At 53.1% G+C, this 70951-nt stretch overlaps 1 protein-coding gene across 1 annotated transcript; it reads right to left on the bottom strand.

Annotated features, from left to right (window-relative positions):
- Nucleotides 1–44777: 44777 nt before the first annotated feature.
- On the bottom strand, nucleotides 44778–46739 carry LOC141976837 (glutaminyl-peptide cyclotransferase-like protein). Its single transcript, XM_074938001.1, has 3 exons — nucleotides 46718–46739; nucleotides 45903–46019; nucleotides 44778–45103 (listed from the first exon to the last, which is right to left on the bottom strand). The coding sequence occupies exons 1-3, from the start codon at nucleotides 46737–46739 to the stop codon at nucleotides 44958–44960; spliced, it is 285 nt and encodes a 94-aa protein (XP_074794102.1). The 3' UTR covers nucleotides 44778–44957.
- Nucleotides 46740–70951: the final 24212 nt, after the last annotated feature.

The following is a 70951-nucleotide window of genomic DNA, read 5'->3' as shown; positions in this document are numbered from 1 at the left end:
TCCACGCACCAGTGCCAGCCCCTGTATCCGTGCTGTGCAGTATTGTGCCCCCGTGCACTGCCACGCCGGCCTCTGCCATGTACGACAGCTCCTGATTGCTGCTTGGGTACTGTGCATCCCAGGTGCAGTAACCCAGCCCTGTCCCGGCAGAGCGGGCTTTGCCTGCACTCCTGGCTGCTCGGTCCGACTGGAACCGCACTGGGCAGCAAAAGGGGTTTCACTGGCAGGTTTCTTTCAGATGTTTGGGAAGTACTTCAACCCATCCGAGCGCATGGACTTCCTCCTCACTGCTATCGAGGGCATGAGAGACACCAGCGTCCATGACTCGGTGGCGGCCAGGCACATGCTGCATGTGATCCTGTGGGTCCCCAGCCCAAGCTTGGAGAGGGTAAGAGCTGCAGTGAGAACAGCCTGCTGGGGGAGGCCATCCGTGGGAGACTCTGTCTCTGGGCGCTCGGCATTACTGGGGGGCAGGTCCTGTGCAATGCGGGGGGTCAGTCTAGGTGATCTCCATGGCCACTTGTGGTCTCGCAGTCTATGAATCGATAGGCCGGGAATTGGCCCTGTGTTCTAGGCCTGGAGCTGGAGAAGAGGATGTGGGAGGGCAGATGGCTCTCAGGTACGGCAGCTCCCTGGCACCCCAGATCAATAGCAGCGCGAGGAAGCCAAAGCCCCCATCTCCCCATTTCTCTTCCAGGTGTCGGAGGCTGTGACGAGCATATACCACAACCTGGACTCCATCAGCGAGCCGCTGGCCCAGCAGCAGCTGCTCAAGGCCCTTGTCGTGCTGGGCCACCAGTACAGCGAGGAGGTGGTCACAACCCTGCTGGGCTGCTCGCTGTCATGTGACAGGTACGGGGCTGGGGCTGCTGCCGCTTGCACTCCAGGTCCCCGGACTGGTCCCGCTGCCAGGGTCAGGAGCGTGCAGAACCTTCCAGAGACCTTCTGCTCCCTGCAGAGCTTCTGCTTCTTCTGGAGGGTTTTGCAGGCTGACATTCCGTGGAGACAGGCCAGCCTGCAAAACCCCAGATGGCAGCCCTCGGCCTCCCCCGGGGCTGACACTCAGACCCGGCCCCCATGCAGCCTGCCCCAGGCAGTGGGGGCCCTTGCTGCAGCAGGAGGGCAACAAAGGGCCGGCCGGTGGCGGGAGACCCAGCAAGGTGCGGGTGGCGGTGGGTGCAGGAGGCTGGCGGGGCTCTGGCCAGGTGAAATCGGCTCTCTCTCTTTGCAGCGTTGCTGTGGAGATGTGGAGGGTGCTGACATCCCACCCCAAGACCGCAGGAAAGGTCCTACGGGAGCTGCTCGACAGGCTGCAGGAATGGCCGCTGCCCCAGCATCACGACGTCTCTCAGCAAGAGGTTGGCGTCGCCCCCTTGGCCGTAAGTTCCAGCCCCTGCAGCAAGGGAAGGAGCGCCGTGTTTCCCCTCCACGGCCTCAGGGTGTCTCTCAGTCTCCCACTGGGTATCGCCATTGGGCCGAAGAGAGAGAGCGTGACTCTAGCCAGCGCTATAGTCGAGGCAGAACACTCCAAAACCCTCTCCTGGTGCTCTGGGACAGCTCTCATAGAACCGCAGGGTGAGAAGGGATCGCAAGGTCAGCTTGTCCAGCCCCCTGCCAAGATGCAGGATTTGTTGTGTCTATCCCAGCCGAGACAGATGGCTCCAGCCTCCTTCTATAAACCTCCAGCAAAGGGGCTTCCACAAGCTCCCTAGTCGTCTGTCCCATTGTCCTACTCTTCTTACAGTTAGGAAGGTTTTCCTGAGATTTAATCTAAATCTGCAGTGCTGTCTTTTGAACCCATCCCCTCTTGTCCTGCCCTCTGTGGCAAGAGAGAACAACTTTTCGCCATCTTTTTTTTGGCAGCCTTCGAAGAATCTGAAGACCATTAGCACGTCCCCCCTTAATCTCCTCTTTTCCAAACTAAACATAGCCAGTTCCTTCAATCTTTGCTCGTATGGCTTGTGTTCCATCCCTCTGATCATCTTTGTCACTCGCCTCTGGATCCATTACAGTTTCTCCACATCTTTTGTAGACATTGGTGACCAAAACTGGACACCGTACTCCAGCTGAGGCCTAACCAGCACTGAGTAGAGTGGTACTATCACCTCCCATGACTTGCAGGCTATACCTCTGCTAATGCAACCTAAAATTGCATTTGCTTTTTTTTTTTTTTGCAACAGCATCGCTTTGCTGACTCATGCTGAGGCTGTGATCCACCGCAGCTCCCAGATCCTTCTCAGCAGTACAACCGGTTATCCCCCATTCTGTTTCTGTGCATTTGCTTTTTCTTCTCTAAATGTAGCACCTCACTTTTGTCTTGGGTGAGTTTCATTTTGTTGTCTATAGCCCAGTCCTCCAATTTACCATGATCCCTCTGAATTTGAGCTCTTTCCTTCAAAGTCTTGGCAACTCCTTCATCAGGGAGCTGATGCAGGGCTGGGGTCATTGAAAGCTTCCCAGGGGACCTGGCCGTGGCCTGGAGTCAGGAGCCCTGGTTTCTAGTCCTGGCTCTGCCACTGACCTGCTGGGTGACCTTGGGCAAGTCCCTGCCTGGCTTTTGTCTGTTGTTCTGCAGGGCAGGGCCTGGCTCCTGCAGGGTGCGTCTCTGGGTGTGTGATCCAAAGAACCCTAGCACTAGAGTAGCAGCAGAGCTGTGGACTCTAGAGCTCCAGGGATTGCTGGTGACACCAGTGATCCGGGACCCCCGGACAGAGCCATTTTGCTTCAATTGGAACCATTTTTTCCTACGAATCCCCTTTTTGAGCCTCCTAGGTTTTAACTGTTGACGTCACAGCTCTGTCCCGCAGCACTCGCTCCTCTGAAGAGCTCGAGAAGGGCCTTTTGCTGCTCAGACCTCATACCAAGTGTGATAGACACAGTATAGTGAAGGCAGAGAAAACCCTTGGGACTTAAATACACAGATCTGGCAGCCTGGTCAAAGAGGAGACAATCTGAAGGCAACTCTCCCTAATGATAATTTACTTCCCCTGAGAATAGCAGGTCAGTCCGGTTTATTAAAGCCGGACGATGAATCGATCAGACATGGAGAGGGCATGACTGTAATTCTCTTTGTTATCCACCATTCCCATTGTTCCATGTCCTCAGCCTGGTTTTCACTTGCTTGTGTTTTATTTTTCCTTCCGGAATCGGTAAGCCTGTATTAGACACTTTTCCCCCTGATCCCGGTTGAGGTTTTCTGGGGCTGTCTTTCAACAGTTCAAAAGCCAAATACAGAAATGATTGAATCTGGCTTTTAGTAACAGACCAAGCCTAGAACTCGTGTACAAAATCGGCTCCCTCGCCGAGGCTGGGCTGTAAGGCCCGGGACTCAGGAGAACCCAAGTTCAGTTTCGGGCTCTGCCAGACTCCCTGGGTGACCATGGGTGAGTCACGTCGCCTCTCTGTGCCTGAGTTCCATGTCTGTACAATGGGGATAGAAATCCTTCCTTTGTGTGTCTAGCCTGTAAGCTCTAGGCCAGGGAATGTCTCTTTCTGTGCCTGGAAAGGCCCCAGCACACGCCCTGATTGCAGATAGGCGCTGGAGGTACTATTCTAACCCTTATAAGAAGAATACACTTGATTTGTTTGGGGTCAAGGTGTTGTGCAGAGAAGTTTCCACAGATGATACCTGCTAATAAATACCACCCCCTGAGATCGGGGGTACAAGGAAGCAGCTGCTTATGTTGCAGGTAGCCGGCCCCGCTGCCTGCGATCCTAGCTGGGGCTGTGCAAGGGCTTTGAGGCTCTAACATGTCATCTGGAGGCGGGGCGCTAGAAGACTTTTGATAGTGTAGGTGCTGAGCACCCCCTTACACCTGTGCACACACCCCACCACCCCTAGAGCTGGGGTCAGGAGCAGGGCCATGGCTCCAGGGGGGCGGGAGATGGATGGAGCAAGGGGGCCGAGGCTGGGGCCACAGCTGGGAGTTGGCGCAGGGCCGGCAGCTGGGACCTTGTGTGTGGGGCCAGGAGCAGAGCCCCGCGTAAAACCTTGGAGTGCTGCAGCACGCCCTGCACTCCTAGTTCCCGTGGCTCTGTCTGCAGGGGAGGCAGACGTTGTTTTGGAAATGTCTTGTTGGGTCACCGGAGGGTGTTTCGTAAAGCAGCTCCTCCTTTCACACAGATAGGGAAACTCCAGCGCCAACTCCCAGTCGTCGTGGAGCGGCTACACGAGGCAGACAGGGACATCATCTCCAATGCCATCACGGTGCTGAGAGACATCCTCGCTGGCATGGACAGGCAGAGCGCCAGCCCCGTGGCTGTGCAATTGGCTGAGAAACTCCTGCCTTTCCTTCATGATGTAAGGCCTGGCGGCCCGCGGGAGACCCTTTAAGCCACAGACGTATGAATGGGGGCTGGCGGGTGGGCTAGCGGGACCTATGCTATGGCCCTAGCCAGAAAAAGCATTGTCGTAAATGACATGAACCCATTCCCGCCTTCTTCTGCTAGCCCATTCTCCATCAGAGCATATGGCAGTAAGGGTGGGAACCCTGGTGTCCTGCAGGCCTGCTGACAAGGATCAGGGCAGCCTGGGGACGAGGCTCCCCTTGAGGGAACGACATGCATTCCTGAGCCTGCATGCAGCGAGGGGGCCTCTGCAGCACAGGGTGCCGCAATGCTCCTGCTGGCTTCCAGGGTAACAAGTGATGGTACCCTGGTGAAGATCCTGCTCCTCCCCTCCCTGGCCAGGAATCCCAGAGCTGGCCTGTCAGCTCCATAAGGAAACGGCTCCATCTGTAGGTTCTGCAGCTACCGCCCTTTCCTCTCCCCTTCGTTCTCATGGCAGGGCAGCATCAAAGGAGGGGCTAGTTCTCCCCAGGCCTTTTGGAACCACAAACGAGCCCCCGCCAGCGTGTTCACCAGACTGATGTTCAGTCCCCCACTGCACGGCGAGAGCCAGCAAAGTGGGCGGGAGAAAGGGACCCATCCATTACTGTCTTCCAGGGGTAACGCCCCAGTGGGGGCTCCTGGAGGGACCACCCACCTCCCCAGCTCTCACAACGCTAAATTCTACCCTCAGCCCTCCCCAACTCTGCTGGGACCCAGCCACTCTTTATTTAGCAGTGGCACAGGCCCAGCTAAAGCTGTTCCCAGGGTCTCCTGGATCCCCAGCTGACCGAAGGGACAGGGCAGCCCAGACCGAAGATGCAGGATCTCGCCCTGGGGTGAGCCTTTAAACCAAAACCCTGTGGGGCCCGGGGGGAACAGAACAGGTTTTCTGGCCAAGAAGATACCAGGCCAGCCCCTCAGCTGGTGGAAACCTGCATCTCTTTTGCCTTCAGTGGTGCTATGCTCATGAGACTCTGGCCCCCAGCTCTGCCTGTATGACTGGGGGTGAGTTAGCAATACCCCCTGCAGGGCAGACATCTCTGTCACAGTGAGCGCTCACCCCGCTGAGTGAGCACGACCGTCACAGCGTCTCCTCCCCACATCCTCTCTTGCAGGAGTCCAGCAAACTCCGGGTGCTCTCCATCGCCCTCTTTAAACACCTGCTGGAGCTTGTAAGGGGGCCCAGCAGGAGGAAGATGAAGGAGCTCGTCCTCCGGAGCCTGGTCCCGCTGCTCCTCCTCCTGCATGATGAGCGTCCCAATGTGTCCCAGGTGAGGCCACGAGCTGGAGCCTGCAGCTGAGATCATTACAGAGTGACCAGTAATTTGTTGGGGGGGCCAACATGTGACACCCCTCTTTCAAGGGTCTGGCCGGCAGAGGGCAGGTGCTCAGTGCTGTGACAATCAGGTGCTCAAAATCACTTGAACGTTGAGTCCAGTAGCGCCATGACCATGGCGCCCCACCCAACTGCTGAGTCTTCCCTGCCTCTTCTGAGGCCAACACTCCCCCCCTGCAGCCAGGCTGAGAGAATGGGTGGGCGGAGGGGTCAGCTCACCACTCCTACAGCCACTGGCCTCTGCACATTCCCCTGGCTGTGCTGGTGGGAAGAGCACAACCCTGGCCATGGTCCCTACCCGGAGCAGAGCTACCCAGCCTCTGGATGGTGCCCAAGACCCAATGTACCCTTGGCCAAGCAGCCCGGACAGCTCTTACTAGCCATGACATGCCCAAGCCCCCCTCCGCCCCGCCCCAGGTGCCTGTGCACACGCTCGCTCTCATGGCCCCCATCACTTGGGAGCCAAATGCCCCCAGCAGTAATGAATTCACCCTCCTACCCCCCAGGAGGTGGGGAACTAAGGCACAGCGTGAGGCCTAGCGCCTCAGAAGTATTGAATGCCCATGGGCATTAAGCACCTAAATCTCTTTGTAGCCCTGGGCCGAAGCAACTTGCCTGAGTTCCTGCAGGAAGAGCTGGGAATTGAGTCAGGTCTCCAGCCATTGCCTTAGCCACACCTCCGCCCTTCCGCGAGCAGCCACGGGCCGGGAACCGTTCCGCACACACGGCCTCCGGTAACTAGGCTAGTGGCTTTCAGCCAGGCCGTCCCTAGCCATTCGGGTGCCCTATCCAGCCACCCCGCAATGGGGCTGTGTGGGGTCCCAGGCCTCCCCCTCCCCCCCACCAGGGTCTGGGAGGCAGGAGCTGTGTGGGGCCACTCTTGGGGGGCCCAGAGGCCCAGAGTGGCCTGGGGGATTAGCGGAGAGCTGGGAGTAGCCCGCTCTGCTTCCCTCGCCCCGGCTCCAGCTGTGTCGCTCGAGGGAGGGGCTTTGGGGAAAGGGATCCCTCCCACACACACACTCACTGACAGCAGCGGGAAGCGGAGCAGCCTGGCCCCAGTCCGCTCTACTCTGCCAGCTCCCAGCCGCGGCACTCCGCTTCCCACCGCCGGTGAGTGCGGGGGGCAATCCTTTGGAGTAGAGCGGGCTGGGACCGGGTTGCTCCACTTCCTGCCACTGCCGGTGAGTGTGGGGTTGCTGGGGGAAGAGGCTTGCGGAGAAGAGGTGGAATGGGGGCGGGCTGGGGACGGAGCAGGGGGGAAGGGGAAGAGGCAGGGCGGAGGGAGTTGTCCAGGCCCCCCCAGGGACGGCCCTGCCCTTTGTAGTGGGCGCAGCCCACGGCGGGGCTGGCCGAGGTATAGGGCGGGTCGCTGGGGCTGGTGCTGCTGCATGTGCAGCATGCAGCCGCCTAGGTGCACCATGAAATTTAGGGCAATTTGGTGCCCCAAATTTCACGGTCCCCTATGCAGCCGCATATGCCGAGGGACGGCCCTGGCTTCCAGCTCCCGTAACCGTTGCCGGCTCGCCCCGACCCCTCTTGTTTTGCAGGTGTGTTGGGACACCCTCAGGAGTGCTCTGGAATTCCTCAGGTGGAGCCAGCTCGGTGCTCTCGTCCAGAAGAAGGAGCTTTGGCGAGGCTGTGACTGCCTGGTGAGGGAGCCCTCCATTGCCCGGCTCCGTGCCCACACCGAGCCCCAGCCCCGGGACCACACCTGGCCCTGGCTGTAGTCCCTCTGCGTGATCCCCCCAGCACAGGAAAGAGGGCTGAAAGCAGGACACTCCACAGATCTGGAACCTGGCCTGCAGGATGGAAAGGCCTTTAGTAACCTTGTGCTCCCTTCTTCTGGCTCCTAGGTGGCGTGCTACAAGGGGAGGGCAGAAACCTTCCTCTGCCAGGCCATGGCCTTTCTGGAAGACCCACAGGATCCCATTCGAGAAGCGGCCATCAGGTTTCTAGGTAACCACAGAGCAGAGGGGTCCCTTAAGCAGAGGGGCTGGATCCAGTCCCAGGCTCTCCTCAGTCCCTGCCGGCAGCGAGAAGTAACCCCTGGGCTCCTGATTGCCGAATGAAGGCTCAGGGGTGTCAGAAACCCGCAGGAGCAAGCTCACCCCAAACTGCCCTGATCGGCTGATGGGCCCCCTCGAACCCCACTGCTCCCCATGCGGTCCCCATCCCCCCCACCCCCACCCCACCATGGGCTCGTGGTAGTGGAACCTCAAGGCGCTATGCTCTCCTTTGGCAACCAGCCCCACAGCCATCCCTGGGGACTCGCCCTTTCCCCTGGGGACTCAGGAGTGCGTCCTGGACAACAAGGGGCAGGGGAAAGCCCCACTGCTTGGAGGGTGACAGAGGCTTTGACACCCTCTCTGGGGACGCAGGGATGTAATGAGCTGTTTGTGTGTGTAGGCCTCACTGCCCGGCAGCTGGACCAGCAGAGCCAGGAGAAGTTAGAGGCCATCTGCAATGGTGAGTGGTATCTGCCTTGAGCACTGAGCGCTAGAGGGACGAATGGCCCAGGGCCACGGGCTGGGTTCAATCTCCGACGCCAGCAATGTGATCTTGGGCGAGAGCCACAAAGGGTTGCAAAATGTAGATCCCCAAACCCCCGATCAGCTTCCCCCTCACCCTGTGGTGTCTGGTGGTTGGCATGTGCCCAGGCACTTAGCCCTGACCTCAGAGCTGTGGCCTGGCAAATCCCCAAACTGGGCCTGAGCTGGCTGGCCTTCGCAGACGATTGCCCCCCCCGCCCCCGCAACACAGCAAGGGTGGGGTCCTGCCTCCCCCCCTTGCACTCACTAGCCCAGGGTTTGTTGCAGTCACCTCCAGGTGGGGTGCCTGGTGTCAAGCCACTGCTCCAAAGGAGACTGAGGTGACGTCCGGTCATCTACCTCCCTGCTGCATGCCCGGAACCCTGGGCAAGCGCAGGGCGGAGCAGCGTCTCCTCCACATTTGTTGGGGAAAAGGGGGACGAGGGGGGGGTGACATAGCTCAGGCTCCTCACTCCCAGAGCAGTTTCACAGCTGGGCCCCAACCAGAGCTAGAGAATGGCTGAGCTCCCTCCTCGGCACTTCCTGGAGGGCAGCAGGGCACCGGAAGTTAGGCGTAGCCTAACAATGCCCAAGCCCCCTTTGTGAATCTCCCCCTCTCTGGGCTTGAGTGCCCATCTGTGCACTGGGGGGAAGGGGGAGCGTAAATACAGGCAGGGATGAGGCCATCAGATCCTGCAGGGACGGGGAAGTCCTGGAAATAGTGAGTGAATGGGGTTCATTGTGACTTCTTGCCTTTGTCTGGGGGCTCCCCCAGCTATGGAGGGCAGTGGGGATGTTAAGTGAGGGTTGGTGGTTGTTCCTGCTAGTCCCCTGAATCCTGCCTCCCAGCCTGCTGCCTTCTTGTCACGGGCTGAGAGGTACAGCCCTGGCTTGGTGTGCCAGGGCTTTCCAGAGCACCATGGCTCTGACCTCCATTTCCTTCCTTTCAATCTTAGTCCTCAAAGGCTTGCAGCAGGACAGCAAGTCCTCTGTCAGGTGCCTGGCTTTGCAGACAATGCTCATCCTCAATGCCTGCAAGAAACATCGTCCAGCCCGCACCAGCCTACGGACACTCTTGCACAGGATGAGACTGATGCATACAAGGGAGAACCCAGTCATTGAAGCTGCCCAGCTGCCTGAGTAAAAGCCAGCCTCCCTACTCTGGGGGTTTGGTGCACCAGAGCCCGCCTGGAGCAGGGTGGAACACATCGTTCCGGACCATGGCTTCCTCCCCATTGGCCGCCTGCCCTGCCCAGCCACGTGAGTAGTTAACCGCTCAATAGCTTTTATCACCATGTACTTTTTGACAGGTTTCCATGCCCCGTGTAGAGTTTACATCCCGCCCTCCGTCCCCGTTTCCGGTCGTGTACATTTTTGGCACCATCGGCCCTTCTGAACATTTATTTTGTATTATTTTTCTGTGTTTGGCCGGGGGAAGGTTGCGTGCTTGTGCTACAGTCAGGCAGGCAGAGCAGCAGAAGGTCCATTTGCCTGGCCCTTGATCAGGGCGGGGCAGCGATCAAGGAGGCTGCCACTCCTGACAGTGGGGTGGCGGGGATAGGGGAACCCAGGTCCTCCCGCTACACTTCGTCCCCGCCCAGGGCCCTAACAGCGTGCTGTGTTTTGACATATTTAGAGAAAAAGTATGAACGAGTAGAAAGAGAGGCTGTAGGGGGTTCGCGGCTCCCTCCCCATCCGTCTGGGCGGGAGACCACGGCCCTCGCTACGATACTTCCGGGGTACCTTGGTTCAGGGGAAATAGCTCAGTGTTCATGGTTCTGGCCTGCAGTCAGGCCGACCAACGGTAGAGAGTCTGTTTGCCCGGGGTCCTCATTCAGGACAGAGCTGCTGTCGAGTAGGGGCTCTGGCCTACAGTCAGGCAGGCAGAGCAGCAGAAGGTCCATTTGCCTGGCCCTTCATCAGGGCGGGGCAGCAATCAAGTAGGGGGGCTCTGGCCTACAGTCCGGCGGAGCCGTCGCAGCCTGGGGGAGGTTAGCTCTCTGGTGGGAGAGTCAGCACCACCGTCTGGCGTCCTGATTCAGGGGGGTGCCAGACCAATCAGGCCTCCTGACAACCAAGTCGGGAGGCTGCTACTCCTGACGGTCGGGTGGCAGTGGTAGGGGAACCCAGGCCCCCTCACTCCACTGCATCCCAGCCCAGGGCCCTAACAGCCGTGGAGCGATCCGCCACTGCGTCAGTGGGGAAAATCCGACAGCAACACACTGGCCGGCTTGTAGTCAATAACACAGCTGAACCCAATTCGGCTGCCCTGGGCTCCTTGCTACACGCCATTCCGTGTGTACATGGGTTCAGGGGTGGCAGGTTTGTAGAAATTTTGGTGGTGCCCAGAACCCGCCCCTACTTCGCCCCCCACCTGCCCAAGGCTCCGGGAGGGAGTTTGGGTGAGGAAGGACGTCTGGGGTGCAGGCCCTAGGCTTAGGCAGAGTATTGGGGTGCAGGCTGCAGGCTCTGGGAGGGAGTTTGGGGATGGGAGGGGGTGCAGAGGGAGGGGGTGCAGGGATGAGGGGTTTGGGAGGGGCTCAGGGCAAGAGTCGGGGTGTAGGGGGTGAGGGTTCTGTTTGGGGCTGGGAAGTTTGGGGGGTTAGAGAGGCTCAGGGCTGGGGCAGAGGGTTGGAATGTAGGGAGTGGCAGCTGGTGTCAAGTGGAGTGCCCCAGGGGTCGGTCCTGGGGCCGGTTTTGTTCAATATCTTCAGAAATGATCTGGAGGATGGTGTGGATTGCACCCTCAGCAAATTTGCGGATGATACTAAACTAGGAGGAGTGGTAGATATGCTGGAGGGCAGGGATAGGATACAGAGGGACCTAGACAAATTGGAGGATTGGGCCAAAAGAAATCTGATGAGGTTCAATAAGGATAAGTGCAGGGTCCTGCACTTAGGAAGGAAGAACCCAATGCACCGCTACAGACTAGGGACTGAATGGCTAGGCAGCAGTTCTGCAGAAAAGGACCTAGGGGTGACAGTGGACGAGAAGCTGGATATGAGTCAGCAGTGTGCCCTTGTTGCCAAGAAGGCCAATGGCATTTTGGGATGTATAAGTAGGGGCATTGCCAGCAGATCGAGGGACGTGATCGTTCCCCTCTATTCGACATTGGTGAGGCCTCATCTGGAGTACTGTGTCCAGTTTTGGGCCCCACACTACAAGAAGGATGTGGATAAATTGGAGAGAGTCCAGCAAAGGGCAACAAAAATGATTAGGGGTCTGGAACACATGAGTTATGAGGAGAGGCTGAGGGAACTGGGATTGTTTAGTCTGCAGAAGAGAAGAATGAGGGGGGATTTGATAGCTACTTTCAACTACCTGAGAGGTGGTTCCAGAGAGGATGGTTCTAGACTATTCTCAGTGGTAGAAGAGGACAGGACAAGGAGTAATGGTCTCAAGTTGCAGTGGGGGAGGTTTAGGTTGGATATTAGGAAAAACTTTTTCACCAAGAGGGTGGTGAAACACTGGAATGTGTTACCTAAGGAGGTGGTAGAATCTCCTTCCTTAGAAGTTTTTAAGGTCAGGCTTGACAAAGCCCTGGCTGGGATGATTTAATTGGGGATTGGTCCTGCTTTGAGCAGGGGGTTGGACTAGATGACCTCCTGAGGTCCCTTCCAACCCTGATATTCTATGATTCTATGAGATGAGGGCTCTGTCTAGGGCTGGAGATGAGGGGTTTGTGGTGTTGGAAGAGGCTCAGGGCTGGGGCAGAGGGTTGGAGTGTGGGGGGATGAGGGCTCTGTCTAGGGCTGGAGATGAGGGGTTTGTGGTGTTGGAAGAGGCTCAGGGCTGGGGCAGAGGGTTGGAGTGTGGGGGGATGAGGGCTCTGTCTAGGGCTGGAGATGAGGGGTTTGTGGTGTTGGAGGGGGCTCAGGGCTGGGGCAGAGGGTTGGGGTGTGGGGGGAATGAGGGCTCTGTCTAGGACTGGAGATGAGGGGTTTGTGGTGTTGGAAGAGGTTCAGGGCTGGGGCAGAGGGCTGGGGTGTGGGGGGATGAGGGCTCTGTCTAGGGCTGGAGATGAGGGGTTTGTGGTGTTGGAGGGGGCTCAGGGCTGGGGCAGAGGGCTGGGGTATGGGGGGATGAGGGCTCTGTCTAGGGCTGGAGATGAGGGGTTTGTGGTGTTGGAGGGGGCTCAGGACTGGGGCAGAGGGTTGGGATATGGGGGGATGAGGGCTCTGTCTAGGGCTGGAGATGAGGGGTTTGTGGTGTTGGAGGGGGCTCAGGGCTGGGTCAGAGGGTTGAGGTATGGGGGGATGAGGGCTCTGGCTAGGACTGGGGATAAGGTGTTTGGGGTGTTGGAGGGGCTCAGGGCGAGGGTTGAGGGTGTGGTGGAGAGGTGAAAGCTCTGGCTGGGGGTGTGGGCTCTGGGGTGGGGCAGGACTGGGGATGAGTTGGGGTGCAGGCAGGCTGCTCCGGGATAGGGGCCAGAGAGGAGGACTCCCCCCAGCCCTTTCCCTGCCGGCAACAGCGAGCTTTGGGGGAGGACAGTGAGTGGCAGCCCCAACAGCTTCTCAGTGTCCCTGGCATCTGGCAGCCCCTCTGGGTCTCTGTCAGGTTAGCGCTCTCCGTTAGGTCTGTGCTTCCACAGCGGGGAAGAGACGTGCTGCTCATCTGGCAGCTCTCTCCCATCTGAGCTGGAGGCCCGGCCTTTTATAAGGGACTCATTCCTCTAGGTCACACTGCAGTCACTCACAGAGACAGTGCAGCGAGGTAAATCTAGCCATGTATCAATCAGAGGCCAGACTAACCTCCTTGTTCCAATAAGAACAATAACTTAGGTGCACCATTTCTTATTGGAACCCTCCGTGAAGTCCTGCCTGAAATACTCCTTGATGTAAAGCCATCCCCTTTGCTGATTTTAGCTCCCTGAAGCCAACCCTGTAAGCCGTGTCGTCAGTCGCCCCTCCCTCTGTCACAGCAACGGCAGACAATTGTTCCGCGCCTTTTTTCTGTGCGGACGCCATACCAAGGCAAGCATGGAGGCCGCTCAGCTCACTTTGGCAATTAGGAGCACATTAAACACCACACGCATTATCCAGCACTATATGCAGCACCAGAACCTGGCAGAGCGATACCGGGCGAGGAGGCGACGTCAGCACGGTCGCGTGAGTGATCAGGACATGGACACAGATTTCTCTGAAAGCATGGGCCCTGCCAATGCATGCATCATGGTGCTAATGGGGCAGGTTCATGCTGTGGAACGCCGATTCTGTGCTCAGGAAACAAGCACAGACTGGTGGGACCGCATAGTGTTGCAGGTCTGGGACGATTCCTAGTGGCTGCGAAACTTTCGCATGCGTAAGGGCACTTTCATGGAACTTTGTGACTTGCTTTCCCCTGCCCTGAAGCGCATGAATACCAAGATGAGAGCAGCCCTCACAGTTGAGAAGCGAGTGGCGATAGCCCTGTGGAAGCTTGCAACGCCAGACAGCTACCGGTCAGTTGGGAATCAATTTGGAGTGGGCAAATCTACTGTGGGGGCTGCTGTGATGCAAGTAGCCCACGCAATCAAAGATCTGCTAATATCAAGGGTAGTGACCCTGGGAAATGTGCAGGTCATAGTGGATGGCTTTGCTGCAATGGGATTCCCTAACTTTGGTGGGGCCATAGACGGAACCCATATCCCTATCTTGGCACCGGAGCACCAAGCCGGCGAGTACATAAACCGCAAGGGGTACTTTTCAATAGTGCTGCAAGCTCTGGTGGATCACAAGGGACATTTCACCAACATCAGCGTGGGATGGCCGGGAAAGGTACATGACGCTCGCATCTTCAGGAACTCTGGTCTGTTTCAAAAGCTGCAGGAAGGGACTTTATTCCCAGACCAGAAAATAACTGTTGGGGACGTTGAAATGACTATATGTATCCTTGGGGACCCAGCCTACCCCTTAATGCCATGGCTCATGAAGCCGTACACAGGCAGCCTGGACAGTAGTCAGGAGCTGTTCAACTACAGGCTGAGCAAGTGCAGAATGGTGGTAGAATGTGCATTTGGACGTTTAAAGGCGCGCTGGCGCACTTTACTGACTCACTTAGACCTCAGCGAAACCAATATTCCCACTGTTATTACTGTTTGCTGTGTGCTCCACAATATCTGTGAGAGTAAGGGGGAGACGTTTATGGTGGGGTGGGAGGTTGAGGCAAATTGCCTGGCTGCTGGTTACGCGCAGCCAGACACCAGGGCGGTTAGAAGAGCACAGGAGGGTGCGGTACGCATCAGAGAAGCGTTGAAAACCAGTTTCATGACTGGCCAGGCTACGGTGTGAAAGTTCTCTTTGTTTCTCCTTGATGAAACCCCTCGCCCCTTGGTTCACTCTACTTCCCTGTAAGCTAACCACTCTCCCCTCCTCCCTTCGATCACCGCTTGCAGAGGCAATAAAGTCATTGTTGCTTCACATTCATGCATTCTTTATTCATTCATCACACAAATAGGGGGATGACGACCAAGGTAGCCCAGGAGGGGTGGTGGAGGAGGGAAGGAAAATGCCACACAGCACTTTAGGCACAGCACTTTAAAAGTTTACAACTTTAAAATTTATTGAATGCCAGCCTTCTTTTTTTGGGGCAATCCTCTGTGGTGGAGTGGCTGGTTGGCCGGTGGCCCCCCCACCGTGTTCTTGAGCATCTGGGTGTGGAGGCTATGGAACTGGGGGAGGAGGGCGGTTGGTCGCACAGGGTCTGTAGTGGCAGTCTGAGCTCCAGCTGCCTTTGCTGCAGCTCAGCCATACACTGGAGCATACTGGTTTGATCCTCCAGCAGCCTCAGCATTGAATCCTGCCTCCTCTCATCACGCTGCCGCCACCTTTCAGCTTCAGCCCTGTCTTCAGCCAACCACTTACTCTCTTCAGCCTGCCACTTACTCTCTTCAGCCTGCCACCTCTCCTCCCAGTCATTTTGTGCTTTCCTGCACTCTGACATTATTTGCCTCCACGCATTCGTCTGTGCTCTGTCAGTGTGGGAGGACCGCATGAGCTCAGAGAACATTTCATCATGAGTGCGATTTTTTTTTCTTTCTAATCTTCACTAGCCTCTGGGAAGGAGAAGATCCTGTGATCATTGAAACACAAGCAGCTCATGGAGAAAAAAAAAGGGACAGCGGTATTCAAAAAGACACATTTTAGAAAACAGTGGCTACAGTCTTTCAGGGTAAACCTTGCTGTTAACATTACATACATAGCACATGTGCTTTCGTTACAAGGTCGCATTTTGCCTCCCCCCACCGTGTGGCTACCCCCTCAACTCTCCCCCCTCCCCGTGGCTAACAGCGGGGAACATTTCTGTTCAGCAGCAGGCAAACAGCCCAGCAGGAACGGGCTCCTCTGAGTGTCCCCTGAAGAAAAGCACCCTATTTCAACCACGTGACCATGAATGATATCTCACTCTCCTGAGGATAACACAGAGAGATAAAGAACGGATGTTGTTTGAACGCCAGCAAACATACACTGCAATGCTTTGTTGTACAATGATTCCCGAGTATGTGTTACTGGCCTGGAGTGGTAAAGTGTCCTACCATGAAGGACGCAATAAGGCTGCCTTCCCCAGAAACCTTTTGCAAAGGCTTTGGGAGTACATCCAGGAGAGCCGCGAATGCCAGGGCAAATTAATCCTTTCACATGCTTGCTTTTAAACCATGTATAGTATTTTAAAAGATACACTCACCGGAGGTCCCTTCTCCGCCTGCCGGGTCCAGGAGGCAGCCTTGGGTGGGTTCGGGGGGTCCTGGCTCCAGGTCCAGAGTGAGAAACAGTTCCTGGCTGTCAGGAAAACCGGTTTCTCCGCTTGCTTGCTGTGGGCTATCTACAACCTCATCATCATCATCATCATCATCATCTTCTTCGTCCCCAAAACCTGCTTCCGTATTGCCTCCATCTCTATTGAAGGAGTCAAAGAACACGGCTGGGGTAGTGGTGGCTGAACCCCCTAAAATGGCATGCAGCTCATCATAGAAGCGGCATGTTTGGGGCTCTGACCCGGAGCGGCCGTTCGCCCCTCTGGTTTTCTGGTAGGCTTGCCTCAGCTCCTTAAGTTTCACACGGCACTGCTTCGGGTCCCTGTTATGGCCTCTGTCCTTCATGCCCTGGGAGATTTTGACAAAGGTTTTGGCATTTCGAAAACTGGAACGGAGTTCTGATAGCACGGATTCCTCTGCCCATACAGCGATCAGATCCCGTACCTCCCGTTCAGTCCATGCTGGAGCTCTTTTGCGATTCTGGGACTCCATCATGGTCACCTCTGCTGATGAGCTCTGCATGGTCACCTGCAGCTTCCCACGCTGGCCAAACAGGAAATGAGATTCAAAAGTTCGCAGTTCTTTTCCTGTCTACCTGGCCAGTGCATCTGAGTTGAGAGTGCTGTCCAGAGCGGTCACAATGGAGCACTCTGGGATAGCTCCCGGAGGCCAATACCATCGAATTGTGTCCACAGTACCCCAAATTCGACCCGGCAAGGCCAATTTAAGCGCTAATCCACTTGTCAGGGGTGGAGTACGGAAATCAATTTTAAGAGCCCTTTAAGTCGAAATAAAGGGCTTCATCGTGTGGATGGGTGCAGGTTTACATTGATTTAATGCTGCTAAATTCGACCTAAAGTCCTAGTGTAGACCAGGGCTCAGAGAAGGAGAGTATAGAAAACAGGAAGAGATCCTTTTTGGTTAGTGAGACAAGGAAAGTATAAAGAAAAGAGTCCTCGTGGCACCTTAGAGACTAACAAATTTATCTGAGCATAAGCTTTCATGAGCATCCGATGAAGTGAGCTGTAGCCCACGAAAGCTTATGCTCAAATAAATACATTGGTCTCTAAGGTGCCACAAGTCCTCCTTTTCTTTTTGCGAATACAGACTAACACAGCTGCTACTCTGAAACCTGTCATTATGCAAGGAAAGTATAGCAAGCTGCAGGGGGAGCGGAGGGGAGGGGAAAGAGAACGTACCCTTCATAGAATCATAGAATATCAGGGTTGGAAGGGACCTCAGGAGGTCATCTAGTCCAACCCCCTGCTCAAAGCAGGACCGATCCCCAATTAAATCATCCCAGCCAGGGCTTTGTCAAACCTGACCTTAAAAACTTCTAAGGAAGGAGATTCCACCACCTCCCTAGGTAACACATTCCAGTGTTTCACCACCCTCCTAGTGAAAAAGTTTTTCCTAATATCCAACCTAAATCTCCCCCACTGCAACTTGAGACCATTACTCCTTGTTCTGTCATCTGCTACCACTGAGAACAGTCTAGAGCCATCCTCTTTGGAACCCCCTTTCAGGTAGTTGAAAGCAGCTATCAAATCCCCCCTCATTCTTCTCTTCCGTAGACTAAACATCCCCAGTTCCCTCAGCCTCTCCTCAAAAGTCATGTGTTCCAGTCCCCTAATCATTTTTGTTGCCCTTCGCTGGACTCTCTCCAATTTATCCACATCCTTCTTGTAGTGTGGAGCCCAAAACTGGACACATTATTCCAGATGAGGCTTCACCAATGTCGAATAGAGGGGAACGATCACGTCCCTCGATCTGCTGGCAATGCCCCTACTTATACATCCCAAAATGCCATTGGCCTTCTTGGCAACAAGGGCACACTGCTGACTCATATCCAGCTTCTCATCCACTGTAACCCCTAGGTCCTTTTCTGCAGAACTGCTGCCGAGCCATTTGGTCCCTAGTCTGTAGCGGTGCATTGGATTCTTCCATCCTAAGTGCAGGACTCTGCACTTGTCCTTGCTGAACCTCATCAGATTTCTTTTGGCCCAATCCTCCAATTTGTCTAGGGCCCTCTGTATCCTATCCCTACCCTCCAGCGTATCTACCTCTCCTCCCAGTTTAGTGTCATCTGCAAACTTGCTGAGGGTGCAATCCACACCATCCTCCAGATCATTTATGAAGATATTGAACAAAACCGGCCCCAGGACCCACCCTTGGGGCACTCCACTTGACACCGGCTGCCAACTAGACATGGAGCCATTGAGCACTACCCGTTGAGCCCCACAATCTAGCCAGCTTTCTATCCACATTATAGTCCATTCATCCAGCCCATACTTCTTTAACTTGCTGGCAACAATACTGTGGGAGACAGTGTCAAAAGCTTTGCTAAAGTCAAGGAACAACACGTCCACCACTTTCCCCTCATCCACAAAGCCAGTTATCGCATCATAGAAGGCAATTAGATTAGTCAGGCATGACTTGCCCTTGGTGAATCCATGCTGACTGTTCCTGATCACTTTCCTTTCCTCTCCTCTAAGTGCTTCAGAATTGATTCCTTGAGGACCTGCTCCACGATTTTTCCAGGGACTGAGGTGAGGCTGACTGGCCTGTAGTTCCCAGGATCCTCCTTCTTCCCTTTTTTAAAGATGGGCACTACATTAGCCTTTTTCCTGTCATCCAGGAGTTCCCCCGATCGCCATGAGTTTTCAAAGATAATGGCCAATGGCTCTGCAATCACATCCGCCAACTCCTTTAGGACTCTCGGATGCAACGCATCCGGCCCCATTGACTTGTGCTCGTCCAGCTTTGCTAAATAGTCCCGAACCACTTCTTTCTCCACAGAGGGCTGGTCACCTCCTCCCCATGCTGTGCTGCCCAGTGCAGTAGTCTAGGAGCTGACCTTGTTCGTGAAGAGAGAGGCAAAAAAAGCATTGAGTACATTAGCTTTTTCCACATCCTCTGTCACTAGGTTGCCTCCCTCATGCAGTAAGGGGCCCACACTTTCCTTGACTTTCTCCTTGTTGCTAACATATCTGAAGAAACCCTTCTTGTTACTCTTAACATCTCTCGCTAGCTGCAACTCCAGGTGTGATTTGGCCTTCCTGATTTCACTCCTGCATGCCCAAGCAATATTTTTATACTCCTCCATGGTCATTTGTCCAATCTTCCACTTCTTGTAAGCTTCTTTTTTGTATTTAAGATTAGCAAGGATTTCACTGTTAAGCCAAGCTGGTCGCCTGCCATATTTACTATTCTTTCTACACATCGGGACGGTTTGTCCCTGTAGCCTCAATAAGGATTCTTTAAAATACAGCCAGCTCTCCTGGACTCCTTTCCCCCTCATGTTATTCTTCCAGGGGATCTTGCCCATCAGTTCCCTGAGGGAGTCAAAGTCTGCTTTTCTCAAGTCCAGGGTCCGTATTCTGCTGCTTTCCTTTCATCCTTGTGTCAGGATCCTGAACTCGACCATCTCATGGTCACTGCCTCACAGGTTCCCATCCACTTTTGCTTCCCCTACTAATTCTTCCCTTGCGACTGCCCCCGGGAAAAGAGGGAGCTCCCAAGGCTCACAGCCCCCAGCATGGTTATCTCTGCCTCTCGGGCGGACCAATCAGAAACTGTTCTACAGCTGCATCATCGAATGCATTTTCCTGAACCAATCCTATCAACCCAAGATTTTTAAACAAGAGCCCTCTCCCTCCCCTCCCCGCCCCTCCCCTCACTACCCACCCCTTTAACTGCCTTATTCTTATCTAAAAAAACAGGCCCCAAGCACCTTTCCCACTAGATAGATAGATAGATAGATAGATAGATAGATAGATAGATAGATAACCCCATTGGCTTTAAGGCCTTTTAAATTTTATGGGACTTTTCCCACTGGGGCTGACAAACAACAAAAATAAGTTTAGGGGTTTTTAGAGAGTGTTCCCTATTTTAAAATTTCACACTTTAATTAGGGCTTGTCTACACTGCCACTTACAGCGCTGAAACTTGCACCGCTCAGGGGTGTGAAAAAACACCCTCCTGAGCTGGAGCCGCGAGGACACTGCCACCTTAAAGCGTTGTCGTGGCAGCGATTTAACGTGGGCAGTGTCGACACCTTCTTAAGAGTTTAAACCAGTTCGTGTTACAAAGGGGCCTCTTTATTTCACTACAGAACAAGGGAGTTCATTTCAAGGGTTACAAATGTGTTAAATAGATTGTGAATGGTAATATTGCTTTCTCTTTACCATTAACGTTCCTGTAAACAGGTGTTGATCTTACTAGTGTTCAGTAAAACTTGGCAGCCCTTTAGGTTTACATTTAGTTTTGATCCTCTGCCTTTGCTGCAAAAGAAATTTAAAAACAGAAGGGCCTGCTTCAAATAGGTCAAATTTGGCCTTTGGTTTACACTTAAAAAATCACTAGAAAAGAAAAATGTGTTTGGGGCGGGCGGGGGGGGGGGGGGCGGGAAGGGGGGCGACAAATACCTTATCTCTGGTTTAAAAAAAAAACCTAACTGGTTCACATAAGCTGCTTTTTCTTGTGTTTTGTAGAAATCCATACTTTCAAAACGTGAGGTTTTTAACTGTACCCTGATTTTTAAAGCTTTCTTTACAATTTCAAGGTAACAACAAAAAAAACCCCAACTTTCTCTTTTTGCATTCTTTGATATATTAAGTCCATTTAAACAGTTAAAAAAGAGCTTGTACCTGGGTCTCAGCACACGGACTGCAAACATTTAGAAGCAAAGACAGTCTGATAATGCAACAATGCAACAAACAATCATACTAAAATCCCTAAGTCAATAAAAACTTAATTTAACTTTAACAAATTACTTTTGTAAACTGCCTGTGGTTTTAACCCCGAGATGCTTCTTTATTTTACACTCTTAATAAGTTCAAAGGGTGTCTTTTGAAAAGCAATCTGCTGTGGGTTCTTGTTTGTTTTAAATTCATACATGTTCTGGCCATCTTTACAGTGAAACAACTTTGGTCACAGGACATGCGAGCTAAACAGGGGAAGGCAGCTATTTTTAAATCCTGCTTCATGCAGATTTTATATAACAGGCCTAAAGCAAACTTGTTTGTCCTGGTTTACATTTCAAAAAAACATGAGAAAAGAAGAAGAACGTATGTGTGTGTATGTTGGGAACAGAACAAGCCCCTTATCTCTGTCAGAACTTTTTCACATCAGCTGCTTTTTCTTCTTTTTTGTCTAAATCCAAACCTTAACAACATGAGGGTTTTAACAGTACCCTGATTTTTAAAGCTTTCTTTACAATTTAAAGGTAAAACTGTTTTGGTTTGGGTCTCTTTTTGTATTCTTTTATATAGTAAGTTTATTTAAACAGTTAATAAAAAGATTTTGTAAATGGTGATCTGGCCATTCCCATTTCTGTAACCAGGAGGCTTTGAAATCTACATGCCTCTTTCCTTTAATTAACGTTACGGCCCTGGCTTTTGCTTAATGGTAACTAGACATCTTTTGAAAACAAACTGGCTAATTCAAAAATGCCCCTGTCAAACTTATTACTAAAATGTTTTTTGTCTTCTTAGAAACACAAAGTACAAATGAAAAAGCCTTTTTGTTTTTATAAAGCATTACTTTTAATACAGCTTCTAGACCCAAAACAAACACAGAAACATGTATTTATGTCTCAGCCCGTGGGCTGCAAACATTTAGGAACAAAAGCATTCTGATAATGCAACAAAAATCTAAAATGTTTAATAAGCTTAATATAACTTTCATCATGTGTTAAAACTGTTACAGCATTTTTAAAACGTACATTTTTATTCCACTCCAAAAGACATCCTTGTTTTTTTCCGGTAAACAGGAGGTTTAAAGTCATGGCACTGTTTCCTTAGGTCCTGTCTACGCTGGCAAGTTGCAGTGCGGTAAAGCAGCTTTCTGCGCTGCAACTGGTGAGGTGTACGCACGGCCACGCCACTCAGGGCGCGGAAACAGGGCAGTTGCAGAGCTTTAAAAAAAGCACTGCCCAGTTTAAAAAAACTTTCTGCACCGGGGCTACAGGGCTGCGTTGCCAGTGTAGACACCGAGGTCGATTACGGCGCTGCGATTGGCCTCCGGGAGGTGTCCCACAATGCCTGCTCTCGCCTCTCTGGTCATCGGTTTGAACTCTACTGCCCGGCCCTCAGGTGACCATCCATCATCCCCACTCCGTAAACTCCTTTGCCATTTTGAAAGTCCCCTTCCTGTTTGCTCGGTGATGCGTGCAGCACATCTTTCCAGGTGGCCAGGCCTGCTCCACGCACCAGGCGATCCACCTGTTTGGAGCTCTGCTGAGCTGCTGGACCTCATCAGCATTTGGGGAGAGGAGGCTGTACAGTCCCAGCTGCACTCCGGACGTAGCAATTATGATACCTCCTGTGACGTTATTGACTTGAACTGGGACCATATAGATCATTGTTGCAACCAAGGTCCTGTAGTGGCACCAAATCTTCTATAAAGGGGGGTCAAATAAGGTGTCTAAGGCAAGGTTATGGTTTGCTGGTTATGATTATGCTCTCTATATGCTTGTGTCATTTTTGTATTTTAAGTTATAAGTATTGACTCTATACTGTCTGTGGTTCAAACTTGTACTATGCTTCTGGGTGACACCCCAGACAAGTTCAAAAGGAGGACTTGTGGCCCTTAGAGACTAACAAATTTATTTGAGCATAAGCTTTCTTGAGCTACAGCTCACTTCATCGGATGCAATGCCTAGCCTGCTTGATGGCCGATTAAGGACCATCAGCTACACAGTTGACCCATTGAGAGAAGGCAGAGAAGCCTTGGGACTCAGCACGGTGTGCAGGGACCTGCCTATGGACAGAACTCGGAGGTTTTTCCAGGCCACGTGATGGACAGCTTGTCTTGGGACAAAGAAAGAAAGACCACATGGCAAGAGAATATAAAAAGCTGCTGCAGCTCCTCCATCTTGTCTTCAGTCCTGCTTCATCCTTCTGGAGGGACTTTGCTACACTGAAGCTTTGAAAGAAGAACTGAAAGATGCATCCCAGCTGAGGATGTTCTTCAGAGACTTGATTTGAACCTGCAGTTTATTCTGTCACTGCCGCAAGCCTGAACCAAGAACTTGGCCATGACTGTATGTCATTGATTCCATTTCACCAATTCTAGCTCTCATCTATAGCTTTTTCCTTTTATGAACAAACCTTTAGATTTTAGATTCTAAAGGATTGGCAACAGCGTGATTTGGGACAAGATCTGATTTGTATATTGACCTGGGTCTTGGGCTTGGTCCTTTGGGATCAAGAGAGCCTTTTTTCTTTTCCTGGGGTATTGGTTTTCATAACCATTTGTCCCCATAACAATTGGTGATCCTGGGAAACTGGAGTGTCTAAGGGAATTGCTTGTGTGACTTGTGGTGAGCCAGTGGGGTGATACCAAAGTCTGCTCTGTTTGGCTGGTTTGGTTTGCCTTAGCGGTGGAAAACCCCCAGTCTTCGGCTGTAACTGCCCTGCTTGAAGCAGTTTGTCCTGAACTGGCACTCTCAGTTGGGTCCCACCAGAACCAGCATCATTACACCTACGGACAGATTTCACGATGCATGACAGAAAGGGGCGATGACTGGGACACACGGCAGTTCAGGATCAAAGTGAAGGAGCTGCGGAACGCCGACCACAGGGCGCGGGAGGCAAACCGCCACTCCGGTGCTGCGCCTATGAGCTGGCGGTTCTCCAAAGAGCTGGACATGATACTCCGCGGCGACCCCACCTCCATTGCGAACACCACTGTGGATACTTGGGTGGCTCGCGTGTCAGTCGAGAGTGGACTGAGCCAGGAGGAGGAAATCTTGGAGGAGGATGTGGAGGGGGACCCAGAGGCAGAAGATGACTCGGAGGTCAGAGATGCATGCGGCCAGGAGCTCTTTTCTACCCCGGATGTTGGCGAAGCGCAAAGAGGAGAGGAGGCCTCTGGTAAGTGGATTTGATTTTGGGACTCGCTGAAGTGGGTTGTTGGGGGCAGGAGGGTTGCAGAAAGCAGGCTTGTCTCCCACCGCATGCCACCCTGCCGGAAGCAGAGGGGTGGGACAGGAAGCGGAACTATAAAAGGCCGCCCCTCCAGCTGAGTTGGGGGAGAGCTGCTGGAGGAGCAGGACGTCTCTTCCCTGCTCCCCTAATGGAGAGCGCTATCCTGACAGAGAGCCAGAGGGGCTGCCGGTGCTGCCAGACGCCGGGGACTCCAAGCAGCTGGTGGGGCTGCCACTAGCCGTCTACCCCAGCGAAGCGAACAGCAACCCTGGAACCCCTGTACCCACGGAATGGGTGTGTAGGAAGGAGCCCAGGGCAGCCGAATCGGGTTCAGCTGTGTTACTGACTACAAGCCGGCCAGCGTGTTGTGATCGGATTTTCCCCGCTGACCCAGTGGCAGACCACTCCGCTGCTGTTTAGGGCCCTGGGTGGGGACGCAGTGGAGCGGGAAGGCCTGGGTTCCCCTACCACCGCCACGCCACCGTCAGGAGTGGCAGGCTCCCCACCTGGTTGTCAGGAGGCCTGATTGGTCTGGCACCCCCGCCTGAATCAGGACGCCAGACGGTTGTGCTGACTCTCCCACCAGAGAGCTAACCTCCCCTAGACGGCGACGGCTCTGCCGGACTGTAGGCCAGAGCCCCCCTGCTTGATTGCTGCCCCACCCTGATCAAGGGCCAGGCAAATGGACCATCTGCTGCTCTGCCTGCCTGACTGTAGGCCAGAGCCTCTACTTGACTGCAGCCCTGCCCTGAATGAGGGCCCTAGGCAAACAGACTCTCTACCATTGGTCGGCCTGACTGCAGGCCTGAACCATTAACACTGGGCTAATTTTCCCCTGAACCAAGGTACCCCGGAAGTATCGTAGCAAGGGGCGTGGTCTCCCACCCTGTTGGACAGGGAGGGAGCCGCGAACCCCTTACAGCCTTTCTTTCTACTTGTTCATACTTTTTCTCTAAATATGTCAAAACACAAGAACGCAACCTTCCCCCAGCCAAACACAGAAAACAATACAAAAGAAATGTTCAAAAGGGCCGACGGCGCCAAAAACGTACACGACCGGAAACGGGGACGGAGGGCGGGACGTAAACCCTACACAGGGCGCGGAAACCTGTCAGAAAGTACACGGTGATGAAAGCTCTCGAGCAGTTAACTAGTCACGTGCAATCCCCCCTGTACATAGCAATCCCCCCTGTACATAGCAATCCTCTGTTTCATTTTGATGCTTTTTGATGTATTGTTCTGCTTTTATTTGATATATTAAATAACTGTATTTACAGTGATACATTGAGGTATAAACGATCTAACCGCCTTGTCCTGTACAGAGCACACAGACGGCTCCCCTGCATCCCACAACCCACACAGGGAGAAAGCTGTCGCTAGCGTTGGCATCTCCAAAATCGTATCGGGCAAGAAAAGGCACCTGCTATTTCCCACCCTTGTACAGTGTAGACACGGGGTGAGAGCGAGACTCAGTGATCCCGGTTAGTCCTGCTCCATCTCTGCCGTCTGGGTTTCCATCGACAGCTGTTCACACTCGAAACGCAGGGCGGGGTGAGGTTCGCCCATCAGCCAAAGAAGCTTAATGTAAAGCAGCGCGCTCCTGCCAGTGCCCGTGGCAGATCCCCCATTCGAAGGGTGTGATCATTTCCGCCCTGAGACGGACGAGACCTCGTGTCCTGGTGTGAGGGGGCGCTGTGCTCTGTACCCCACATATCCCCCCTCTCCCTGCCCCACAGCCTGGTGTTAGGGGATGCTGTGCTACGGATCCTACATATTCCCCCAGCTTCCAGGCCCCCTGGCCGGCGTTAGGGGGCGCTGTGCTCTGTACCCTACACCCCCCATCTCTCAGCCCCCCTGACAGGTGTTAGAGGGCGTTGTGCTCTGTATCATATGCATTTCCCAGCCCTCCTGCCCGGCCTTAGGGGGTGCTGTGCTCTGTACCCTACACATCCCCAGCCCCCAGCCTGGTGTTAGGCAGTTTCTAGTGTCTGTGAACTTACTGCATGTACCGGAGTCTATCAGCGCATGCTGGGTACCACACGCTGTGGGTATGGACAGGGCCCGACGCTGGAACCTGACCTGAAGGTGGGATTGGCCACTGTCATGGTGGTTAGGACACAGGCAGGTAGTAGAGGGGCTCTGTGCGGGGACCCGATTCTGCCTTTCTGTCTGGCCGATCCCTTCTAATGAGGCTGAACCTGCCCATCTCCCCAGACTCAGCATAGCACAGGACTTGGGGGGCACCTCAGTCCCCACCGTACAGGAGGGGTCATTCAGCTGGTGATAGCCCTTCTCTCAAGCCCCCAAGCACCTGTGTGTCATGGCTGCCTGCAGGAGATCAGGGCCAACAACTGCCTGGGGGGAGGGAACAGGGCCTGGCTAGGCAGGGGCTCAAACCGGGGAGCGTCAGTTTGGATCCCCAGCTAGCCGTAGGGGTGCAACACGCGGCGTGGGGGGGGGGGGAGATCAACTCCAGCCGGTTCATCATAAACCCTGTCCCTGAGGCCTCAGTAGAAATGGGGAGGTTCCCCTGGCAGTATGCAGGTGCGAAGGACTTGAGAGGGAGGTGGCAGACGTGCCCTTTTGTTGGTGGTCCCTGAGCACACGGGGAGAGCAGGGGGCAAACGTCTGTTGGCAAATGTTCGTTGGCAAACGTCTGCGACTCACGGGCCCTGGGTGCACACACCCCTACAGGGGAACGTGTACAGGCCCAGCCCAGTCTGAAGAACACCAGCTCTTGTGTAGGCGAAGTCACCGTTTTTTTCACAAGAGCGGGAAACTGACGTTGGATAAGCCAGGAACTCCTGATGGGCACTTTCGTCCCTCCGGGAGACCAACCATCTAGCACAGAGAACAGGGGGACATAAAGGCTGAGCTGAAGCTAGATTCATGCTCTCCAGGATGCTGGGGTGCCCTCATGCTTGAGCTGAAGACGGCCTGGGGGTTCCCAGCATTGCCCTCCTGCCGTTTCTCGCTGGGAGCCCTCGCCCTGCACCCTGGCCTGTGTGTTCTCAGGAGGCTGCGTGCTGCCAGGTGCACATCCCCAGTGCGGAGTCCCGGGATTAATGCCAGGGGACGGGGACTGGGAAGGAAATGTACTGCCATGCCAAGACTGGGAACGGGCTGGTGATAATGTCCTGGGGTACCTGGCATATCAGTAAGTAGGGAGAGCAGGTCCCTGCTAACTAGAGAGAGCAGGTCCCTGCTCTGCAGGGGAGGTTGAGAGCCTAAATACGACAACACCCATGTGCTCAGCCACTGGCATGATGGGGCCAGGTAAGTGCCCAGACCAGGAGGTAGCTGGTGGCCAACATGGGCCATGTGGGGGTGCTGAAAGGCAAATGGGAAGAAGCATGAGAGGTGAGGGAGTTGAAGAGTCTGTGGGAAACCCCCCTCTCTTGTGAAATCAAACACCCCCAGACAGTGCGGGTCTCTCGCAGGCCTGGGGGTGCTGATCCAGGCTTTGCGTGCTACCCGGAGCTCTGCTCCTGGCTCCTCCCAGGAAGCTGGGAGTGTGAGTGGTGGAGCTGCCAGCTCTTGGAACCTCCCTTCCCAGCATGGGATTGTCTCTGGGGGAAGCCCACCCCAGGAGCTGGCATTTGTTGGCCTCTTCCACAGAGCGCTGGAGTCTCAGCCACTCCAGATCGGGGGGAGGGGCCAGCTGTGAATTGGGAGCCAGATCCGGGTTTAGATGTGAATCCGCCGGCGCTGCAGAGCATTCGGATATGGGGAGCCAGCTCCAGCCTGCAACAGATCACAAAGTGCCACTTCAGCCAGGACCTCCACAGCTGGGTGCTGCTCCTCCTCCCTGCTGGCCAGCGGCCGCAGCTCCTCAGCACCTGCCCGCTCAGCCCCACCTCAGTGCTCCTGCCTCCCCAATGTCCTCCCTGGTGCTGCGCCTGGCCCCCTGCACCTAGCCTGTCAGTGCCCAGCGGGGCCGGGAGCCAACTGCCCCCTGGAGCCATGTGTCAGGCCCTGAGTCCCTCCTGTGCCGGGCTCCCGCCAATCCACAAGCCAGGAACAGGCCCGTGACTCCCGGAGCAAGTATTTCAGTCTCACAGCAGCAGCTCAGTCTGCTCAACATGACTCCAGGGCCAGGAACTCGCTCCTGCCTGACATTGGCAACAGTCTTAGCCCTGGTCTACACTAGGACTTTAGGTCGAATTTAGCAGCATTAAATCGATGAAAACCTGCACCCGTCCACACGATGAAGCCCTTTATTTCGACTTAAAGGGCTCTTAAAATCGATTTCCTTACTCCACCCCTGACAAGCGGATTAGCGCTTAAATCGGCCTTGCCGGGTCGAATTTGGGGTACTGTGGACACAATTCGACGGTATTGGCCTCCGGGAGCTATCCCAGAGTGCTCCATTTTGACCGCTCTGGACAGCACTCTCAACTCAGATGCACTGGCCAGGTAGACAGGAAAAGAACCGCGAACTTTTGAATCTCATTTCCTGTTTGGCCAGTGTGGCAAGCTGCAGGTGACCATGCAGAGCTCATCAGCAGAGGTGACCATGATGGAGTCTCAGAATCGCAAAAGAGCTCCAGCATGGACCGAACGGGAGGTACGGGATCTGATCGCTGTATGGGGAGAGGAATCTGTGCTATCAGAACTCCGTTCCAGTTTTCGAAATGCCAAAACCTTTGTCAAGATCTCCCAGGGCATGAAGGACAGAGGCCATAACAGGGACCCGAAGCAGTGCCGCGTGAAACTGAAGGAGCTGAGGCAAGCCTACCAGAAAACCAGAGAGGCGAACGGCCGCTCCGGGTCAGAGCCCCAAACATGCCGCTTCTATGATGAGCTGCATGCCATTTTAGGGGGTTCAGCCACCACTACCCCAGCCGTGTTGTTTGACTCCTTCAATGGAGATGGAGGCAATACGGAAGCAGGTTTTGGGGACGAAGAAGATGATGATGAGGAGGAGGTTGTAGATAGCTCACAGCAAGCAAGCGGAGAAACCGGTTTTCCTGACAGCCAGGAACTGTTTCTCACCCTGGACCTGGAGCCAGTACCCCCTGAACCCACCCAAGGCTGCCTCCTGGACCCAGCAGGCGGAGAAGGGACCTCCGGTGAGTGTACCTTTTAAAATACTATACATGGTTTAAAAGCAAGCATGTGAAAGGATTACTCTGCCCTGGCATTCGCGGCTCTCCTGGATATACTCCCAAAGCCTTTGCAAAAGGTTTCTGGGGAGGGCAGACGTATTGCGTCCTTCATGGTAGGACACTATACCACTCCAGGCCAGTAACACGTACTCGGGAATCATTGTACAACAAAGCATTGCAGTGTATGTTTGCTGGCGTTCAAGCAACATCCGTTCATGTGTTATCCTCAGGAGAGTGAGATATAATCCATGGTCACCTGGTTGAAATAGGGTGCTTTTCTTCAGGGGACACTCAGAGGAGCCCATTCCTGCTGGGCTGTTTGCCTGCGGCTGAACAGAAATGTTCCCCGCTGTTAGCCACAGGGAGGGGGGAGGGTTGAGGGGGTAGCCACGCGGTGGGGGGAGGCAAAATGCGACCTTGTAACGAAAGCACATGTGCTATGTATGTAATGTTAACAGCAAGGTTTACCCTGAAAGAGTGTAGCCAGTGTTTTATGAAATGTGTCTTTTTAAATACCGCTGTCCCTTTTCTTTTCTCCACCAGCTGCATGTGTTTCAATGATCACAGGATCTTCTCCTTCCCAGAGGCTAGTGAAGATTAGAAAGAAAAAAAAACGCACTCGAGATGAAATGTTCTCCGAGCTCATGCTGTCCTCCCACACTGACAGAGCACAGACGAATGCGTGGAGGCAAATAATGTCAGACTGCAGGAAAGCACAAAATGACCAGGAGGAGAGGTGGCGGGCTGAAGAGAGTAAGTGGCGGGCTGAAGAGAGGGCTGAAGCTCGAATGTGGCGACAGCGTGATGAGAGGAGGCAGGATTCAATGCTGAGGCTGCTGGAGGACCAAACCAGTATGCTCCAGTGTATGGTTGAGCTGCAGCAAAGGCAGCTGGAGCACAGACTGCCACTACAGCCCCTGTGTAACCAACCGCCCTCCTCCCCAAGTTCCATAGCCTCCACACCCAGACGCCCAAGAACGCGGTGGGGGGGCCACCGGCCAAACAGCCACTCCACCACAGAGGATTGCCCCCAAAAAAGAAGGCTGTCATTCAATAAATTTTAAAGTTGTAAACTTTTAAAGTGCTGTGTGGCATTTTCCTTCCCTCCTCCACCACCCCTCCTGGGCTACCTTGGTAGTCATCCCCCTATTTGTGTGATGAATGAATAAAGAATGCATGAATGTGAAGCAACAATGACTTTATTGCCTCTGCAAGAGGTGATCAAAGGGAGGAGGGGAGGGTGGTTAGCTTACAAGGAAGTAGAGTGAACCAAGGGGCGGGGGGTTTCATCAAGGAGAAACAAACAGAACTTTCACACCGTAGCCTGGCCAGTCATGAAACTGGTTTTCAAAGCCTCTCTGATGCGTACCGCACCCTCCTGTGCTCTTCTAACCGCCCTGGTGTCTGGCTGCGCATAACCAGCAGCCAGGCGATTTGCCTCAACCTCCCACCCCGCCATAAACGTCTCCCCCTTACTCTCACAGATATTGTGGAGCACACAGCAAACAGTAATAACAGTGGGAATATTGGTTTCGCTGAGGTCTAAGTGAGTCAGTAAAGTGCGCCAGCGCGCCTTTAAACGTCCAAATGCACATTCTACCACCATTCTGCACTTGCTCAGCCTGTAGTTGAACAGCTCCTGACTGCTGTCCAGGCTGCCTGTGTACGGCTTCATGAGCCATGGCATTAAGGGGTAGGCTGGGTCCCCAAGGATACATATAGGCATTTCAACATCACCAACAGTTATTTTCTGGTCTGGGAATAAAGTCCCTTCTTGAAGCTTTTGAAACAGACCAGAGTTCCTGAAGATGCGAGCGTCATGTACCTTTCCCGGCCATCCCACGTTGATGTTGGTGAAACGTCCCTTGTGATCCACCAGAGCTTGCAGCACTATTGAAAAGTACCCCTTGCGGTTTATGTACTCGCCGGCTTGGTGCTCCGGTGCCAAGATAGGGATATGGGTTCCGTCTATGGCCCCACCAAAGTTAGGGAATCTCATTGCAGCAAAGCCATCCACTATGACCTGCACATTTCCCAAGGTCACTACCCTTGATATCAGCAGATCTTTGATTGCGTTGGCTACTTGCATCACAGCAGCCCCCACAGTAGATTTGCCCACTCCAAATTGATTCCCAACTGACCGGTAGCTGTCTGGCGTTGCAAGCTTCCACAGGGCTATCGCCACTCGCTTCTCAACTGTGAGGGCTGCTCTCATCTTGGTATTCATGCGCTTCAGGGCAGGGGAAAGCAAGTCACAAAGTTCCATGAAAGTGCCCTTACGCATGCGAAAGTTTCGCAGCCACTGGGAATCGTCCCAGACCTGCAACACTATGCGGTCCCACCAGTCTGTGCTTGTTTCCTGAGCCCAGAATCGGCGTTCCACAGCATGAACCTGCCCCATTAGCACCATTATGCATGCATTGGCAGGGCCCATGCTTTCAGAGAAATCTGTGTCCATGTCCTGATCACTCACGTGACCGCGCTGACGTCGCCTCCTCGCCCGGTAGCGCTTTGCCAGGTTCTGGTGCTGCATATACTGCTGGATAATGCGTGTGGTGTTTAATGTGCTCCTAATTGCCAAAGTGAGCTGAGCGGACTCCATGCTTGCCTTGGTATGGCGTCCGCACAGAAAAAAGGCGCGGAATGATTGTCTGCCGTTGCTCTGACGGAGGGAGGGGCGACTGACGACACGGCTTACAGGGTTGGCTTCAGGAGGCTAAAATCCACAAAGGGGGTGGCTTTACATCAAGGAGTAGTTCAGGCAGGACTTCACGGAGGGTTCCAATAAGAAATGGTGCACCTAAGTTATTGTTCTTATTGGAACAAGGAGGTTAGCCTGGCCTCTGATTGATACATGGCTAGATCTACCTCGCAGCACCTTCTCTGTGAGTGACTGCAGTGTGAACTAGAGGAATGAGTCCCCTAGACAGGGCAGGAGGCAAATGAGTACAAAACAAATCTGGTCTATTTCTTGTTTTGATCCACTCCATCTATCTTTTACATCTTTGGCTGGCAGCAGACGGTGCAGAAGGACTGCAAGCCATCCACATCTCATGGCTGCTCGGCAGAAGATGGCACAGTACGACTGCTAGCCATCCTCATCTCTTGCCTGCCTGGCAGAAGATGGCACAGTACGATTGCTAGCCATCGTCATCTCTTGCCTGCCCGGCAGAAGATGGTACAATACGATTGCTAGCCATCGTCATCTCTTGCCTGCCCGGCAGAAGATGGTACAATACGATTGCTAGCCATCGTCATCTCTTGCCTGCCCGGCAGAAGATGGTACAATACGACTGCTAGCAATCCGTATTGCCTGCCTGCTCACCATTAGACGGTTCAATACGACTGACTGCAGGACTAAAGAGAATGACCTGGTCAAGTCACCAAAAATTTAGTCCCTGCGCCCATGTCTGCCCAGGCGCTCCCAGCCGACGTGGCCAGGAGCACCTCGGACATGACGAGGACGGGTACCAGTCATACTGCACCGTCTGCTGCCAGAAGGCAATGGGTTGCTGCTACTGTGTAGCAATGCCGTACCGCGTCTGCCAGCACCCAGGAGACATACGGTGACGGTTACCTGAGCGGGCTCCATGCTTGCGGTGGTATGGCGTCCGCACAGGTAACTCAGGAAAAAAGGCGCGAAACAATTGTCTGCCCTTGCCTTCACGGAGGGAGGGAGGGAACGGGGGCCGGACAATATGTACCCAGAACCACCCGCGACAATGTTTTAGCCCAATCAGAGTGCTCCATTGGGCTGCTCTGGACAGCACTCTCAACTCAGATGCACGATTGTTTGCCGTTGCTCTGACGCAGGGAGGGGCGACTGAGGACACGGCTTACAAGGGTAGAGTTCACGGAGGGTTCCAATAAGAAATGGTGCACCTAAGTTATTGTTCTTATTGGAACAAGGAGGTTAGCCTGGCCTCTGATTGATACATGGCTAGATCTACCTCGCTGCACCTTCTCTGTGCGTGACTGCAGTGTGACCTAGAGGAATGATTCCCCTAGACAGGGGAGAAGGCAAATGAGTACAAAACAAATCTGGTCTATTTCTTGTTTTGATCCACTCCATCTATCTTTTACATCTTTGGCTAGCAGCAGACGGTGCAGAAGGACTGCATGCCATCCACATCTCATGGCTGCTCGGCAGAAGACGGTGCAATAGGACTGCTAGCAATCCATATTGCCTGCCTGCTCACCATAAGACGGTTCAATAGGACTGACTGCCGGACTAAAAAAAATGACCTGGTCAAGTCACTAAAAATTTAGTCCCTGCGCCCATGTCTGCCCAGGCGCTCCTGATCGACCTCACACAGGCGACCAGGAACACCTCGGACATGACGAGGACGGCTACCAGTCGTACTGTACCGTCTGCTGCCAGAAGGCAATGGGTTGCTGCTACTGTGTAGCAATGCCGTACCGCGTCTGCCAGCACCCAGGAGATATATGGTGACGGTTACCTGAGCGGGCTCCATGCTTGCGGTGGTATGGCGTCCGCACAGGTAACTCAGGAAAAAAGGCGCGAAACAATTGTCTGCCCTTGCCTTCACGGAGGGAGGGAGGGAACGGGGGCCGGACAATATGTACCCAGAACCACCCGCGACAATGTTTTAGCCCAATCAGAGTGCTCCATTGTGACTGCTCTGGACAGCACTCTCAACTCAGATGCACGATTGTTTGCCGTTGCTCTGACGCAGGGAGGGGCGACTGAGGACACGGCTTACAGGGTTGACTTCACGGAGGGTTCCAATAAGAAATGGTGCACCTAAGTTATTGTTCTTATTGGAACAAGGAGGTTAGCCTGGCCTCTGATTGATACATGGCTAGATCTACCTCGCTGCACCTTCTCTGTGAGTGACTGCAGTGTGACCTAGAGGAATGATTCCCCTAGACAGGGGAGGAGGCAAATGAGTACAAACAAATCTGGTCTATTTCTTGTTTTGATCCACTCCATCTATCTTTTACATCTTTGGCTGGCAGCAGACGGTGCAGAAGGACATATTGCCTGCCTGCTCACCATAAGACGGTTCAATAGGACTGACTGCCGGACTAAAAAAAATGACCTGGTCAAGTCACTAAAAATTTAGTCCCTGCGCCCATGTCTGCCCAGGCGCTCCTGATCACACAGGCGACCAGGAGTACCTCGGACATGACGAGGACGGCTACCAGTCGTATTGTACCGTCTGCTGCCACAAGGCAATGGGTTGCTGCTACTGTGTAGCAATGCCGTGCCACGTCTGCCAGCACCCAGGAGACATACGGTGACGGTTACCTGAGCGGGCTCCATGCTTGCGGTGGTATGGCGTCCGCACAGGTAACTCAGGAAAAAAGGCGCGAAACAATTGTCTGCCCTTGCTTTCACGGAGGGAGGGAGGGAAGGGGGGGACTGACGATATGTACCCAGAACCACCCGCGACAATGTTTCAGCCCCATCAGGCATTGGGATCTCAACCCAGAATTCCAATGGGCAGCGGAGACTGCGGGAACTGTGGGATAGCTACCCACAGTGCAACGCTCCAGAAGTCGACTCTAGCCTCGGTACTGTGGAAGCACTCCGCCGAGTTAATGCACTTAATGCACTTCTGTGGGGACACACACACTCGAATATATAAAACCGATTTCTAAAAAACCGACTTCTATAAATTCGACCTTATTCCGTAGTGTAGACATACCCTTAGGCTGCTCCAGCCCTGCTCCTGGTCTTCCTCCAGCCCTGCTCTCGCTCCAGCCTCGCTACACCCACGCCCCGGCCTCCTGAGTCCAGCTCCAACCACGAGGCCTGACCACCTCCAGCACCTTCGCTGACACCAGCACTTCCAGAGGGAATGGCACTGAGGTTGCCGGGGGAACAGGCATTCTCCGGCTGCCCGGAGCCATTGTTCCATTTAACCAGGACAGTCCGATGCCAGGCCAGTCCCCTTGAGCTCTGGAGAGGACTAGAGGTGCCTTCGGACACCTGCCGTGCAGCTGCTGGAGAGTTAGCAGGAGACACTGGGTGAGGAATGGAGCCCCCCAGGGCAGGGGCCATTCAGGAGACCCAGCGTGGGGGGAATCAGGCCTGGGATTCTCTGCAGCGGCTGCTCCCACACAGCCTTGGAGAGAGGAGCTGCGAACCCCCCACAAAGCGCCGTCCTGGCACAGAGCTCTGTAGCACTGGTACTCCGTACGCATGAGCCGCAATCCAGCAGGCCCTTGGGCCAGCACCACCCTCTCCCATTGCCCCGCTCGGGGAGGCCAGGGCACAGTTCACAATTTAGCACGGACCAGCTGCAAGGATCCTGGCGGGCCCTGGTATGGTTGGAGCAGCATCTTCAATGTTCGGGAAAAGCGAGATCTGTGCAATAGGCAACATAGCTCCATGTGGACACCAGCCAGCTCCTGTGCCCCAGAGAGCTCCCACAGCTCCCACTGAACCAGGGACGAAGGGGGCAGGAGGTTGAAGGAGAAGGTGCCATCGTGGGACCCAGGAGACCCATGTTCATTTCCTAGCTCTGCCACAGATGCTCTGTTTGGCTTCGAGCAAGTCCCTTATTCTCTCTCTGCAGCGGTTCCCTGTCTGTACAGTGGGGGTAGCAGCCAGGCCCTGCCCTGCAGGGGGCAGTTAGAATAAATGCAATCGAGGTTGGGCAGTGCTCGAATGCCAGGGGGATGAGGGCCAGGATGGTGCCTAAGACAGACCGAAAGCAAGGGGGAGCTACAGAGCCGGTGGTGAGAGGGTTTGGCCTTTGACAATCTGCTCTGAGTGCCAGGGCTGCCAGACCCCAGACAGCCACTGGCATTGCCAGACCTCCCTGATCTACAGTGCTGCTGCTCTCCCTGCTTCTAGGAGTCACTGCCTCCCCCTGGGCTGACACCCCCGCAGCAATCATCTCCTGGGGCTGCTGTGGCACTGAGTGTTAGCAAGGCCTGGGACTCAGTTGGGTGGGGGGGGGGTCGGGGGGAGGCTGCTATTAAAGCAGCTTCTGCACCGTTGCAGCGGTGGGAGAGGAAGTAGAGACGGGACCGTTTTACACCCCATGGCCAAAGCACCGACAGCTTGGGACCCTTGGGTTCCATCACCAGCCCTGGGAGGGGAGTGGGTGTGATGAAGCGGGACTGTTCTTAATGTTTCCTCTGAATATTGTGGGGGTGCCTCAGTTTCCCCTAGGCAGTTCTTAAGTATCTAGATGGTGGGATAAGGGTGTATGATGATTGCAGAGCCCTAGAGGGCAGGAGTGTGCAGGGGTCTGGACACAGAGAATGGCTGAAACCCTGTTTCCTGGCAACTGATGGCCTGGGCCCTTCCCCCCTGCAAGGTGAGAGCGAAAGGGTTGGAGAACAAAGGAATCCGGTGACCTCCTGGCCTGGGAAAGGGAGAAAGCCCAGAGGAGGGCGGGGGCTGGAGACATTGAGTGAAGTGCAGATGTGGTTCTCTGGCTCACTGCCGCCCAAAATGGATCCAGCTGAGGGGTTCTGTTCTCTGCACCTACAAGCTCTGTGTTAGATCATGTTCCTGTCGTCTAATAAACCTCTGTTTTACTGGCTGGCTGAGAGTCACATCTGACTGCGAAGTTGTGGGGCAGGACCCTCTGACTTCCCCAGGAAGTGCACAGAGGGGCAGAGGATGCTGAATGCTCCGAGGTCAGACCCAGGAAGGTGGAAGTTGTGTGAGCTGTGTGTCTTGAAGACCGGCTGCTCACAGAAAGGAGACTTCCCCAGAGTCCTGACTGGCTTGGTCTGGAGCAGTTCCAGAGCATCGCCAGGGGGCCCCATGACAGTGGGGTCTAGTGGTTAGAATGGGGGGCTGGGAGCCAGGACTCCTGGGTTCTATCCCAGCCCTGGAAAAGGGATAGGAAACTCCTACCTGGATATATCACCATATCACAAAACCCACCACCCCTGGCTCAGATTGACCGCCCCAGCGTGGATGCTGCCTTGGATTTGCATCACCAGGGTGCCATCTCGCCATTATTTTGCACCACTTGCATTTCATAGAATCACAGAATATCAGGGTTGGAAGAGACCTCAGGAGGTCATCTAGTCCAACCCCCTGCTCAAAGCAGGACTAACCCGAACTAAATCATCCCAGCCAGGGCGTTGTCAAGCCAGGCCTTAAAAACTTCTAAGGATGGAGATTCCACCACCTCCCTAGTTAACCCATTCCAGTGCTTCACCAACCTCCTAGTGAAATAGTGTTTCCTAATATCCAACCTAGATCTCCCGCACTGCAACTTGAGACCATTGCTCCTTGTTCTGTCATCTGCCACCACTGAGAACAGCCGAGCTCCATCCTCTTTGGAGCCCCCCTTAAGGTAGTTGAAGGCTGCTATCAAATCCCCCCTCATTTTTCTCTTCTGCAGACTAAATAACCCCAGTTCCCTCAGCCTCTCCTCGTCCGTCATGTGCCCCGTTTTCATTTTCAATCATTTTCATTGCCCTCTGCTGGACTCTCTCCAATTTGTCCACATCCCTTCTGTAGTGGGGGGATCAAAACTGGACGCAATACTCCAGATGTGGCCTCACCAGTGCCGAATAGAGGGGAATAATCTCTTCCCTCAATCTGCTGGCAACACTCCTACTAATGCAGCCCAATATGCCTTTGGCCTTCTTGGCAACAAGGGCGCTCTGCTACTCATATCCAGCTTCTCGTCCACTGTAATCCCCAGGTCCTTTTCTGCAGAACTGCCGCTTAGCCAATCGGTCCCCAGCCTGTAGCAGTGCCTGGGATTCTTCTGTCCTAAGTACAGGACTCTGCACTTCTCCTTGTTGAACCTCATCAGATTTCTTTTGGCCCAATCCTCCAATTTGTCTAGGTCACTCTGGACCCTATCCCTACCCTCCAGTGTATCTACCTCTTCCCCCAGCTTAGTGTCATCTGTGAGTTTGCTGAAGGTGCAATTAATCCCATTATCCAGATCATTGATAAAGATGTTGAACAAAACCGGCCCCAGGACCGACCCCTGGGGCACTCCGCTTGATACCGGCTTCCAGCTAGACATCAAGCTGTTGATCACTACCCATTGAGCCCGACAATCTAGCCAGCTTTCTATCCACCTTATAGTCCATTCATCCAATCCATACTTTTTTAACTTGCTGGCAGTAATACTTTGGGAGACCGTATCAAAAGCTTTGCTAAAGTCAAGATGTATCACAACCACCACTTTCCCCATATCCACAGAGCTAGTTATCTCATCATAGAAGGCGTGACTTGCCCTTGGTGAATCCACGTTGACTGGTCCTTATCACCTTCCTCTTCTCCAAGTGGTTCAAAATGGATCCCTTGTGGACCTGCTCCATGATTTTGCTGGGGACTGAAGTGAGGCTGACCAGTCTGTAATTCCCCGGGTTCTCTTTTTTCCCTTTTTTAAAGATGGGCACTATATTTGTCTTTTTCCAATGGTCCGCGACCTCCCCCGATCACCATGAGTTTTCAAAGATAATGGCCAATGTCTCTGCAATCACATCAGCCAAGTCCCTCAGCACCCTTGGATGCATTAGATCTGGACCTATGGGGTTGTGCACATCCCGCTTTTCTAAACAGTCCTTAACCTGTTCTTTCAGCACTGAGCACTGCTCACCTCCTCCCCATACTGTGTTGCCCAGTGCAGCAGTCTGGGAGCTGACCTTGTCTGTGAAGACTGAGGCAAATAAAGCATTGAGTACTTCACCTTCTTGCACATCATGTGTCACTAGGCTGCCTCCCACTTTCAGGAAGGGGCCCACACATTCCCTGACCTTCTTCTTGTTGCTAACATACCCGTAGAAACCCTTCTTCTTACCCTTCACATCCCTTGCTAGCTGCAACTCCAGTTGTGCCTTGGACTTCCTGATTACACCCCTGCATACCCAAGCAATATTTTTATACTCCTCCCTAGTCATCTGCCCAAATTTCCACTGCTTGTAAGCTTCCTTTTGGAGTTTAAGCACCAGCGCGTGGGGGCAGCCCAAGCAGAAATCCCCTCCCCCCCGACACACATGAGAGAGGTGCTGGGAGCCGTGCTGGGGGCGATGACAATGGGGTCAGGCATCAGGGCACGTGGCTGTTGGGTGCGTTGCTGGATTCTGGAGAGACCTCCCCTTCTGCCACCAACCTGCCCCACTGGAGGCCAGCACAGCGCCCTCTGCTACCCATGGCTGCCACCATCTCTCCGCTCCACGAAGCTCCCACGACCTGCCTGGGGCAGCGACAGACCCTCTTGCTCCCCAGTTATAACACCTGGCCCTGAGCTAGCCCCTTTCTCCAGCAGATCTCAATGCCCTTCACAAAGGAAGTTGGCATCACTATCCCCACTTTATAGATGGGGAAACTGAGGCACACAAGGGGGACGTGACTCAACCAAGGTCACTCCACAGGCCGCCCATGTCTGTATGCAAAAGCCTGAGGACTTTAACTTGACCGGTCTACTTAAAACATTACAACACCCCCCCACCCCATCCATGGGGATGCCGTTATACCAGTACAAAGGTTTGTTGACTGGTAGAGGCCAAATTACTGTCAGACCTCAGGCCAACTGGTGACCCAGACTCCCAAGATGCTTTGGGAATGCTGCTAAACTCTCACAGGCTGTGAAAAATGCCAGTTTGCTAAAATTTGTAGCCTAGCGCCCTGTTATTTGCGTTGCCACGCAACTGTGCGAGAAATGTACTAACCACAAACAAATGGAAATGTATAAATAACATAGTGATGGTAAAAGTTTATGCTTAAGCAGCAGATGTGTGATTGTGTGCTGGGAAGTCTATGATATTTACCAGACACAAATTTTGCAGGCGACAGACTGATCCCCGTGATGTCTTTTGCCACGGCTTGCATACAGCTTGGACTACTTATAGGTAACTTAGTTCCAGCTTATCTCTTCCTCTTTCCCAATGCAAGGCTGTATGCAAGCCGTGGCAAAAGACATCACGGGGATCAGTCTGTCGTTTATGTCAACGGCTGCAAAATTTGGTTCAGCAGACTTGGTAATGGATCTGCCTTTCTGTTTGAGCGCTGTACTAACAACTAATAAATACTGGCCGGGGCTTGGGTCCTTGAGGTCTCTTTAAGCAGGAAGTAAGATTGAAGCTGAATTGGTAATAAATCTGCTTCCCTGGGGGATCCTCCAACCCAAGTTTACCGGCTGGAACCGGACCGGGCAGGGTCACAACCTCTGAGTCGGGAGTAAAGACCTAGCCGTGTGTGGAGACTCTGGCTGGGACGGTCTAGGGGCCTACAGGGGAGGGGAAAAGTTTGAAGAAGAGATGTAAGACTAGATCCAGCAAAACGTTAACTCCCTCAAGAGTAAAATGCGGGCGAAGAATGGCCGAAATGGTAAAGGAGGGCTTGGATTGTTTGTAAAGAAATGTGCTGTTATGCATGGAGGATCTGGGGCCGCACTGCGTCCGGCCGGCCCGTGGGATCACACGTGTGCGCTGCTTGTCTCTGAGGCTGACCAGATAGTGGAGGGGAAAGCGTGACCTGGGGCGGCAGCTCAGCATCGGGCGCACGAGGCTTTTAATCAGAAGCTTAAGGAAGTGACAGAAAATGCTCAGAAAGGGAAGCCGCAGAATGGGGAAGTCAAGGGGCGGCTGGCGAGCGCCGCAAGGAAAGGGGAAGGCGGGCGAGGGGAAGGAGCTGAGGAGACGGTGCAGACGTGGGGTTGTCAGAAACGGGCGAAGGACGGTGGAAGTGCTCATAGGCCAGCACAGGAGCAATTGGCTGTGGTGACACTGGGAGCACCGGGGAAGCCGGTTGAGTGCAAGGAGGACCCAGAGGATGTGATGGAGCAGGTCAAGCCTCATCGTTAATAATGCAGCTGAGCCGTGTCGGAAGTTAAGAAAATGAACTGCGTGCTGGAAGGAAAAGGTTTGGAGGCACCCTGAGTAAGGAGGGGCGTGGGAGAGATCGGCCCAGGGGCTCTAGAGAGAACTGGGGTAGGAGGCTGCCAGCCGACCGGGCGGGTTTGTGAAGGCCGGGTGCTGGCGTGATGGCAGAATGCTTCTTCAATGCAACGTCAAAACGTGACATTGTGACAGGCCATAGCAGAAATGCCAGGCAGAGGAGAAACCTGTCCAGGCACTAAGTCAATGGGTTCCCCAAGGGTGCCGGACAGCACTTGGTTCCACCCATTTCTGTCCGGAGAAATGGGCCAGAGACGGCAGTTCCCTCCCAGACCCTGCACAAAGCTGGTTGGACGAAGTGTGGGTATTTCCAGAGTTCATTGTATTACAAATGCAAATGGGTCTGGAGTCTGGGGGGATGGGACGTGATTCTTCTGGGGGAGACGTGACTCCAGCAAACCCTGGGAAGGGTCAGGACCATCACAAGACACTTGTAAAACGACCGACCAGCCAAGGCGGGGATGCAAATTCCCACCTCTGCCCCCAGCCTTTCGAAGCGACGCCCTGGGGAGCGAGACACTGGCTGCGAATGACCTGTTCCCAGATCGAGGTACCGGCCTGCAGCACTCACAGATTCCCAGGGGTCATGTTTGCAGCAGAAGCTGTGCTGAGCTTGGAAGCACTGAAAAGCCCGTGGGTGGCTTTGACGGGCTGCGCTCCGGCCGGAGCCCTGGCTGGAGTCAGGGGAGGGATCCCTGGTAAGCCCAGTAGCAGGCGGGTGGGTTCGCTGATTGGTTTAACATGTGTTCTTGGCAGTGCTGTCACCGTAAGCACCGAGGATTGTACCCCCACCGGGGCTGTAATGTGTTAACTAGCCTGGTACAGTTACACTCCTACAGCATTTGTGTGGGGGGCTGGAGCCGTGGCAATGGGGTGGGGTGGGGGCCAGCAAAGGCCTCTGTGACACCGCCCCATGCCGGCGTTATTGACACGTTTCCCTGCAGCCGGCCTGACGCCCCGCAACGAAAACCTGGCCACAGATTTTGCTCCGTGAAATGTTTTGAGATGGTGATGTCAGGAGATGGAAACCCAGCTGGGAATTTCCAGCAGGGCAGAGGCTCCCAGTGCTGTTCTCCTGCCCCACATCTGGGCCCGCTACAGCCCTCACTCCACCCCCAGCTCTGTCCAGGTGGGGCCCTTGGTGCCTTCCAAAAGGGGCGTTACACACAGCGCCACCTAATGGCCAAACAGTGCAATACAGGTTAGGGCCCCTCCATTCCAGTCCTTTTCCTCAGTGGGTCTTTAGCTCCATGGCAGAGGATTGAGCTTCTAGCTCTGATGGTCCCAGGTTCAAACCCGGGCCGGGCCAGCCACGACCCTGGGGGAGCTGCCAAGAGCGATGGGGAGGGGAGGGTGCGGCCGACATGCCTGTGCAGGTCTCACACTGTGCTCTGCCTGCAGCTTCCTGATCGGCGAAGATGACAGAGTCTAGGAGGGCAGAGGTTGGAGCACCATGGGGGCCCATGCCAAGAACTGGAAAAATAAGTCACTGGGAATCAGCTTCCTGGGCAGCTTCTCCAGTACGTGGTTCCCGTCTGTACGGATTTCCCTGCTAGGCCCCCAGGGGAACTAGGAAGTTCACAGCTGCTCTTGGTTCCACCACGGTGGGGCACTGGGCTGGGGCACAGGGTCAGGAAAGGGAGGGGGAGGGGGAGCGTGGCGAAGCAAATGTGTGTGTGGAGGCGGGGAGACGCATTACCAAACACAATGGTGGGGGGGGGGGGAAGACACTGACATGGCCAATCAAGAACGTGGCTAGAGAGTGTTTATTTACTCAGGCCACATTCACATCCCCAGAGCAGCAGAGAGGGGCCAGGGGCGGGTGTGAAATTAACAGGGGGCTGCTGGTGTCCTGCAGAAACAGCCCCTGACAACACCACCCTGACCGTTGCCAAGAGCCCGATCCAATGTGCTGTATCCGGGGGCTTCCTGAGCGAAAGCTACACCCTGAAGGGGCATCGCGACGTGAAGTCAACCCAATGCCCTGGGGACGCCCTCTACGAGGCCATAAGCCAGTGGCCTGAGTTTGAAGCCTGAGTCCCTGCAGCCTCGGGGCAGCCCCTGCACCCATCGCTGACCCCGCCCACAGCTTCTGCCTGCTCGAGCAGCACCTCTGCCCCCCAGCAGGGGGCAGCTTCCCGCTTCTCGCCCACCTGCTTCCTCTTAGGGCCCGGAGAGCAGGGCTCTGAGAGTTGGGGTTACCCTCCCGTCTCCCCTGGGCTCTGCTGCCCTCCCCCCCCCGGGGGCTCAGATTTCTAATGGCACTTGGGAGCCACCTGCCTTTCCCAGGCTACTTCCTTCGGCAGATGCCAGGCCTAGCCCCTCGCTCCCGTCCGCAACGGGCATGTCAGCTTAGCCCGGGTCCACACACAGCCAGGCCCAGGGTCTTACAGCATCCAGGGGGTTGGGGCCAAGCCTCAGCCGAGCTCTGTGGCGATGGCCCTGCCAATCCCTGGGCAGCTCAGGAAACGTCGCCTCCATTCCCGTGTGAAACGTCTGAGCAATTATCAATTCCAGAGTCAAATCCGCCTCTGCCCCCAGCCCCCCTGAGATCTGCAGCAAAGATTTCATCTGGAATCCCCCAGAAATTGGTTGCTATTTAACCCCCCCACAAAGGGAACCCAAGTGTCCCCGAGCCCTGACACTTGGCTCTGCCAGGCCCAGGCAGGGTCTGGCTCTCAAAGCTTTCAGCCCTCGACCCTTTCGCCCCGACAATCCATTCCCGTGAGCCTCTCTCACCGAGGGGGGCAAAGTGTTTGGATCTTCACACAGCAGGTGCCTGGGAAGTATCCGTAGGGTGGGTCACAGAGTCCCACAAAGGGGTTTTTAATTCAAGTGCAATTTGCCTTTAACCCAGCGCCCCTGCGGCTTAGCGCTTGCTTTGCTTGGGAGCTACTGAGCAGTGAAAATAAACCAGCTTCTAGCACATGAAAAGTTGAAGCGCCGGGAATCAGTTCATCTCCTGTTAAACCATAACCACCACCACCCTGCCGCTGGGCTGGGTGAGCTGAGAGGGTGTGATTATGGGTCTGTCAGATTAGCACTAAGAGGCCCCCTTGGGCTAGGTGCTATACACACAGAACATGAGACAGACAGTCCCTGCCCTAAAGAGCTCACAGTCTAATTAGACAAAGGATGGGAGGGGAAACTGAGGCACAGGGAGGGGAAAAGGGTTTTATCCAAACTCACAGGGCCAGTTAGTGGCAGAGCGTGGAACAGATCCCATGGGTGCAGTCAAGTGCTCTGCCCACTAGGCTGTGCTGCCTCTCAATCCAGAGGGAGGAGGTGGAGCGAAACCAAGGGGGCGCTGGTTCCGCATGGCTCACACACAGTCAGGCCCGGCAGCCCTGAGCTGAAGGAAGCAGAGGGGAGCTGGGGTTTGCGCCTGCTGATGGGAGCTGGGGCTGCGGCTGGAGACTGGCAGGAGGGGCCGGAGCGGAGGGAACAGCCATGCCAGGAGCAGTGTCCCAGCCCCACAGTGCCCAGGGCTGCCCGGCATGTGGGAAGGGGGCAGCAGCACTGACAGGGCAGCTCTTTGTTACGAGAGTCGCTGTGGAGCAGCCCCCGAGCGAGGCTGGGAGCCCAGCACCTCAGGGCTGGACGGGCCCCGTAAACAGGAGGAACCCCTGGTGGGCTGGCAGCTGGAGGCCACGCTGCAGAGAGTGCAGGTCTGGCCCCCCCGCAGCCCCCGGTGTCCTGCCCCTGGCACAGTCCAGGTTCAGCCCAGTTATTCCTGCTTCTGAGCCGTGGATCCCGGGGGACATGACCAGCTGGGATCCAGGCCCCCCGCTGGGAAGAGGCTAGTCCAGGCCCCGGCGGCTGGAGCTCTGGAGGGCATGTAAAGCCCAGGAAGGCCCAACCTCAAGGGGCTCAAGCAAGAGGTTTCACTTCTGGGCTGGCCACAGACCTGCTGCAGCCCCGGAACAGACTCAGCACATCTCCCTTCCCATCATCCCAGCATTGTAACACCTCCCCAAGCCCCTGAGGGGCTGCCACAGCCCGGGCCCCAAAAGCCACCTTGCCTGGTCCCTAGGGTGTTTTGGCCGCTGGCCCCATGGAGCTCGGCCCAGGAAGGGTAAAGGATCCTGTAAGACCCAGGGAGGGGTTGGTCCCTTCACCAGGGGAGGCTCTGGGTAGTCACAGCCACAGGTACTTGGCCAGGAAGGCAGCCAGGATCTTGCAGAGGTTCTCCAGGGTCTGGGGGTACAGGTTCTGCTCCGTGTCCTCCATCGTGTGCCAGACCCACGGGAAGGGGGTGGCGATGAGGTGCAGCACTGGCACTCCTACGGCCAGACAGATACATGGATAGTCAGCAGGGATCCAACCCAGGATCTGCATCACTGCAAGCACCAGCCTCTACTGCTGGAGCTACAAGTGTAATTCCACTATTGTCAGCAGTAGTAGACTATTATCCCCATGTGGCCCAGCCAATAGCGGGCGACGTGCAACATTCTAAATGCGCACACTGTCTCAGGAGATGGAGCCAGGCCCTCAGGCATGACCTGACCTTACATCTAGGAGCCATGTGCTCCCCTGACCTAGCAACGAGCAGCTGGCCAGGTGCATTATGGGAACCAGATTGGCCAGAGACATCAAGTGAATCAGGGCCAAGTGGCTAGATAGCAATGATGTGTTTATAAAGTCTTTCACCCCCAAGGATCCCAGAGCCTAAGTTCAAAATGCAGCCACCTCTGGGGTGAAGTGTGCCAGGCAGGCAAACATCATCTATAAAGCATGTTACCCCTGTAAATAACACCTAGCTCTTGCATAGCCCTTGTCCTCAGGGGATCCCAAAGCACTTTACAAAGGGGGTCAGAATGATTCCCCCCACTTCACAGATGGGGAAACTGAGGAAGACAGCGGCAAAGTCACCCAGCAGGGCAGTGGCAAAGCCAGGATCTGAACCCAGGTCTCAGTCCCTTGCTCCACTCATGAGGCCAGGCTTGTGTGGGAGCCTGGGGGAGTCTCACCACACTTTGTCTGCACACATTCTGCCCTGGTTCCCCCGGGGAGGCCTCCCCAGCTGTCCATCCCACACTGCTCTGCGCCTGGACGCCCGGTAGCGAGGGGCAGGACAGGTACCTTTGCGAAGGAAGGGGACGTGGTCCTCTTCGACAGGCCCATAGGCAGGCTCCCGCTGGAAGTACGTCTGCTCCCGGGGGTGGGACTGCAGCAGGCCCACCCGGTGCAGACGCTTCTCTGGGCGACACAGAGAAGAGAGTGAGGAATGGGCTGGTTCCTGGGACCTGCCAGGCTGGGGGCGTGGCAGGACGAGCCCCACAGGGGGTCACACCTGGCTGCTCACACCAGAGCTCCCTGAGGACACAGAGACGCTGCCGGGGAGGGAGGGGGATTTCAAACCTGACAAGTCGTGTTTGAGGGAAATAAAGTGTTGGTGAAAGATGCCAGGTCAACAGCCCTGGGGACTGAATCCCCAACTCCCAGCTCTGTCCCACAGCTGGGGATAGAACCCAGGAGTCCTGGTTCCCAGCCCCCCTGCTCTAACCACTAGACCCCACTCCCCTCCCAGAGCTGGGGCTAGAACCCAGGCACCTTTATTCATTGTCAGACAGACGCAGGACCATCAGGACTTGGGGGGGGTGGGGGGGAGGAAGTAGCTGTCCCACTACAGGTGCCTGGGGGGGCAAGCCCCCTCCCACCCCTGGAAGAAAGGAAGGTTTGCTATCGATGCCAAAGAGCCGGTCGAACCAGGAGGCGGTGAAGGGGAAGTGGTTCTGGATGGTCGGGTGGTGGGCCCCCAGCAGGTCCAGCAAGATAAACAGGCTCTGCAAGGCGGCAACAAGGGGTTAAATCTGTAGGGGCCCAGTCACCCCAGGAGGATCTGAGGTAGGGATTGGTACAAGATCCAGTGCAGACGGATTGAGCCCCCCGCCTACCCCGGACAGGCACCCCCACCATCTCCCTTCAGCCTGAAAGATCCCCCAGGCAGAACTCCCCAGAGGGGCAAGCGGGCGGCTCTCACCATAGCCTGGAGCTGGCTGGTGCCCGGCTGGTGCTGAGCCTTGGCCATGGACAGCCCCGTACAGGGAATCCCTCTCACTCCACTCCCCGAAGGCCTCCTTGCTGTCCAGGAACAGCAGCTGCAGCATCACCTCAGAGCCCTGGGGAGAGACACGGGGCTCGCTCAACACCTGACACTGCTGGACAGGTGAGAGGACTGCACCCAGGACAGCAGCAGAGCTCGGGATAGAACCCAGGAGTCCTGGCTCCCAGCTCCCCTGCTCTAACCACTAGACCCCATTCCCCTCCCAGAGCCAGAGATAGAACCCAGGAGTCCTGGCTCCCATCCCCCCTGGTTTTACACACTAGACTCCATTCCTTTCCCCAAGACAAGAGTAGAACCCCCAACCTGGGAAGCGCTCACCTGCTCCTTGGCCTTCAGCAGCTCCACGTCCAAGGCCGTGGCCAGTTCCAGCAGGATGGCACAGGGCACGGCTGAGTCGGTGGCCCCCAGGAAGGTGCGGCCCTGTCTTTCCCAAGCTGCCACCCCACCGGGCTTGAAACATCACCAGCTCCATCCAGCCCAGGGACCACATGGACAGGTACCGGGGCTGGGATGGGGACTCTGTGGAATCTCAGATTAAAGGAGCACCTTTAGATTTGGGATGGAGGGGCTACCTGCAGAGCAGGGAGGTCTTTCCTAAATTCCTCAGGCTTACCCTGATCTGAGGCTGTACAGAGGAGGCTCCCCAGCCAGCAGCTGCCTTATCAGAACTGTGTTCATTAGATAGATAGATAGATAGATAGATAGATAGATAGATAGATAGATAGATAGATAGATTCAGGGTAATGTATCAGAATCTGGCCCTCACCCCATTGCACTCAGTGGGTTTCTCTCGTTTTACCCTGGGGGAGATGAGATCAGAACCCAAGACCGCCAGTTCCAAGAACTCCACAGACCTGTGTTGTCACTGGATTTATTACCAAGGGGACATTAGACAAGGGGAGGCACCAGAATACCCCTCTGTGGGACAGAAGGACAGATTGAGGGACAGGGTTTGTGTCTCCCGCTTTGAAGTCCTGTGTCTTTGTGCATGCAGAGCTCTGTGCAAAACCCACCATCTCTGTGAGCCCCAGGGCGGATGATGGCCCTGGGAGGAGCTGTGACCATCCTCTGAAAGAGTCGGTGCCAGGGCATAAGGGCTGTTCTGTAGAAAGGAGGAGATTAAACTCCTCTGCAATACATATGTAAGCCTTCTTCCAGTTCCAGCTCTGGCTTCAATATATAGGGGTTCCTCTCAAAATTACAACACAACACTGGCTTGAGCTCCAACCCAGAAATCTGGGAAAACTAAACACCAGCCCTGGGTGTTTCTAAGAAGCAATACTTCCTGTCTTGCAAGCACTGAGTCTGTGTGCGACAAAAGAAATATTTTATTAAGGGGAGAAGGAAGAATGGCATTAATTTGAGAAAACATGACAACAATGACTCAAACGCATGCAAACAACAAGTAAATCCCTGGCCCCGGGTGGAGCAGTGGCTTTGCCTCAGTTTCCCCCTTTATGAAAGACCAGCAGACAAATATCCCGTTAACACACCACTCCCCTTTCTGTCCATGACACCGCACTCTTAGTTTGCTGTCCACCACAAGTGAAGTCCTAGGGTCTAGGGGTGCCGTTAGGTGCATTCAGCTCCAGCCTTAGGGGAGGAATGCAGGAAAATCAAATGATGCCTCTGCCCACTCCGGGGGGAGTCAGCAGCAACCAGGGCTGGGTTCCTTTTGACAGCACAACACAGAACCAGCTCGAGTCCACACCCAGTAATCTGAAAAAAATTACACCCCCCACTTGGTACCTCTAAGAGCCAGTACTTCTCCTCTCACAAGCACTAAGTACATGTATAGAAGAGAAAACTTTGAATAAAAGGGGAAAGGAACCTGGCATTACTTGGGAAAACACCACAAGCATGATTTGAAAACATCAGACCATGAGTAAAACACCCACCCCAGAGTACATTGGCAGCATCCGTTTCCTCAGTCTCTCACCTTGCAGTGTGACAGTCTGACAAACAAATGTCCCTTTAACACGCCAGTCCTCTCTCCCTCCACCGCACCCCACTCACAGTTGTCCTTGGTCAGTGAAAACCCAGTGTTTGGAGGTGTGTTTGCGTGAGTTAACCTCCCACCCCGGGGGGAGCGGGGGGGGCAGCACTGAGCAGTGATTCGGCAGCCGTCGCTGTGCCGCTGTTCACTCTGCATCGCTGTCTGCCTTTGTTCACTCCATAGCCGGCCACTCCACCTTCATTGACTGCACCGCCAGCCACCCCCCAGTGTTCCCTCTGCCACTCTCCGGCGCTCTGCCACCAGTCACCCTGCCACGGCCCTCTCCACTGCAACCTCTGGGATGTTTTGAAGTTCCACCACTTAACTCAGCTCTCAGCAATTCCAATGCTCAGTGATTCCAGCAGTTAGCGAGGCAACCTCGTTCACCAGAGACACTGTCCCACAACGGACCTAAGGCTTCATATTTAGACTGGGCTATCAGTGATGTCAGCTCGAGTGATCCAAACCAAGAGACTCTCAACTGGGCCTTAAGAAGCTCTGTTATTAAACAGTGCAGAGTCAAATGGCACGTAAAGCCAGATGGGCACAAATACCCTCTCACATCTCCACTGGCCTTTGGCACCCCTACCTCCTGCTTATTGAATGCAGTTAACTTGAGAGTGACCCCCTCATTCATGGCATACCAAGGCCAGTTCTGCTCCCTTTGATTCACAAAAGGATAACCACACTTTATTACCTCTGCCTCCTCAATAACAAAGTGATTTGCAATCCAACACCAGATAAAAGTGATCATTTGGGCAAAGCAGCCCCATCATGTTGCTCACCTAGGCAGAGTGGGTGTGTCTATTCAAACATGGTCAGTTCCTGATGTCTTCTCCCCAGCTCATCACTAGGTGTTGGGAAAGCTCATTCAGAGCCTGCTTACATAAGAACCTATAACTGCAATTTCACATAAACAGATTGAACACTCTGAGCAATGCGTTCAAATGCATCACACATCCAATGAGGCTAACAACATTTCCTTATCCCTGGATCCAAGGGGATGCCTAGCTAGGCATGAGGTAATATGATGGGTGACTTGTCCAATGAAGGGGGAGCAATAGCTGTTGATTTGGCAGAGGCAGGGGGGAACCCTTCCCCCAGGGGGAGCTGCAGAGCTTCCCAGGAGGATGCTCCTTCTCTGGGGACACACACAGAAGTCAGGCCCCGGTGACTACAGCATCAGCACTGCACCCTCCCTAGAGATTACAGTGACCATAAATCTTGAGCTGTGGGGGGAGAGTCCCAATTGCTGAGTCATTGTTTCCACCTTCTCACTCCCCCTGGGTTCCAAGAACTCCACAGACCTGTGCTGTTGCTGGGTTTATAATGCAGGGAACATTAGACAAGGGGAGGCAGCTGAATGCCCTAGGGCTGGGCACAGAGAGATCAAATGACAGACAGACAGACTGAGGAGTAAGGGTATATGTCTCCCCCATAGAAGTCCTGTGTCTTTGTGCATGCAGAGTTCTATCCCAAACCCTCCATCTCTGTGAGCCCCAGGGAGCTAATGGCCATGGGGTGCACCGTGACCATCCAGTGTGAGTGTAGGTACCAGGGCTGAGGGTTGTTCTGTACAAAGGAGGAGACCACACCACGCTGCATCACATGGAAAGTCCTGCAGACATGACTGCGTTTCCCATCCGCAGTGTTATACAGGGTGACAGCAGGAGCTACACCTGACGTTATGGCAGCACATCACAAGCCTTCATCTGGTCAGATCCCAGTGACCATGTGGAGCTGGTGGTGAGAGGTGAGGGGCCTGGTTTGGAGTCCCCGCTCTCAGCCCTGTACCCAGCCCAGCCTTCACAGAGTCTATGCCCCAAGGAGATGCTCACAGCCAGGATCTGCCTGGGGCCTTACAGAGGGGATGCCCAGTGTGGGATCAGGAAATCAGTGGATTTGTCATGTAGCCGGGGGAAGCTGCAGCAGCAGCTGTTGATGTAAGGCAGAGGGAAGGGGGAACCCTGCCCCCAGGGCAAGCTGCAGAACAGTGAGGCTTTTCCCAGGGGGATGCTCCCTATCAGAGTATGCCCAGAGAAGTCAGGGCCAGCAGCTGCAGAACCAGTCCCTTCCCCAGCTGATAAAATCCACTAACTCCCTGGAGGTTAGAGTGACCATAAAGGCTGAGTCGAGGGGGGAGGGACCCAATTGCTGAGTCGCTTTTTCTACCTCTTAGCTCCCCCTGATTGCCCATTTCATCCCCTGCCCTGACAGGCTCTCATTCTAAACTACAGGTGGAAACAACCTCACTGGGCTTGAAACATCACCATATCCAATCAGCCTGGGGACCACACGGACAGGTACCTGAGTGGGGAAATCATGCCTCAGGAATCTACTACAATGCTTTGAAGGGGTCCACAAGCATGTGGACAAGGGTGATCCAGTGGGTATAGTGTAATTAGATTTTGAGAAAGCCTTTCACAAGTTCCCTCACCAAAGGCTTTTAAGCAAAGTAAGTTCTCATGGCATAAGAGGGAAGGTCCTCTCCTGGATCAGTAACTGGTTAAGAGGTAAGAAACAAAGGGTAGGAATAAATGGTCAATTATCAGAATGGAGAGAGTAAATAGTGGTGTCTCCCAGGGATGTGTACTGGGACCAATATTATTCAACATATTCATCAATGATTTGGGAAAAGGGGTAAACAGTGAGGTGGCAAAATTTGAAGATGACACAAAACGACTCAAGATAGTTAAGTCCCAAGCGGACCATTAAGAGTTACAAAGGGATCTCACAAAACTGGGTGTCTGGGCAACAAAATGGCAGATGAAATTCCATGTTGAGAAATGCAAAGTAATGCTCATTGGAAAACATAATCCAAACTATACATATAAAATGGTGGGGTCTAAATTAACTGTTATCATTCAGGAAAGAGATCGTAGAGTCACTGTGGATAGTTCTTTGAAAATATCCACTCAATGTGCAGCGGCAGTCAAAAATGTGAACAGAATTTAGGGAATCATTAAGAAAGGGATAGATAATAAGACAGAAAATATCATATTGCCCCTCTATAAATCCATGGTATGCCCACATCTCGAATACTGTGTGCAGATGTCGTTGCCCCATATCAAAAAAGATATGCTGGAACTGGAAAAGGTACAGAAAAGGGCAACAAAAATGATTGGAGGGCATGGAACAGTTCCATATGAGGGAAGATTAATAAGACAGGGACTTTTCAGCTTGGAAAAGAGACAACTAACGGGGGGGAGGGTGGTGGTAGAGGTCTGTAAAATCATGACTGGTGTGGAGAAAGTAAATAAGGCAGTGTTATTTACTCCTTCTCATAACACAAGAACCAGGGGTCACCAAATGAAATTAGTAGGCAGCGGGTTTAAAAGAAACAAAAGGAAGTACTTCTTCACACAACACACAGTCAACCTGTGGAACTCTTTGCCAGACGATGTTGTGAAGGCCAAGACTATAACAGGGTTCCAAAAAAAACCCCTAGATAAATTGATGGAGGATAGGCCCATCCATGGCTCTTAGCCAAGATGGGCAGGAATGGTGTCCCTAGCCTCTGTTTGCCAGAAGCTGGGAATGGGTGACATGGGATGGGTCACTTGTTGATTACCTGTTCTGTTCATTCCTTCTGGGGCACCTGGCATTGGCTACTGTCCGAAGACAGGTTACTGAGCTAGATGGACCTTTGGTCTTACATAGTATGGCCACTCTTATGTTCTTATGGGATGGGGACTCTGTGGAATCACAGATGAAAGGGGCAACTCTAGATCTGAGGGAGGCGGAGGCAGGATCCCTGACCCCAGGGTTAGCTGCAGAGCAGAGAGTTCTTTCAGGTCTGTACCTGTTCTGGGGGCGCACAGAGGAGTTGGGACACAGAGGCTGCCCAGCTGGCCTCTTCCATCTATCCTTCATTAAATAGCTAGATGGGTAGCTAGATCCAGGGGTAATGGATCAGAATCCGGCCCTCAACCCATTGCTGTCAGAGGGTGACTCTGGATTAACCCTGGAGGAGCTGAGTTCAGAATCCAGCCCTGATACTTCCAAGAACTCCACAGCCCTCACGAAGCGCCTGGATTTCACCTGGGGCAACATCCTCCGTCTGGGTCTGGTCTCCGGGGTTCTGCTGGCCCTGGTGCTGATCATGGCCGAGGCTGGTTACTGCTGGAAGGAGACTCCAGGTGACATGACCCCCCTCTCTTATCCCTTCCCCCATCCCAGGACAAGGCCCCCCAAGTCTGCCAAGCCCCTCTGAACATGGGGGTACCTCATCTGCACATAACCCTTGGGCAGCTGGCCCAGCTCCTGTACCACCTGTCAGTGGGGGGAGGAGTCAGACCAGGGTGTCCCGTGCACACACTGAGGCTGCTATGAAGGGTGTGTGATGTCCAGAGATGCCCCTTCCCACTGTGAACTGGAGCCACCCCAATGCCTGGCCCTACCCCACTCTGAGTGTCCCAGGTGGGTAGGTCTGTGGTGGCGGGTGGGGCGGGGGTGAGGGGCAGTGCACACAGACACTAGGTCTCTTTCTGGCCAGCAGCTCCCACCTCTCCAACCCCTGGAAACCTACCCACCCTGGGCAGCTGTCTTGTCCTCCCCTCCCCTCAATCCCATCCCAGTCAGGGGGCTTGGGCCTGTGGGGTGACAGTGGCCCCTCTAACCCGCCGTCTCTCTGTGCTTACAGGGGAGCCTGGATCCAGCCATGCAGAGATGAAGATCTCCTTAGGGGAAGAGCCCTATCTGCTTGGAGGGCTCCACAGGGTAGAAAAGCCACTCTCCCTTCCCCCAGGAAATCCCTGCTTCAGGGAATCTCACATTTATTCCATGGTGCTCCCAATTCAACAGCTGGACCCTTGGGAGCAAACTCTCGACCCCCGGCACCGAGCACACCAGCCCCTGTGTCACCAGCTAAGGGAGCACCTGCCGGGGCCCCAGGGGGTGGGGAAGCAGGGCCGTAGCAGAGCCCCGTGCAGGGAAGGTGCTGCCTATGTCTGTGGGAAGCCCAGGGTGGGGTGTGGGGGGCTGGGCGCTGTATAGGGCCCCCTCAATAAATAACCCCTTCCCTGCCAGATTCCCTGCTCCTCCTGCTCCCTGCTGGGGATATGACCTGAGAAGATGAGGGAAGGCCGTTAGTGCTTCCTTAGCCAGAGCATTTGCTTCCCGACCTCAGGGGATGAGCCGGATCCCTGAGTATGCCCCGGAGCCAATGTCAGACTAGGGGGGTGGAGCAGAGCGAGATTCCCTGATCATAAGAATGGCCATACTGGGTCTGTTCAGCCCAGTGTCCTGTCTGCTGGGGGGAGCGTGGGGCAGGGGATCTGGGTGCAGGGAGATGGGGACAGGAGACACCTCGGGGACATGTTAATGCCGGGGCCATTTCTCCCCAGACTCAGGAATCGCTCTGATACCAGAAAAAAGAAAAGGAGTACTTGTGGCACCTTAGAGACTAACCAATTTCTTTAAGCATAAGCATCCGATGAAGTGAGCTGTAGCTCACGAAAGCTTATGCTCAAATAAATTGGTTAGTCTCTAAGGTGCCACAAGTCCTCCTTTTCTTTTTGCAGATACCGACTGACACGCTGCTACTCTGAAATCTGATACCAGAAGGGATCTGCTGGCCTAAGCCCGGCACCGTCCAGCCCAACATGTGGCTCTCCGTGCACATGCAGCCAATCTGTCACCTCCAGGGAAAACAGCCACCTCGGCCAATGTGTGAGCACGACCCAGCACCCACTTGGGAATGGGATGGGGCAAAGAAGAGCCGGAGACAGCCCTTCCTGGATGGGCACCGACACTGCCATTGCAGTGCAGGGATTCCAGCACACAACCTGTCCCGCACACAGAGCACCCCAGAACCCTGTAATCCCTCCCTCCACATTGCCAGGCTGGGCTGGGAGCCAGGACCCCAACCCCCAGGAGAGAAAAGAGCCAGGAGCCTCTGTGTACAGGGGAATTGTCTCCCCCAAAGCAGAGCAGGGTCCCAGCCAGAAGGGGTGGCTCAGAGATGTTATCTCCCAGCAGGGCAAGGCTCCCCAGCACCCCATCCTGCAGAATCCCAGCTCCTGAGATAGAGTGACCGGCCCCCTGTGCATGGAGACATGAGGTCTGGCCCCTGGCACTGAAATAAAGTCATTTACTGCTCCCCCAACCCCGGGGTGTCTGTCCTGGTCTCTCTCTGGAGCTTCAGTTCTCTGTTGCCTCAGTCCCTGCAGTAGGGTCCCCCACTTTATACATCACCCGGCTCCCTCCCCCAGCTCTCACCCCCTCCCCAGTAGCTGATCCCATCTCTGTAGGGATGGACCCTACTGTCCTGGATCCCATCTGCCCCCTTGGACCTTCTCCCCAGCTCTCCTGGCCCCTGCTGGGTCACCAGGAGGATTTTTCTCCACCCCCCCTCCATCACCTCTCCTCAGCCTGGGTGGGAGGGAGTGTCTCCCAGCACCCCAGTCTCTGAAGAGCCCCCAGAATCCTCCCAGAATTTCCAGAGCATTCTCTGCCCTATATATCCCCTGGGTGGCTCCTGCCCCTACCTATGGAGCTGCCCCTCAGGCCATCGGGGGCAGAATTGTTCTTCCCAACCCTACTGAGCCATGGCAGCACGAGCTGGTGTGTGTGGGGGGTGATGCTCTGTACCTCGGGGGAACATCCTACACCCCCATGTTCATCCTTGTAAAATGACTGTGTGGTATCCAATCCAAAGTTTGTCAGGTCGGCTGTCTTCGGATGGAGAATCCAGTATGTCCTTTGGTCCATTGTTCCAGTGTTAAATACTCTCTCTCTTAACAAATTGTTGCTTTATTTTCAGTCTGAATTTGTTTGGCTTCAACTTCCAGGCAATGCATCTTGTTATACCTTTCAAAAGTGTTGCATTCTAATAGTTGATGTTTAACATCCTCGCTAGGTGCAGCTGGAATAGAAAGTATTTCACTATTACTGTAGGATATGGATACGTCATTTCACTGCTTCCCAAATACAGAACAGAAATATTTGTAACACTTCTCCTTTTTCTGCATCATGATTTACAGTTGTACCATCCTCATCTCCAACTGCACTAAAACTGATTGCTAGGATATTTTGTTTTCCATATGTTTCAAGAACTCCTTATTGTCCTTATCCTAAAATGCCATAGATTTTTCATTGATATTGTTAGATTTTTCTTATCAAGTGTCTACAATTCCTAACTCCTCAGTTGCACCTATTGAGATGAAGTTCCCCATTTCCTAGTTGTTTAATATTATCATTTGTTATTTCTGCTTTCACTTCCACTGATAACCAGGATGGGGGTTTAGCTGAAGAAGCCACTTTCACAATTTGCTGAATTTTGTGTTTTGGGGGCATCTGATACATCTTAAACCACGTCCCAGCATGGGTCACATTTAGGGTTGCCAACTTTCTATTTGCAGACAACCGGACCTTCCTTCCCTGCCTCTTTCCCAAAGTCCCTGCCCCTTTCCCACCGCTTTTCACAAGACCCCGCCCCTGCCCCATCCTTTCCCTCAAGCCCCTACCCCGTTCGCTCCTCTCCTCCCCACCCCACCCCCCCGCTGTTCTCTCTCCTCCCCCTTCCTTGTAGCTGGCTCCTCTCCTCTCCACTTCCCTTCTCCACTCCCACTGGGATCCCTCTGTCAGGGAGCTGCAGCCTGACATGAAGTCTCCTGCCTGCCCAGATGCAGGTAGGAGGCGGCCCCAGCTGAGCGGGGTCTGGCTCGGGTTGATGACCCGGCACCTCTCCCTTCCCGCCCGCAGTAACCAGACTATTGGTGTCTGGTCAGTACATCTGACTGGACATTGCCAAGTCCCCTTTTTGACTGGACTTTCTGGTTGAAAATTGGGTACCTGGCAACCCTAGTCACATTTTAATCGGTCAAAACAAGGTCTAATATCCAATTACCCTGACTAGGTTGCAATATTTATTTTTATTTACTCTGGGATGAAAGATGCGAATGTAGCCCCTGATCTAACTGCAGCCGTCAGGGACTCCAGAATGACCTGAGGGGAGCTGAGATCAGAATCTAGCCCTGTTGCCTTTGCAGGCGATGGGTGACTCTGGCTTGACCCCGGGCAACCTGATCAGGGTGCAGGATATTGTTTCCATTTTGGAGTGAAGGTTCAGGTCTCAGCTCCTCTTTTCCCTGACTCAGCTCCCCATTATTAATACAAACGTTCCCCCAGCCCTCTGGCCCCTTTGGTACTCAGCGCCCAGCCTCTCAAGCTGCCTGAACAGCCAACTCACCCTTGTCTCCGATCCTGCCCCACTGACACAAGTGCTGGCCTCAGACCCTCGCCCAAGCTGGCACTCATGGAGAAAAAGGGCAGTGAGCTCACACCACATGATGGGACAGTGAGGGACCCCTCAGTGCTGCTCCAAATACCCCAGTCCCCAGCTCCATGGAGCCTGATGCCCCAGGAGCTCAAATGAGGAACTGAGCAGGGGGCTGCAGGCACAGGGAGCCTGTGATGCTCAGTGAGAGCAAACCAAGGTCCCTGCCACTCCCAACAAACCACATCCCCATAAACTGCTGCCCACATCTCTGTGCTGCACAGGGGACACCCAGGGGAACTGGGGGGATGAGCTGTGTTAATTCCACCAATCTGACCAGACCAGAATCTGGGTGCAAGCTGTTACCCCCAACTCTGCTGGATCTGGGACTGTAGGGGTCTGGTGGTCAGAGCATGTGTTACACTGCAGACCAGGGATGGTTTTAAAAATGGAATTTTATTAAACTTAATGTCCAACTCCCCAAACAAACGCAGGCTGCAACCCGCTGGGTCCCCCGGAGAACGACAGAAACCCTCCTGGGGGTGCAGCTTGCATCCCCACTGTTCCTCTTTAGCCTCGCTAGCAGATCTCCAAACCCTTAAAGGGACAGGGCACAGCCTTAGAGATAAAGGATGCAGGTATGTAGAACCCTGACATTCCCGTATCAGTGCTACACTCCTCCTGTGGAGATATAATATCCCCCAAATATTCCCATTAACAAAATATAAAACATTCCGTCCAGCCATTTGGCTTATTAGCAGACACCTACGACTTCCACAAGCTCGTGCTTTCGGTCTCAGATGAGCTTTTGTCTTGCTCCTTTTTCATCAGATCTGGAAACTTTTGCATCTCTCTTTGGTTTAATTCACATTAAGCAGGCAATGTCTGTGTCAAGGCTTGTTCCATTGCCCAACCAAATCGCCAGTTCTGAACAGTTTAAATCCCCAGAGATCCTCAGATCTTATGAGATACCAGCTCCCACATGGTAAGCAGTATAACCATGCAACACAAAGTCATTAGACATAAAAAACATCTACTCAAGAAACATAAAACTAACTATGTAGCGCTATCGACCCCTTTTGTAGAGCAATATCGAAACCAGAAGCCAATGTCTCTTCATTTACATTAATCTTGGAGAGAATGCAGGAGAAGATACAGGAATAGGTACGAGGTACAGCATGTAAACACAAGGATAAAGCCATGGTGCATTCACCAGTAGCTGGAATTAGACACTGATGAGTAGGTTCATAGGTCAGTGTCTGGGGGGCTCTTCCCTCTCTAGTCAGAGGACCTCATGTGACAATGGGTTGTTCTCGAGATCTGTCCTCTTGTGCACCGATGGTTTCCGGGTCCATGGTCACATTTTGCCATTCATGTCTTTCATTGGCTGATGTGGATGTCACATCAGACTAGTCATCTGTCTTCAAGTTTACAAGATCAACAACATCCCCATTTCCCAGCCGTGGAAGGAATGTTTCTGCCTCTGAATTCAGAGTCACCATGCCATGGGTACCATGTTGTTTGTCTTCGCTCTCACGATCACAATCACTGGAGTCCAAATTCTGTCCTTAGAGAGGCTTGGTCTACACTACAGCCTCCTTCAGTATCACTTACGTCACTCAGGGGTGTGATTAATCCACACCCTCTGAGTGACATAGTTATACCGACCGTAACCCCCTGTGTAGACAGTGCTCTCCCGCCGACATAGCTACTGCCTCTCGCAGGGGTGGACTTATTACGCTGACAGGAGAGCGCTCTCCCATCAGCATAGAGCATCTTCACCAGACGCGCCACAGTGGAGCAGCTGCATCGGTGCCTCTGTGCGCTTCTAGCAGAGACTCGCCCTTAGATTCCAGTTTTGCTTATTTCCCTTGATCTCTGCATCTTCTGCCGTGGCGCTGTGCAGCACAGTGTCATCTCCAAGGGCAAGAAAACCCAGAGAAGCAAAAACTTGTGGTGACAAACTCTACCACCTCCTTCTCCACCTTCTGCCTTTACTCTGTGAACTCTCCCCTTTCCTTTCATCTTCTAACATGAATTTTATCTTCCCAATAGGATGTTAGTTTGCCTGGTCCCCTTCCTGACAAGTACTCCTGTCCCCCGGCCAGAGGGCAGCACCGTACGCTTTCTGACCATAATGATTCGTACCACGAATAGCAGAGTTTTGAGAACATATTGAGGCCAGTTCATAAACGTCTTTCAATTGCTGTTTCTGTGTCTCAGCATATTCTTTATGCTTCCTAGGTGCAGATTCAGAGTTCATAGGTAGAGCAAATGCAATGACAATAGACAAATGTGATTATCTTCAAGATAATAAATAGAAGGGTGGGAACTCGTAGCATCATTTTGTGTACAGTTATAGGCATAGATGGTCTTATGGTCTTATTAAGGGAGTCCTTCCAGTCTGATTTTTGTTCTTCTGGCAAGGTTATCAATGTAGCCAGCAGAATTTGATTCAGCCTTTCGACTTGCCCATTGCCCTGTGGCTGGTATGGGGTTATGGGAGAAGTTTAAATCTTACTGTAGTACTCTACCCTTTGGAAAAAAAAACTATTTTCAAACTCTGCTCCTTATTGATGATGGATTCTTTTGGGGAAATCAAATCTTAAAACAAACTAATTGAAGATCTTGTCTGTCACTGTCTTTCCTGAGTTTTTGGTGGTAGGGTAGACTTTGACAAACCAAGTAAAGTGATCCACCGAGGCTCAGATGTATTCCTATCTTTCTTTGCTTCTTCCTAGATGGAAGAAGCCTATGGCTACAAGTACAAATGCTTCTGTTGTAACTAAGTAAATAAGGTGCCGCCAGACTCCTTGTTGTTTTTGTGGATACAGACTAACACGGCTACCCCCCGGTACTTGTTGTAACTATGGTAGTTAGATGAAATCTGGTACGCTGGTGAGGTTTCTTTTGCTTGGTGCACACACAAACTCTAGTGACACAATGTTCGATGTTCAACATCCTCCTGTGTTCTCTTGGTTAATTGGTTTGTGCCCCAAAAACTTATACTGAAGCATTTTAGCAATAGCTGGATCTTTCTTCTGAGTTGCCAAAATGTCTTCTCCTGGAATAAGTTTTATGGTGGATGTAATGCCCATGAAGGAGACTTCTACTGCCAAAGGATTGGTAGTAATAACTACTAACCTGGACACCTTGCCATCAGTTTGTATATCCAAGGAGTTTGACTGCTTTAACAACACCTGTGTTCGTCTCTTCTGTGCATCCTGTCACTATCAAGGGGAATTCCTGATAAAGCATTAGATTTCCCTAGATGATATTTAACTACAGTAGAACCTCAGAGTTACGAACACCTTGGGAAAGGAGGTTGTTCGTAACTCTGAAATGTTCGTAATGCTGAACAAAATGTTATGGTTGTTCTTTCAAAAGTTTACAACTGAGCATTGACTTAATAGAGCTTTGAAACTTTACTATGCAGAAGAAAAATCCTGCTTTCCCTTTATTTTTTAAGCAGTTTATGTTTAATACACTACTGTACTGTACTTGTTTTTTCTCTCTCTGTTGCTGCTGCCTGATTGTGTACTTCAGGTTCCAAATAAGGTGCATGGTTGGCTGGTCAGGTCATAACTCTGATGTTCATAACTCAGGTTTTCTACCCTATGAAGTTAAAGTCAGATGATTCTGCAACCCACCGGTGGACTATGGGGTTCAGCCTGGCAGTGGTGGAGATGTAGATTAGCACATTATTATCTCTGTTAACTGTGAAGGATTGTGCATCGCAGATTTAGTCTACTAAATAAATAAATGGTCAGTTTTCGGAGTGGAGAGAGGTAAATAGCAAGGTCCCCAGGGATCTGTACTGGGACCGGTGCTGTTCAACATATTCATCAATGATCTGGGAAAGGGGGTACACAATTTTGGCAGGCTCAGCTTAGTTTTTCACTCCAGCTAGCTCCTGAAGCTCAATCCTGGGCAAATTGCCCTGATTACAGTTTCCATTATCTCTGTCTCAGTGGTCCCCTTGGGAACACCATTTGCAATTTGATAAGCCAAACTGCTTTGGTTTAGCCTGTCCTTTTGCAGGGAGTTCCTAAACTGTCCTGTTATTTTAAAGTCTTTCTTTAACACTGGTTTTCTTTTCTGGGATGGGATTGACAGATCTTTTGCTCCTCTTTTGCTGTAGCAATGGCTTGTAAAATCTTCTCTCCTAGTGCCAGCAATGTAAGACAATCCCTGATTTTCCAGCGGGTTTGGCTCTTCACTATTGAAATGAATTCTTATATATTTGGGTAAGGTCAAAGAGCTTTTGGCTGCAGTTTCACTGTGATGTGTCCCAGAAATGCCCAGGGAGTCACAGACTTCTCTTAAATGCTCATCCTTTAGCTGGTATCAGAGTCCTCCTACCTCCACTACTGGTCTTTTAACTCTCTCCCAGCCAAAGCGCTTGCAACCAATGAAATCTTCCCTGGCAGCTTTCTCTGGAGCAGTCTGCAGCAGTTTGGTGGGTTCATCTCTTGGAGAGGTCAGATCATTGCAATTCAGCCTCTCCTGTCTGGGCTCACCAAATCTTACACTCCCGGAGCAGGGGCAGTTTGAATAGTGGAGTCTTATTAAACTTAGTATCCACAGAACAAACAAGAGCTTCAAGCCTTTTCTGGTTCCCTTGGGAGTGCTACACTGCAGCTGAATTGAGCCGAGGCAAACGTATGGCTCCTCTCAGAGAGTGCACTAAAGACACGAAGTGATGGGGCTTGTTTCCCTTCTGGGGAGCTGCATTCACTCAGCTGGGGGGGAGGGATAGCTCAGTAGTTTGAGCATTGGTCTGCTAAACCCAGGATTGTGAGTTCAATGCTTGAGGGAGCCATTTAGGGATCTGTGGCAAAAAGTGGGGATTGGCCCTGCTTTGAGCAGGGGGTTGGACTAGATGGCCTCCTGAGGTCCCTTCCAACCCTGATATTCTATGATAGTAGTATAAGGGCCCTATCATCAATCAAACCCTGACCCCGCCCCTTGACCCCTTAGCCCCACCCACCGGAAGTCCCACCCCATGGGTTATTACTTCCGGGGTCAAGGCTGCCACATGACCGGAAGCAACGTATGTCATGTGACACCCACCCCACCCCTTGACCCCTTTAACCCCACCCCTTGACCTCTGCCCCCCCCCCACCGGAAGTCCTGCCCCATGGGGTATTACTTCCAGGGTCAAGGCTGCCACGTGACCGGAAGCAAGGTATGTCATGTGAACCCTCTAACAACTCCTCCCACTGCCCTCTACCAATCAGGATGGGTTTCGCCCCGTAGGACTTCCCCCCCAAGAGGAGCTTTGACCAATCAGGGCGAGTTCCGGAGCGGGGTGTCTTCTCCGGAAGTGGGTCTTGTGACCCCTCTAACAACTCCTCCCCCCCCCACCCTCTACCAATCAGGATGGGTTTTGCCCCGTAGGACCTCCCAGAGAGGAGCTTTGACCAATCAGGGCGAGTTCCGGAGCGGGGTGTCCTCTCTGGAAGTGGGTCTTGTGACCCCTCTAACAACTCCTCCCCCCACCCCGCTACCAATCAGGAGGGGTTTTGTTCCGATAGGACCAAGAGGAGATTTGACCAATTAGGGTGAGTTCCGGGGGCGGGGTGACCCGTCCGGAAATGATTCGTGTGACCCCTCTAACAACTCCTCCCACCAACCTCTACCAATCAGGCCGGCCCGAGAGCAGATTTGACCAAAATAGGGCAGGTTCTGGGATGGGGTGAACCACCCAGAAGAGGGGCGTATGACCCCTCTGCCAATCAGAGCGCAGCACCATCACCCCATAAGGCCCAGCGTCGGGCAGAAGAGGCTGTCTTTTACCAAGAGCGCGTGTTTTAGAAATTGTGGAGACATGGACTCCTTCACCACCCCCGTGAGAACTTCGGACTTTGTTTTAGCCCCGAGGGCCTTTGGACTTGTATGGAGAAAGCGCTACATCAGCGAGAGTTCTGAGGAGGACCCTTTGGCCCAGCCGTTGATGGACACACCGGAAACCGACCCCGAAACCCGGCTGCTTGTGAGGCACCACGATGAGCGTGATGGCCTCTTGTTGTCCACCCCCCGAGAGGTGGAAGGTGATCACGGCTTGGGGGAGTTACGGGCGGACAAGGTGAATGAAAAAGACGTGGCTCAGGTAAATGAATGTTTAAGAAGTGACGGTCGGGGTGGGGGTGTGTAATGGGGGTGGGGGTGGGGGGGGAGGGCTAGGAACCAGGGATTGTGTAAATCAAAAACCAAGCAGTGGTGTGCTTACGCTGTTTCTTTTTTGAAAAAAAAAATCTCTCAACAGCTCGATGATGCCTTTCTAGAGGACCCGGAGACTCTGGACAGCGTTGCACCAAGCAGCGAAGATGAACCGGGCCCACCTTGTTTTTGCTCAACGCCAATACAAAATGTTGAAGAGGACTCCGAGGATGACGGCTATGAGGAGTTTAGGAGGAGGCTAGGCATGGAACTGACTGAGCCAGTGCCACGTCGTGAGCGTAACAAAGTCACAAACAAACAAAAGTTATTCCTCCCCGCAAAGTCAGAGAAGATGAGCGACGGTGGGTTTTACATTACTTTGCCCAGCAACGCCAGCTCTGCAGTTTTTCCCCAAAACACCAGCTCGAACTTTACAATACGGCTAATTAAGCCCTTGGATCTCCCGGGTGCCTGGGAGGTGGGGTTAGTGGAAATACAACACCCGCACAGCTGGAACACTATCAACGAAGACACCCCTTTTGAAGTCACCTTTGGAGATATGGCATGGAGTTTCATCCTACGACGAGGTTATTACGCGTCCATACCCGAATTACTGGATCATATGAACAGTATCATAGCTCGTCACCCCGGACCGCCTGAGATGGTCATGAACTATGACCCTGTGGGTAGAAAAATTAGACTTAAATCCGCCGCTTTTACTTATATGTTTTCTACCAGCGGGGAGCTAGCTAACATTCTGGGCTTGGGCCCCAAACACAGCGTCCAAAAATTCCCTTTCTCGGCAGACATTACAGGGGTTTTTAATTCCTTGTATCTGTACACGGATATCGTAGAACATCAGTTTGTGGGGGATTTTTCTGTTCCCCTGTTACGTTGTGTCCCCGTCCAAGGAAGGAACAACGAGTTTGTCACCATCACCTACGATAAACCTCATTACGTCCCTATCAGTAAACACCACATCGACACAATTACCATTGAAATAAAGACAGATCAGAACAAAAGCGTCTCATTTCGCTTTGGCAAGGTGATCATCAAGCTACACCTGCGCCCCCGGAGAGAGCGAGTTTTCTAAAAAAGCAAAACAGTATTATGGCGATCCTAAAAAATTACGGCGACCCCAACGTCTACAGAAACTATTACAAAGCCCAGGCGGGATACGCCCTTCCCGGATACCATGGGGCCCCCGTGATGTATGGGGCAGGCGTGGGTGGAATATTCCGTAGCCTCTTTCGAAAAGCCGTACCGCTTTTGAGGAGGGGGCTAGAGATTATTAAACCCCACGTAAAAACCGCCACTCAAAACATAGCTAAAGACGTGGTAGGTCACGTCTCCCGCGCTGTTCTGGAGAAGGTGGGGAACACAGCTTCACAGGAAGGATCGGGGCTGATGTACATTAAAAGGAGGAAGAAGAGAAAGAGAAATGTGTCATACCCGCGACGCGCAGGTCCCCCGAAACCCTTTAAAAGAAGGGCTTTGACCCGCAGGGTCGGCCATAAGCGAAAGTCCAAGAGGAAGCCTGGGTGAAAGAGGAAACACTCGCCGGCTGATACGAGAGATATATTTTAATCAACATGGCTTTCGTTCACTGCGGGTCTGAAGAATGCACCAAATCCGAACTAGACTTGTTCCAAATAGCCCCTACGCAGACCAGCATTGAGAAAAGCATCTACATCGAGGTGCCACCTCTGTCGGCCGTTACGGAGTCTGCCCCCATTGACTTCTTTATAGCAGGGAATGGCGTAGATTATATGGATTTAAACAACACACTGCTGTACCTGTGTTGCAAGATTGTAAAAGGAGACGGAACTGAATTCGCCGCGGACGCCGAGATGGGCCTGGTGAATTACCCAGTGGCCTCTATTTTTAGTCAGCTGGATGTCACGCTGGGAGACCGCCTTGTAAGCCAAAGCAACGACTGTTACCCTTACAGGGCCTTTATAGAATCGGTGCTCAATTACAGCAACGACACCCTCGCCACGCAATTTTCCGCTGGCCTCTTTTACAAAGACACTGCCGGACAACAGGAAGACATAGACTTGGATGGCGAGAATCTAGGGTTTGTGAGGCGTGCAAAGCTGACCGCTCAAAGCAGAACAGTAGAGCTTCTGGGTCATCTACACAGCGACCTGTTTTTTCAAGAAAAACTATTGTTGAACGGAGTGGATGTGAAAATTAAACTGACGCGCAGTAAAGATCCTTTCTGTTTAATGGGCAGCGGAACCGAAGGCTTTAAACTGCGCATTCTATCAGCATCCCTTTTGTGAAGAAAGTACGTGTGGCCCCGAGCGTTCGTCTCGGGCACGCCGAGGCCCTGCTTACCGCTAATGCCAAATACCCCGTGGACCGTGTGGGAATGAAAGTGTTTAGCATCCCTGCGGGCAGCAGGGTCAGTAACCAGAAGAACCTGTTCTTGGGACAGTTGCCCAAAATGCTTGTCCTGGGGTTCGTGGATAACGATGCCTTTAGCGGAAGTTACGCTAAAAATCCCTTTCATTTTAAGCATTACGATATTAATTTTGTGGCCTTGTATGTGGATGGTGAGCAGATACCGACCAAGCCTCTGCAACCAGACTTCGAGGCAGGACGCTGCGTGAGAGAATACATGAATCTGGTACAGACGGCCGGTAAACACATGAAAGATCGTTCTCTGTTAATCGACCGTGAGGAGTTTGCACAGGGTTACACCATGTTTGCCTTTGACCTGTCCCCCGACCAGGAATGCGCCGATCACTATTCCCTGATTAAAACCGGGAACCTGAGAGCAGAAATTCGTTTTGGGAAGGCTTTAACCATTACCGTCAATATGATCGTGTATGGGGTTTTTGACAACGTCATAGAGATAAATCAGAGGAGAACTGTTCTGTTTGACTACATGTGAACATGGACACCGTGCAGCTCTCACGTGTCTTATCAACAGACCCTTACACGAAAAAGAATTTCTTAGACGTGTTTCCCTGCGATTGGCTATCCTGGCGGCAAGCTGTCTCAGAGACCTCTAGGTTTGGTGGTCTACACACATCCACACAGCCGACCGGGTGAACACTGGCTTGCCGTGTATCTGGTGGAGCGTAACCTTGGAGAGTTTTTTGACTCATACGGGCATCCCCCGAACAGTGTGTTCTTTCCTAAAAGCATTATGAAATTTTTAAACAAAAATGCCACAGACATTGTGTTTCACAACAGACAATTACAAGACCCCAGCTCCGTTGCCTGCGGCTATCACTGCGTGTTTTTCTTACACCATCGTAGCAAGGGTTTATCTTTTGACCGGATTTTAAAATTGTATTCTAATGACTTAGTGCAAAACGACCGGATGGTGATGAATTTTGTAAAAAATAAATTTAAATACTTGGCCATGCCTAGCCTTGCTCAAAGCATGTTTCAACAAGCCCAGACATGCGTATCTTGCAACGATTTTCATAGTCATGTTACCCAATAAAGCACCCCAGGTGGGGAGTTTAAAGACAATCGATGTTTGGCGTGGTTTTTTTAAAAAAAAAACAAAACACAATGACCCAATTCAGAAATGTTTTATTTAAAGCAAAACATTACCAGTTTTAAAAAAAAATAGAATGTGAAAAAGATCACAAACTGAGCCATTCGGCTCTTTTAGCCAATTTTCGTTTTTTAGATGGCAAAAAAGGGGTCACTGTTTCTTGGTCAACACCGGTGTCGGCGATTGAGGCCTTGAGGCGTTCCAAAAGATCTCTGTTGGTCGCGTTGCCCATGATGGAAGATGGCATGTTCAGTTCCGCCATGGCATTCATAAACACATCCCATCTTTTAGGTACATGTCTGCTAGGAACAGAGCGCGTCTGGGTGACGGCCCTGACTAAGTCGAGCATGTTAGAACCATTAACCACAGAGCCTTTGTACACAAAAGACCCTTTATCGGTCCATGAAGAAATGTTTTTATCTTGGCCCAGCTTATTTAGCAATACTGATGCATTTTTCTTATAACGCTTATTCACGTTATCCAACACCTCCTGAGCAACAGAGTCTGAGGTCTTTGGTGTTTTGGAGGGTTTGGCAGTCACACTCTGTTCCTGTTCTGGTAGAAACAGACTTAGTTTTCCTTTGTCCACATCGCTCTGCTTCACATACGTTAGGTACCTTTGAAGCACGGTGCTGTAAAGTTTAGCCTTTTCATATTCACCTAAGTCAGTTCTTTGAAGAACAGATTTCATTTCAGCATCCAGTAAGCGAGTTGCAGTCGTTCTGATATTTTCCTCTGCCGGAGGGGGAGCACTTAATTGCTCCAACTGCCGGCTGGGCACCAGGTACATTTTTTCTGCATACTCCATTATCGATTAGTTAAAAGCCCCGTTATCAGAGGGATAGCAAAACTTAACAGGGGTCCTATAAACCCCCCAGACTGCTTCACCAGACGCTTCTTTCTTTTAAGTGAAACCCTTTTATTACACAAAGTTTTTATAAGCGTGTGTTTCTTTTTCAGCACACGCACTTGCTTCGGTGTTAAAGGTATGTTTCCTTTTAAGGTGTTGAGCGCTATTTCTGAGATGGCTGCTACTAGATCGTCAGAGGCCGAGCACAGTATAGCCCTCCTTTGCTGTGGGGACGATTTGCTAAGTAATTTTAAAAGGCCCAGGTTTCTTTTCACGCAGCTAGACATGTTTTCAGGCAGCAACCCCGGCTGCTAAAAAGGGACCTGCCAATAATTCATCTCTTTTTATACCGGGCTGTTGTTCTTTTTAAAGTATAAACTGCCGGCCAGTCTGGAGGGAAAAGACCAGTTCTTAGCCTATAAGCTTCTGGTGTGGAAGCATTTAAATCCACCACCAGGTAGCCATAAGGCCTTTTGGTAGCATCCTCAAAAGCTTCAAGAAAGAACTGAGCTTTGCCGGGGTACATTTGCCGAGCGAGTGTAGCAATTTGACAGCCCCGCCCCTTGACCTCTTAGCCCCACCCACCGGAAGTCCCGCCCCATGGGTTATTACTTCCGGGGTCAAGGCTGCCACATGACCGGAAGCAAGGTGTGTCATGTGACACCCACCCCACCCCTTGACCCCTTTAACCCCACCCCTTGACCTCTGCCCCCCCCCCCACCGGAAGTCCTGCCCCATGGGGTATTACTTCCAGGGTCAAGGCTGCCACGTGACCGGAAGCAAGGTATGTCATGTGAACCCTCTAACAACTCCTCCCACTGCCCTCTACCAATCAGGATGGGTTTCGCCCCGTAGGACTTCCCCCCCAAGAGGAGCTTTGACCAATCAGGGCGAGTTCCGGAGCGGGGTGTCCTCTCCGGAAGTGGGTCTTGTGACCCATCTAACAACTCCTCCCCCCCCCACCCTCTACCAATCAGGATGGGTGTTGCCCCGTAGGACCTCCCAGAGAGGAGCTTTGACCAATCAGGGCGAGTTCCGGGGTGGGGGTGTCCTCTCTGGAAGTGGGTCTTGTGACCCCTCTAACAACTCCTCCCCCCACCCCGCTACCAATCAGGAGGGGTTTTGTTCCGATAGGACCAAGAGGAGATTTGACCAATTAGGGTGAGTTCCGGGGGCGGGGTGACCCGTCCGGAAATGATTCGTGTGACCCCTCTAACAACTCCTCCCACCAACCTCTACCAATCAGGCCGGCCCGAGAGCAGATTTGACCAAAATAGGGCAGGTTCTGGGATGGGGTGAACCACCCAGAAGAGGGGCGTATGACCCCTCTGCCAATCAGAGCGCAGCACCATCACCCCATAAGGCCCAGCGTCGGGCAGAAGAGGCTGTCTTTTACCAAGAGCGCGTGTTTTAGAAATTGTGGAGACATGGACTCCTTCACCACCCCCGTGAGAACTTCGGACTTTGTTTTAGCCCCGAGGGCCTTTGGACTTGTATGGAGAAAGCGCTACATCAGCGAGAGTTCTGAGGAGGACCCTTTGGCCCAGCCGTTGATGGACACACCGGAAACCGACCCCGAAACCCGGCTGCTTGTGAGGCACCACGATGAGCGTGATGGCCTCTTGTTGTCCACCCCCCGAGAGGTGGAAGGTGATCACGGCTTGGGGGAGTTACGGGCGGACAAGGTGAATGAAAAAGACGTGGCTCAGGTAAATGAATGTTTAAGAAGTGACGGTCGGGGTGGGGGTGTGTAATGGGGGTGGGGGTGGGGGGGGGAGGGCTAGGAACCAGGGATTGTGTAAATCAAAAACCAAGCAGTGGTGTGCTTACGCTGTTTCTTTTTTGAAAAAAAAAATCTCTCAACAGCTCGATGATGCCTTTCTAGAGGACCCGGAGACTCTGGACAGCGTTGCACCAAGCAGCGAAGATGAACCGGGCCCACCTTGTTTTTGCTCAACGCCAATACAAAATGTTGAAGAGGACTCCGAGGATGACGGCTATGAGGAGTTTAGGAGGAGGCTAGGCATGGAACTGACTGAGCCAGTGCCACGTCGTGAGCGTAACAAAGTCACAAACAAACAAAAGTTATTCCTCCCCGCAAAGTCAGAGAAGATGAGCGACGGTGGGTTTTACATTACTTTGCCCAGCAACGCCAGCTCTGCAGTTTTTCCCCAAAACACCAGCTCGAACTTTACAATACGGCTAATTAAGCCCTTGGATCTCCCGGGTGCCTGGGAGGTGGGGTTAGTGGAAATACAACACCCGCACAGCTGGAACACTATCAACGAAGACACCCCTTTTGAAGTCACCTTTGGAGATATGGCATGGAGTTTCATCCTACGACGAGGTTATTACGCGTCCATACCCGAATTACTGGATCATATGAACAGTATCATAGCTCGTCACCCCGGACCGCCTGAGATGGTCATGAACTATGACCCTGTGGGTAGAAAAATTAGACTTAAATCCGCCGCTTTTACTTATATGTTTTCTACCAGCGGGGAGCTAGCTAACATTCTGGGCTTGGGCCCCAAACACAGCGTCCAAAAATTCCCTTTCTCGGCAGACATTACAGGGGTTTTTAATTCCTTGTATCTGTACACGGATATCGTAGAACATCAGTTTGTGGGGGATTTTTCTGTTCCCCTGTTACGTTGTGTCCCCGTCCAAGGAAGGAACAACGAGTTTGTCACCATCACCTACGATAAACCTCATTACGTCCCTATCAGTAAACACCACATCGACACAATTACCATTGAAATAAAGACAGATCAGAACAAAAGCGTCTCATTTCGCTTTGGCAAGGTGATCATCAAGCTACACCTGCGCCCCCGGAGAGAGCGAGTTTTCTAAAAAAGCAAAACAGTATTATGGCGATCCTAAAAAATTACGGCGACCCCAACGTCTACAGAAACTATTACAAAGCCCAGGCGGGATACGCCCTTCCCGGATACCATGGGGCCCCCGTGATGTATGGGGCAGGCGTGGGTGGAATATTCCGTAGCCTCTTTCGAAAAGCCGTACCGCTTTTGAGGAGGGGGCTAGAGATTATTAAACCCCACGTAAAAACCGCCGCTCAAAACATAGCTAAAGACGTGGTAGGTCACGTCTCCCGCGCTGTTCTGGAGAAGGTGGGGAACACAGCTTCACAGGAAGGATCGGGGCTGATGTACATTAAAAGGAGGAAGAAGAGAAAGAGAAATGCGTCATACCCGCGACGCGCAGGTCCCCCGAAACCCTTTAAAAGAAGGGCTTTGACCCGCAGGGTCGGCCATAAGCGAAAGTCCAAGAGGAAGCCTGGGTGAAAGAGGAAACACTCGC

This window comes from Natator depressus, chromosome 23 (genome assembly GCF_965152275.1).
Source record: "Natator depressus isolate rNatDep1 chromosome 23, rNatDep2.hap1, whole genome shotgun sequence".
NCBI lineage: Eukaryota > Metazoa > Chordata > Testudines > Cheloniidae > Natator > Natator depressus.
The sequence above is the reverse complement of the archived record's forward strand: the minus strand, read 5'-3'. Positions and strand labels throughout refer to the sequence as shown.

Bases quoted from the DNA above. Each gene is read 5' to 3' on its own strand.
- LOC141976837 (XM_074938001.1), bottom strand. From the start codon at position 46,739: ATGGTGGGGGTGCCTGTCCGGG. The intron at 46,020-46,717 runs GTAGGCGGGGGG...TGTGTCGCCCAG, and splicing joins GGTGGGGGTGCCTGTCCGGG to AGAAGCGTCTGCACCGGGTG. The intron at 45,104-45,902 runs GTACCTGTCCTG...GTCTGGCCGTAG, and splicing joins CGTCCCCTTCCTTCGCAAAG to GAGTGCCAGTGCTGCACCTC.